Source organism: Carya illinoinensis, chromosome 2 (genome assembly GCF_018687715.1).
Source record: "Carya illinoinensis cultivar Pawnee chromosome 2, C.illinoinensisPawnee_v1, whole genome shotgun sequence".
Taxonomy (NCBI): domain Eukaryota; kingdom Viridiplantae; phylum Streptophyta; class Magnoliopsida; order Fagales; family Juglandaceae; genus Carya; species Carya illinoinensis.
The window spans coordinates 28,182,160-28,254,248 of record NC_056753.1 but is presented as its reverse complement, the minus strand read 5'-3'; the positions used below and the strand labels follow the sequence as shown (position 1 = coordinate 28,254,248).

The following is a 72,089-nucleotide window of genomic DNA, read 5'->3' as shown; positions in this document are numbered from 1 at the left end:
TTAACATTTAATATTTTTATTATTCAAACATTTATGGCAACGCCTATAGTCGGATCCATTGATAAGTTGACATGTGTTTCCTTAATCATGCCAACTCATTTTATGTAAACATTCAAGAAAATAAAATTAGTAATGTTATACACCACACTTTCATCTTATTAACTAAGATATGACTCATTTATCACTATTAGATGTTAAAGAAATATGTAATAAATAATTATTTAATGATGATAAATGTATCATATCATACTTAATTGGATGAAAGTGATATGATAGTATGGTGTATAGAATTTTTCAAATAAAATACACCAAATTAGCATACATTATAACTAGAGCACATCAATTCATCTGATTAATTATGAATTAGAATTGTCCAAGTAAGCAAGATATAAGTACTCATGATTCTCTAAATTTGATTTCATTAGATAAAATAAAATAAGATTCAAACTTAACCTTTAAGACATATACCTTCAGAGCTAATTATTTAACCTCTCTAGCTCCCTCTTCTAGCTTGTCAAAACAGAATTGGCTTAAACTTAATTCGATCATCGTGAAAGTTTATTTTGTAAGTAGTAAGTGCTTATTCTATAATAATCTATTCCCACTAATGATCGAGATTATTCCAAATCCTTAAACAATTCTCAAACATTGTACAACGCTTTAATTCCTGCAATATCATCTGCATGCAAGCCTTTGGTCACTCCTGTAGAGATGGTAGATTCCATAATTGCTCCCGGAACTGAGCTATGGTGAAGTCCAAGAAGGTGCCCGATTTCATGCAAAGCAACTGTCTCGTAGTCAAATGCTTCCGGGATTGCACCAACACTAAACTGCTCATCTGCGTCGTAATGGAACCTCCCATTTGTTGGTGCAAAAGCATGGGCAATGGTTCCACCAGGTCCATCAAAATCATTCCCATCTCCATGCTCCCTCCTAGCAAAACCAATAGTGATATCTGCTTTTGAAAAGCCTCGAACTTGCGAGAATGTGAAATGGGTGTTTGCTGCCCATGTTTGGAAAGCTTGTGCAATGGGACTCTTGGCTTGAGCTGGGGTTCCACGGAGAAATCTGTAAGTGAGATGATACTTTGAGGCAGGCCACTTTGGAGCATCTGAGAAGAAGCTATAGTGAGAGACGGTATGAAATGAGTCATGGCGGTGATGATGTCTCTTCTTGTTTGATTGCATCGGATTTGTACCATTGAAAATATCTGCCACACCACAACGAGGCATCATCATCTTTGATACTGTTTCAGCATCCAAAATCCCAGTGGCATTGAGATGGTAATTGAGCTGGTAAGTTCTCACGGCAGATTCTAAGAGTTCGTCAAAATCATCATCCTTGGCATGGGTGCCATTTTTGGTTTGCTGATAATAACCAAAGTGTTCAAGGTACATTTTGAGGTCATGGACGCCTTTGACCTTGTCACCCTTGTGACATCCCTGAAGATGTTTGAGAAACCCAAAGGGTGATGTTTTTCGATCATCCCAGCCTGGTGGGGTGTTAGGACGTTGTGGTACGGGGCATACAATTACAATTGAAGTAGAAATGAGAAAGAATAAAAGAAATAATAAGGAACTCCAATTGTAGAAGAATTTCACTTATAGCAAAAGGATTACAAGAATTTCTCTCTTGAATAAGGAGAGCACAATTGACAATACCCTCTCTTATAAAAGGAGAAAACTCACTATTTCTTATAAAAGGAGAGACAATATATAGGAGAAACTTCACTATTTTTCTCTCTAAAACTCTCTCTCTTTCTCTAAATTTTTCTTTCAAAATGGGATAGGTTTCTAAAAGCAAAAACATGTATTTATAGGAGTTAAAGGAGGTGGAAGATGGCGGAAGCAACTGGAAGATGTCAGAAGCAAATGTGAACGCAAGCTTGATGTAGGTTGTCAACTAGCCACCATTTTTTACCCATAAAGGTGGCGGTGGAAGATAGCAGAAGCAAGTGGAAGATGACGGAAGCAAGTGGAAGATGGCGGAAGCAAGTGTGAATGCAAGCTCAACTAGCCACCATTTTTGACCCATAAAAGTCCATAAAAGTGGCTTTACCGCTACATATCTCCCACTTAAAGTCACTTTTGTAATCCTTCTATCTTTTCTACACTTTCCATCTCTATGCCGCTTACATATCTGCTAGGCCTAAGGAGGATCGACACCAAATAAACTTGTCATTATTAATTGGCTTTGTTAATATATCTGCTAGGTTGTCTTTTGTATGGATTTTTTTGTATATCCACACTTCCTTCTTCCACCTTCTCACGAACGAAGTGATACTGAACTCGTATGTGCTTTGTCCTTGAATGAAATGCTGGATTCTTTGCCAAATGCAAAGCGCTCTGACTATCACAAAAATAAATCAACCTTCTCTTGTACATGTCCGAGCTCTTCCAGTAGCATTTGCAACCATATTGCCTCTTTGCTAGCTTGTGTAGCTGCGACACATTCTGCCTCTGTTGTAGAAGTAGCCACGATAGACTGCAATTTTGAAACCCAGCTTACAGCTCCTCCAGCAAGAGTAAACACATAACCTGAGGTGGACTTACTCTTGTCAAGATCACCTGCATAATCTGAATCAACATAGCCTCTGACAGTAAAGTCTGATCCTTCATAACATAATGCGACATTTGAGGTACCCTTGACATATCTCAGGATCCTCTTTACAGCACTCCAATGCTCTTTACCAGGATTCGCCATGTATCGACTAACCACTCCCACTGATTGTGCAATGTCTGGTCTTGTACAAACCATAGCGAACATTAAGCTACCCACTGCTGATGCATACGGAACTCGAGACATTTCCATCCTCTCTGCTTCATTGCTAGGACTCATACTTGAGGATAACTTGAAATTAATAGGAAGAGGGGTAGAAATTGGCTTACAATCTTGCATGTTGAAGCATCGCAAGATTTTCTTCAAATAATTTTTCTGAGAAAGCCATATCTTCCTATTATTTCTGTCTCGGTAAATTTGCATCCCTAGAATCTTGTTTGCTGGTCCCAAGTCCTTCATTTCAAACTCCCTAGCCAACTGTGCTTTTAAGTCTGTAATACGATCTTTGTTGGGGCCTGCTACCAACATGTCGTCAACATACAACAACAGAATAATGAAATTACCATCACCAAATCTCTTGTAGTAAACACAAGGATCTGAACTATGTATGTTGTATCCAAGGCTCATGATAAAGGAATCAAATCTCTTATACCAACATCTCGGCGCCTGTTTGAGACCGTATAGAGATTTGTTCAACCTGCAAACCAAGTTCTCTTTTTCTTTTTCTTCAAAACCTTTTGGTTGGAGCATGTAAATTTCTTCTTCAATTTCTCCATGAAGAAATGCAGTTTTCACGTCCAGTTGTTCTAAGTACAAGTCAAATGTAGCACACATTGCAAGGACTGCTCGAACCGTTGAGAGTCGAACAACAGGAGAGAATATTTCGTTGAAGTCTATGCCTTCTTTCTGAGCGAATCCTTTCACCACCAATCTAGCACGATACCGCTCCACTTGATCATTGCCATTTTGTTTGATCTTGTAAACCCATTTGTTTCCGATGGTCTTCCTTCCTTGTGGTAGTGGTACAAGATCCCATGTTTTGTTTTTATGGAGAGCTTCAATTTCTTCTTGCATTGCAACCATCCACAGAGAAGCTTCTTGACTATTTGTAGCCTCATGGAAATTTGACGGTTCTCCATCTTCTGTTAGTAGACAGTATGCGACATTTCCCTCCATGATGTACTCTGAGTGCCAAGCTGGTTTTCTTCTCTCCCGAGTTGACCGTCGAACTTGTGGAATTGCACATTCAGCTTGTTCTTGTTCTTCGTGCTCTGATATTGCTTCAGAAGAATCTGGAACTTCTAATTCTTGTCTTTCTTCAACTTGAACTGTAGTAGTCTTTGGTTTCTCTTTTGAAGCGCTATCATTTTCTTTTTCTTGTACCTTATCTTCTACAAATACAACATCCCTGCTGATTAGCACCTTGCGGGCAGTGGGATCCCACAGGCGATACCCCTTGACTCCATCAGCATACCCTAAGAAAATACATTTTCTAGATTTTGGATCTAGCTTTGATGTTTCTTGGGCGTTGTACATAACATAAACAGGACTTCCAAATGTATGTAAGTGAGAATAATCAGCTGGCTTATCAGTCCACATCTCCATCGGCGTTTTCAGATCAATTGCGGTTGATGGTGACCGATTGATCACATAACAGGCAGTCTTGACTGCTTCTGCCCAAAATGACTTGGCCATTCCTGCAGTTCTCAACATCGCTCTTGTTCGTTCTAACAAGGTTCTGTTCATCCGCTCTGCTATTCCATTTTGTTGTGGAGTGTATGCCACCGTGAGCTGCCTTTTGATACCTTCTTGTTGACAGAAGCTATCAAATTCACTACCAGTATATTCTCCTCCATTGTCTGTCCTTAAACACTTGATCTTCTTTTCAGATTCAAGCTCAACCCGCGCTTTGAATATTTTGAAAACTGCAAATACATCTGCTTTATTTTTTATTGGATACACCCAACATCTCCTGGAGTAATCGTCAATAAATAACACAAAGTATTTTGCTCCTCCTAGGGACAAAACTGGTGCTTGCCAAACATCAGAATGGATTAGTTCTAAAATAGCTTTACTTCTAGCGGAGGAACTACTGAATTTCAATCTGTGCTGCTTACTAGTAACATAATGCTCACAAAAGGGTAATGAAACCTTTTTGAGCCCTGGAAGAAGCTTTTGTTCAGCAAGAATCTTCAAACCTCGTTCCGACATGTGGCCAAGCTTATGGTGACACATCATTGTTAATTCTTCTGCCGAACTTGCCAGCGCAGTGAATGCTTCTCCTTCTTGTTGTGTTTCTCCTTTAAGCATGTACAAATTTGCAGCTATCTTTTCCGCTTTCATCATTACAAGCACGCCTTTAACTATTTTCATGATCTCATCTTGAATATGGGTTTTACACCCACTATTATCTAATTGTCCTAAAGACAATAGATTTTTCTTCAAGCCTTTCACATGTCGTACCTCCTGAATGGTGCGAACTGTACCGTCACACATCTTCAATTTGATGGTACCAATACTAGCAATCTCCAAGGCATGATCGTCTCCCATGAACACAGATCCTCCTGAGATAGGTTCATATTGATGGAACCATTCTCTCCGGTGAGTCATATGCCATGTTGCTCCTGAGTCAATAAGTCAGACATCAGCGAATCTTCTTATACCTTCAGTAACTGTTGTTGCCTCACTGTATAAAATTTCACCATCATCTGAGGTGCTTGCTACACAACCCTGAGCTTTTGACAACTCAGGGCCTTTTCCTTTGGCTTCTTCATTCTTCTTGAGATGCCAACACTCCCTTTTGTAGTGCCCTTTCTTGCCACAGTGATGACACTTGACATTCTTCTTACTTCTGGATTTTGATCTACTCTGATTTTGACTCCCACTGGGGCCACGTTCCGTTGATCTCCCTCTCGTCATTACCAAAGCTTCGGCTTGTTGTGAACCTCTTGATCTATCTTCTTTGCTTTTGCGCCGACTTTCTTCTTCAAGAACCGCAGCTGCAATATCATCGAAGACTAGAACTTCAATGTTGTTAGTTAAGTTGATGATGAGTTGATCATACGAATCAGGTAGACTTTGAAGTAGAATTTCAGCACGTTCACCCGTCTCTATGTTATGCCCCATTGCTATGAGCTGTGAAAATAAAGTGTTGAGGGTGTTGATGTGGTCTGTCACCATAGTTGACTCCATCATCCGAAGGGTGTAGAGTTTTCTTCTCAAGAAAATTTTGTTGTGTAGTGATTTGGCCTCGTACAATTTTGTCAGAGTATCCCATATCTCTTTTGCTGTCTTTTTCTCCGCCACACTTGACAATACTCCATCAGCTAGTGCTAGGTGCAGATTAGCAATAGCATTGCCATCCATCTCGTTCCACTTGCCGTCGTCAGTGATCTCATCGGGCCTATCTCCAATTGCCGTCAAGCAATTATCTTTCCTCAAAATTGCTTTTATTCTCATTTTCCACAATGAGAAATTACTCCCATTGAACTTTTCTATTTCGTACTTCGTCGCCATTATTGAAGATGCCTCCTTTCCACTAACTGGATCTAACTGTAGCACGAAAACTGGCTATAAACCTGATGCTCTGATATCACTGTTAGGACGTTGTGGTACGGGGCATACAATTACAACTGAAGTAGAAATGAGAAAGAATAAAAGAAATAATAAGGAACTTCAATTGTAGAAGAATTTCACTTATAGCAAAAGGATTACAAGAATTTCTCTCTTGAATAAGGAGAGCACAATTGACAATACTCTCTCTTATAAAAGGAGAAAACTCACTATTTCTTATAAAAGGAGAGACAATATATAGGAGAAACCTCACTATTTTTCTCTCTAAAACTCTCTCACTTTCTCTAAATTTTTCTTTCAAAATGGGATAGGTTTCTAAAAGCAAAAACATGTATTTATAGGAGTTAAAGGAGGTGGAAGATGGCAGAAGCAACTGGAAGATGGCGGAAGTAAATGTGAACGCAAGCTTGATGTAGGTTGTCAACTAGCCACCATTTTTTACCCATAAAGGTGGCGGTGGAAGATAGCGAAAGTAAGTGGAAGATGGTGGAAGCAAGTGTGAATGCAAGCTCAACTAGCCACCATTTTTTATCCATAAAAGTCCATAAAAGTGACTTTACCGCTACATGAGGTTCTTGCATGAGAAAGGAGGGGAATGAGGCCAAGGAGGAGTACAGTGATCAAGGAGAAGAGGGAAAAAGCTTTAGAAACCATGACCACAAAGAATCAAAATCCAATTAAGCAGCTAATCAATATTGTTGCAAATTAAAAAGCTGGTGCTTTTTCTAGATTAGTGATGTTTAGAATATATAATGGGTTGTGATCTTGAAAAAGCATATAAGCTTTTCCCCCTTATGCGAATTAGTCAGTCCTTGCAATTACTACCTAACATGACGACTTTCCCTTTCTCGTTTTTCTCAAGTAATTAATGGACTGGGTTTGTTCTCGATCCACGCTTTCAAGTCGAATAAATTGACCCAATCAAGTCCACATGACAAACGAATTATAGAGTTTATTTCTAGAAGTAGATGGGGTGTTTCCTAATTTGTAAGCTGGCATGCGCATCATATAATATACGTGGTGCATTTTCTTCGAATGCATTAACATATATTTCAACGGGAAGAAGCTGTATTATGAACAGTATCCCCAATACCCTTTAATCAGCTCTCTGTTCGCATGGGGAGAGAGTACTGTAGATCCAGGGTGAAGTTGATGCTCTGGACTCCTCCTTTGATCAAATTTCATCCCCTCAAATTCGGGTAAGATAAAATTAATAAGACACATAAACTGAGTCACGTAATATTTATTGTTCATTTAATGTTGCTTGAAATATTTATACAGACTTAAAAAAAAAAATTTTGCAAAGTCAACTTCATGTCTCTTTCTCTCTATCAACGTTTGATTTCATATACGTGCATGGCTACGTCTGAATAATCTCTCAATCTCAAATCTAGACTAGCTAGTTATGAGTTTTGTTAATCATAATAATTTTAATTATCAATCTTTCACTATTTATTGATGTGGTATTAAATATTGAAAAACTATTTATTATCTTTTATTTATCTGTCAATCATTTGTTGTACCTAGTCCTCGATCGTTATTCTAAATTCGATCTTCTGGATTAAATGATGTTAATGCAGTTTAATTATGTGATCATTTGACTTCTGAAGAGGGAAAAAAACTTTATAAGAAGCCATGAGTAGTACTAATTAAGATAATTGAAATCAAGCAATTAATTAATTAAGCTGCTGATCAATGTTGCAAATTAAAATTAGGCTGACGTTGCATTTTCCAGATTACGACCGATGTCTCAATCGATTGAATATATAAATGCATGGGGACGTTGCATGTGGTCTTTTGAGAGCATCTAATTTATTATTTTTTTTTTTCTTACGCAAATTAGTCGGTCCTTGCAACTAACACGACTTTGCCCCTTTTTTTTCCCTTAGGCGCACAATTTAATAGACCGGCACTTATCATTAATGAATTACACGTTAACGTAAAATATACTTATAAACCAGGACGAGACTGGGCTACTACGTACGTTGTTTTCCATTCTAATTTCTAGCAGATAACACACACACACATATATATAAATTCTACGTAGAAACCTTACATCACATTATACCTCCATCCGATAAATATGTGATTTAATTTGCTATTTTGGTCATTTTATTTTAGTACTTAAATATGTGCATGTGTGTTTAAATATATATATATATAGAATGATAAAAATGATAAATTACATATTTGTTAGGTAGATACGTGTAGTACTGTAAAGCTTTCTTATAACATTTCTCGTATATTATATATATATATATTGACCTCAAATATTCCACACATAGAACGGGTTATATAGAATTGTTTTGGAAGTAGGTGGTGTTTCATTGGTAGACCATGCATGTGCATCGCATAATATCTGATAAGCTGCATGCACTTTACTCTACAAAAAAAAAAGGGTCATTTTTCAGCGCTAGATTTACTTGCAAAACGTGCCCAAAATCGCTTGAATTATATTTTTCAGTCGGTTTTTGCATCTACGCATATTGGATACCATAGTTGCTTTACAAATATTTTTTACCAACGATTCTAAATTATTATTGTTAAGGGAAAAATCCCCCCCCCCCTCCCCCCGGCAGGAAGTTCGGTCCAATCCAGGCATGCAGGGCACCCAGTCAAAGGCCAGACCTAAACCTATTTGGCTTCGAGCCATATAACAGTGGGTACCCCAGCCCAAGAAGATAGGGTCAAGCCGATGGGCCAGGTGGACTGTGATCCAGGGGGCACTCAACACCCCTATTGCCAGAGAAGAAGCAGCACGCAACCTCGATGGGACAACACGATCTGACACCCTCCTCAGGCCAAGCAACATTAATTGGGCTCTAGCAGGGGCCACTCAAGGAAGCAGGGCATGAAACTCCTAACCCTGGAGACAGGTATAAGTATCCCCTGGAGCACCATAGAAAGGTAAGCTAAAAAAAAGAACTCCTCACCTTCCGAGAGTTTTCCTCTAGATGAGACTGACTTAAGCATTGGAGGCTTCATCTAGCAACCCCCCCGGGGGGGGCTTCATCTGGAGTTGGGAGTGATTTTGTGTGTGCAGATGAAAGAAGGTCCAAGCCCTCGAGAAGTCTGGCCCAAAGGTATACAAAACACGACATTAATATTTGGCACAGTCTGTGGGATCGGGTCAATTTTACAGTTGAACGTGTCCTTCGCACGCCAGCAGGAGCCCACTCTTGGAGGGCCCGGAGGTTTGACCGAACAGTGAAGGGAGGTGACGGCCAAGGAGCTGCAAAGGGAAGAGCCCGACAGAAAACTGGGATGACTACATTGTAGAATGAAGTGGGCACTGGGCTGGGAGGGGCTGAAGGGGGAGTCGGGGCCACCTCATCAAGCAAGGAGGTGTTCCCGACCCCATCGTCGGCTCCCGAGTGTCCCCCTGTTGAAGGTGACACAAGAGACGAGTCCACGTTAAGAAATGCAAAGGCAAATGAGCCCTTGGAATTGATTATACTTGACCCGAGTTAGGTCGACACGACTGTTAGGATCAGGGCAGGGATTGATGCCGAGATAAGAGATGCGTACAACAGTTGCTCATCAAACATCGGGACGTCTTCGCATGGACGCATGAAGACATGCCAGGAATCGATCCAGCCATCATGCAATATCATCTGAGCGTGGATCCCAGAGCTGGAGGGGTGAGGCAGAAGTGCAAAAGCTTCAACACGAAAAAGAAAGCCACCATTGCGCTCGAAGTAGACCGCTTGCTGATAGCAAGATTTATACGAGGCACGCTACCCGAACTGGCTATCCAACGTAGTACTAGTTAAAAAGCGCAATGGTCAGTGAAGAATGTGTGTGGACTTCATGGATCTGAACAAAACATGCCCCAAGGATAGCTTTCCACTTCCCTGCATCGACCTCATTGTAGATTCGACGGCTGGCCACCGCTTGCTGAGCTTTATGGATGCTTACTCGGGGTAAAACCAAATCCGCATGTACCCCAACGATGAGGAAAAGATGTCGTTCATCACCAACAGAGGATTATACTGTGACACTGCCATACCATTTGGTTTGAAAACTACAGGAGCTACCTACTAGCGGCTAGTCAATCAAATGTTTAAAGCCTAGATTGGAAGGAATATGGAAGTATACGTGGACGACCTGATAGTAAAAAGCAAGACCCCAGCACCTGGAGGATCTTCGGGACACCTTTGTAGTGTTGTGGTAGTACAAAACGAAATTGAATCTCGCCAAGTGCTCATTTGGAATGGACTCGGAAAAATTCCTGGGGTTCGTAGTGTCAAAAAGAGGAATTAGGGCCAATTCTGAAAAAGTGAGCGCCGTCTTAGATATGCCCCCCCCCCCCCCCCCGCGGCGGGCGGAAAGTATTAATGATGTGTAGAAGCTGGCTGGTAGATTAGCAGCACTCAACAGGTTCATATCGCGGTCAAAGGACAAGTGTCTGCCTTTCTTCAAAGTGCTGCGAAAGGCCCACGACTGGAACGAGGAATGTGACGCAGCGTTTGCTGCACTTAAGCGATACCTAACCAACTCTCTGCTGCTCAGCGAACCCCAGTGCGGAGAAACACTAACTTTGTTCCTGTCCATTTCCTTACAGGCAGTTTCCTCAGCCTTGGTGCTGGAGGATGATGGGGTCCAGAGACTAGTCTACTATGTGAGCTGAGCTTATAAGGGAGCTGATGTCAAGTATGCCCGGGTCGAACAACTCACCTTTGCATTGATAATAACCACCCACAAACTTCGGCCATATTTCCAGGCGCACCCAGTCAAGGTCATCACAGATGCCCCCTTACAAAAGGCCCTCCAACGGTAGGATGCCTCGGGCCGCCTCACAAACTGTGCAGTAGAGCTAAGCAAATTCGTCGTTTAGTAAGCACCACGTGCCTCCCTAAAAGGGCAAGTCTTGGCTGACTTCATTGCAGAATTCTCCGGTTTTCCCCACGAAGGAGGATGCGCACCACCTGTGAAGCCTTGGTAAGTCTTCGTAGATGGCTCTTCTTTCTAGGTTGGAGGAAGAGCAGGAGTGCACATCATCATAGATGAGGGCGAGAAGCATGACTACATCGTCAAGTTGGCATTTAAGACCACCAATAATGAGGCAGAATATGAGGCACTCCTTCTCAGCATGACAATAGCGAGATCCTTGGGTGCGGAGGAATTGGAATTTAAAGCAGACTCCCAGGTGGTAGTTAGCTAGGTGAGAGGAGAATTCGTGGCAAAAAGTGAGAAGTTGAGAAAGTACCTAGCAGCGGTGTAGGCTAAGCACGCTCGTTTCCAATATTTCAAGATTCAGCAGATTCCTCGAGTAGAAAATAATAAGGCAGACAAGTTGGCAAAAACAACATCCAGGTAAGGGGCTGCCCCGATGCCAAAGTCTGTCGTCCTGCGGACCATGGATGTGCCTGCTATATGGATTGAGCTACTGGAGGTAGGACCAGGTGTGCCCGAATGGGCATAGGACATCTGGCGATACCTGAATGACAACGACGTGCCCTACATCAGAGAAAAGGTAAGGAAGACAAGATATCAGGCTACGCAATTCACCATAGTCAACGGGTGCTATACCATAGGGGGTACAGTGCTCCCCTGCTAAGATGCATCTCTCATGAGCAAGCCCAGCAGGTGTTGGCAGAGATACATGAGGGAATCTATGGGGATCATACTGGGGGAATGATACTAGCGGGAAAAGTAACGCAAGCTAGGTATTACTGGCTGCACGCCCTGAAGGATGCTAAGGAATATGTGCGGACGTGCAAGAAATGCTAAGAGTATGCGGGGATCATCCATTGCTCGCCAATGGAATTGGTGCCGATAGTCTCTCCTTGGCCATTCCCACAATGGGGAGTTGACCTGGTGGGATCCCTTCCCCTGAAAAAAGGCAGAGTGAAATTTGTGGTGGTGGCTGTAGACTACTTCACCAAATAGGTTGAGGCCGAGGTGTTGGCAATTATCATGACCAATAACATTACTCGCTTCCTGTGGAAGAGCATTGTTTGTCGGTTCAGGGTGCCTCACTGCATTGTGTCCACCATTACCGAGAGTGGTGTTGGGACCTGGGGATCAAGTTTCAGTACTCGTCACCGGGACATCCTCAGTCGAATGGTCAAGTGGAAGCCATCAACAAAACCCTGTTGTGGATATTAAAGAAAAAGTTGAGTGATCGAAAAGGGGTGTGGGCAAAGAAGCTCCCGGCCATTTTGTGCCTACAAGACAACCGTAAGGACACTGATCAGTGAGACCTCGTTCACCTTGGCATAAGTTCATGAGGCCATGCCACTAGTGGAAGTTGACATCCCAAGTCACCGAGTGCGCCACTATGAGCAACACTCTAGTGACCGATGCCTGGAAGAGCAACTCAACTTGGTGAGGGAGGTTCGAGAAAAAGCAGAGATGACAATGGCAGCGTACAAAAAGAAGGTGGAGCGTTGTTTCAATTGAAAGGTATGCCCTAGGTCATTCAAGGTAGGGGACCTCGTGCTAAAAAGGACAGGGGTAGCGGCCAAGGAAGAAGGCAAGCTCAGACCATGATGGGAAGACCCTTATGTGGTAGTTGCTAGTAATCGCCCCAGGGCGTATTGGCTACGAGATTCCTGCGGGAACGAATTGCAGCACCCATGGAACGTCAAATATCTACGAATGTTTTACCGATAATGTACTTATATTTTCTTGTTATTACTGACCCTACGGGTACCGTTGTAACTACCATTAATGAGAATTGCGTGATTATTTCAGGAACTGTGCGTTGGAGAACGCAGTAGCAATGCTTGTACAAATAACCTTCCCTAAGAGGTCAACGGATGGAAGTGGGTCTAGTCCCAAAATGCCCAAATGGATCCCTCCTCATATGGGTCAACAGGAAGGATCGGTTGTGGGCCATCCTGACCTCCCCTGCGAAGGAGTGCAAGTTTAGCCCTGAGGCAACTCGAAAATAACCTCATCCCCATTGCGGTGAAGAGCAAGGCCCCCTAGGCCTTCTGACTTACCTCATTGTGGGAAATAAAAGGATAGGTGTAATGCCCAAGGGCTGCTTGATCCCTCCCATAGCGGAGAGCGGCCTGTCCTCAACAGTCGACGCATGAGGCGACCCTCGTCATAGGCGTTGACCAACAGGAACAAGTCCAATCGGGGACTGCCCGAATAGAATTTCTACCCATATCTTTCAATAGGCAGAACTAACCCCAATTTAGAACACCTCCCTTGTGGAGGAGAGTGGGTCCAGCCCTGAGGCGACCCGAACATACCCGATTCCGTCATGACGAGGAGTGGACGTGGCTCCAGCCTAGTCCTAACTAACCTTCCTTTCGAGTCAACGAATAGGAGCGGGTCTAGTCCCAAACTGTCCGAACGAAATCCCTCCACGTATGGGTCAACATGCAAGATCTGCTCCAGGCTATCCCGACCTCCCCTAAAAGGAGCTCGAGTTTTGCCCTAAGGCAACTCGAAAATAACCCCATCCCTATCGCGGTGAAGAGCAAGGGGCCCCTAGGCCTTTTGACTTACCTCCCTATAGGGACTAAAGGGACCGATGTAATGCCAAAGGGCTACTTGATCACTCCCATAGTGGAGAGCGACTTGTCCTCGATAGCCTACACATGGGGCTACCCTCGTCATGAGCATTGACCAATGGGAGCGGGTCCAGTCAGGGACTGCCCAAACAGACTTCCTCCCTGTATCGGTCAAAAGGCGGAAAAAACCCCGAGTTAGAACGCCTCCCCTGCAGAGGAAAGCTGGTCCAGCCTTGAGGCGACTTGAACATGACGAGGAGTGGACGTGGCTCTAGTCTGGTCCTAACTAACCATCCCTGCGAGGTCAACAGATGAGAGCGAGTTCAATCCCAAACCGCCCAGATGGAGTCCCTCCGACCTCCCCTGTAGAGGAGCCCGAGACTAACCCTGAGGCTACCCGAACAATACCCCATCCCCTCGTGGCAAAGGGAGGATGACCTCACCAAAGGGTTAAAGAGGGGGGTGCAGTTTAAGGCGTCCCTGCCTCCCCTTTGGGGGAGCCCAGGATAGTCCCAGGACTACCTGACTCAACCGGTGGACCCCCGAGGAAACCACCTCATGCGAGAAGGCTCCCATGAGGGAATGACAAACCTCCTCCAAGGAAACCATCTCGCATGGGGGAGTGGGTCCAGTCTCAAACTGGCCGGATGGAGTCCCTCCACGTATGGGTCAATAGGGGGGATTGGCTTTGGGCCACCTCAACCTCCCCCGAGGAGGAGCGCGGGTCTAGCACTGAGGTTTCCCGAACAATACCCAATCCCCTCGCAGCAAAGAGATGATGACCTCGCCGAAGGGTTAAAGAGAGGGGTGTGGTTTGAGGCGTCCCTACCTCTCATTCAGATGAGCGCGGGATAGTCCTAGGACTGCCCAACTCAACTAGTGGACCTTCCCTGAGGAAATCATCTTGCGCGGCAAAGTTCTCTGAAGGAGTGAATGAACCTCTCCATCGGAGGAATGTGGATAATCCCACCATACCAAGTCAAAAAGTTGAAATGGCAAATGCCAGGGAATTCCCATCGTGGGCTGGGTACACCAAAAAAGCATTGCGGATTGGCAAAAATAGAGATATAGTTATGATCGGCCGGGTACCGATAAAATAATAGCCAGCTCACCCTGACATCGGCAAGTAGGCAGTGCATCACAAACGGTGAAAGGCGCACATAATACAAACAAACATAAAAAAGAGGGAAAGCACAAGAAGAATACCATTTCATTCATCAGAGTAGTTATAATGGGGTGACTACGGCGTGATCGCGAAGCTGTAACGAAAGGTAAAAGGGAAAGAAAAACAAGAAAATCCAAGTCGGGCACGGCGGGGTGCGGTACCATAGGAAGCCGCCCTTGACAAGGTACAAGGCCATTGAAAGCCAAGCTCGGTGAGGTGCGGGTCCACTCGCAAGAGAAGTGACAGCCAGACGGGTTTGTATGCACTGGGCAACGAAGGCCTGGGGCAGAAGAAGAAGGCCCACCAATGGGAGCCAACCGTGATGTAAGGAAGAACCGTGGACTGCATGAAGAATATTGAGACATAAAAATCCATTGAACGATCGTCCTGTGAGGTGAGAGGGAGCATCATCTTCTTAAAATGTCTCCTGGTAATGAAGAATAGCACGACTTTTGGAAGTGCATCCGCGGGAGCCTCAAGAAGGCCACCACATGTAGCTCCCCTTAAAAACCAGTTGCAAGATCTGGCATTGCGAGGCCAACCCTGAGCCAGGGTGCCCATTGAAAGAAAGCGAGATTCCAGAACGCTTAGGGAAGCAGAGGGAGAAATCTAGTGGAAATAAATGAAGAAGGGAAGGCCTATATATAGGCTGGGAATGACGATTCACATCACAAGGTTTAGAGTATATGCACGTCGTGGGGGGTCCATCAGGTCAAACGCGAATCTCACAAAAATATCCTGTGCAAATTTCGTGGCACGCATGGGGAAACGGAACCCACACCATAAAGGCAGGACAACCAACAGATGATCAATGAATGATTGACTGTTCAAAATCCTCTCGGGTCTGCAGAAGAAATGCCAGCCATTAACTCACTCCCTCAAGAAGGCTAAAGGATAGGTATAGCAATAACGACAGAAGAGCAGAATGCCCAAAACGAGAGCTACCCAATCACCAATATAGCGGGAATAAAAGTTTTATGCGTATACACATGTAAATAAGAAAGAAAGAAGATAATAACGTGAAAGACCCCTCAGCCAACCAATGGCTCCTTCTCCGACTCAATGGGGTCCACCTTTGAGGGCATCATAATCGCTGCTGGAGCCTCGGGCACATCCGTGAATGCACTAGGGACCAAATCCACCCCTATCTGAGCCCCGGCCTCTAAAGCAATGAGGTCCAAAACTGGGAACTTGGGGACCAGTGAAAGCAATCCACACCTAGGGTTTGTCAGCAAGTATATTCTCAGCGCCTCTCGGCTAGAGAAGAACCCATGGCGACACGCCTCATCCCTAACCTGCCACACTTTTGACAGCTCTTGCCGCTGTTATCGAAGCGTCGACCTCAGCTCTTCCCTTTTAGCCCTCAGGGCCTTGATTGTCTTCATTCGCTTCGAGAGGGACTGGCTAACTTTCAGAAACTTGTCTTTGACAAACCTATGGAGGACTCCACGGAGTCGCACCTTCTAGAAAGAGAGACATGCGCAGCTCAGAGTTTCTCTAGCTCCTTTTTCTTGTTATAAAGCATCCCCTCTAGGGTCTCCCGTATCTCTAACTCATGCGCCCTATCAAGACGACATGTAGCGACTTCCTCCTGGGACCTCCATAACTCAGACTCAGCGTCACACAGCCACTCCCCCAAGTCTAGAGCAAAACCTGTGTGCCCTACAAGGAACCCCACGTCAACCATGGGTCCAAGGGAGACCTTGGGAACCATAGGAAGGAATCAGTGATCACTAGAGCCGGGCCCCCCCTAACCGCTCACTACCGGGGTTAGTGGCCGACTGGTGACCTGTCAAGAAAGCATCAAGTAAAATTGCAAGAAAAGTATTGGGAGAATAATAGGATAAGAAAATCTGAGTTTGGGACCAAACCTAGATGAGAGTGCCTGAGACACCCGCCAAAGGATGCCTGAGTCCGAGGCCCCCTGCAATGGTCACCTTGGGTGCCCCTCTTCGGCTTGGCTAACTTCGGGAAGAGTAGCTATGGTAGGCATTGGAAAATGACGAGGCTAGGCGCCTTCCCCCTGGGGAAAGTAGAGCTGTGCTGCCGACAACCACAGAAGATGAGGGAGAGGCGCAACCTTGCAAGGAAGACGATGACTCCCCGACCATCTGCGGGGCACGAAGCAGAGTCCCCGAATGCAGAAGAGCATTGATCCCTCTCCCACCACTTCGTGGGTGGGGCTTGTGGGCGGAAGTCCCCGCGGAAGACTAACCAGGGAAATGGGGGGCATCATCGTCATCGGAATCTGGCTTGTTTGGGGAGTTTTATCGTGGCTTCTTTCCTTTTCCTTCTAATGGGGGACTAACAAAATACTAGCATGACGGACTACTGGTGGGCCCTAGTGGGATCGAAGACCCAGCCAGGTGCAATGCCACATGCGTGGGAAGGTACTCTTGTAAACTACTCTAGCTCAGCAGCACGTTGACTAGACTTCATCATGGTGGGCTGGAACCCACTCCTGTATAATCTCGATATGGTGGGTCTCCCTCAGCGTAGCTGGCGACTTAGGGAGCTTCCCCTCAGGCACTACTTCCCAGTTCATCCGAACGGGGTAGCTCTGTCCCACATACTGCCTTGGGGGGTACTCCCACCCGGCATCGAAAATGAAGAAGTGTTTGAAGTTTGGGATCATCCTATCATATTCCCGCTCAAGGTAGACTAAAGGGTAAACGGAAGCAAAATCACAAAGGTTACCTCTCCTCTTTGACACATGCGTGAGTGAGGTAGAACTCCCTACCAGTGAGGTCAGGCCAAGTGCCGCGAGCTTCCTTTAGGGCCCACTGCCAAATCACGCAACAACCCACTAGAATTCTCCAAGAGTTAGGGAGGAGTTGGGCGGGTGCCATGCAGACCATGTCAAGTACATTACGCATCGGAAGGCAGAAGGGCAACTTGAGACCATCGCTAAACATGGAAGGGAATATCGCCACCTTGTAGGCATACCCCTCAGAGTCCACAACTCCTTCATCCAGCTGTGAAATATCGAGAACAGTGCATTCTAAGATGCCGAACTCTCTCCTCAGGTTTTCTAGGTTAGAGGGAACCATCGCGAAATGCCACGAAGACCCAGCAAACCCTCGGCAGCCCGCAGGGGGCCCCAACGGCCCTTGTCCTGAAAGGAGAACAGACCTGACTGGAAGACCCAGTGGCCCTGTGGTCTCTTGAGCCATTCGGAGCAGGGTGAGTAGACTTTTTGGGAGCCATGAAAAACAGTGTAAGCTAAAGGCAGAGGTCTCGAGCAATAGCAGAGCAATGCGGAAGGTCTGGAATCAATAGACACCCAGCCCGCCTTAAGGACTATATATAGTGGCCCGAGAGATGGTTCATATGCCTGAGCAATAGGGGTAGTGTAGTCGCCCGATCTTGATGAATTCGAAGCAATAGAGAAGGAACGTGGTAAGGGCAGTTTCAAACCACTGAGCACATGAAACGATGTGGATCACAATGGGAGTAATAAAGAACCTGTCTGAGCATGTTACTCGGAGGGAAAGTAAACAGCAATCCGCCCGATCGAGGATTCCACTGTGCGGGGAGCCATCACCACTGGTCCTGGGCATCAAATAGCAAGGAAGGACAAATAATTTAGGCCAAGTCATGCCAGAAGCCGAGAAGCCAATAATCGCTGGAATTCCCATCAAAATCTTCCGATAGAAATTGGCGGGGTAACTGTTAGGGGGAAAATTCGCCCTAACCAGAAGTTCGGCCCAACCTAGGCTGGCATGGCACTCGAACCAAGGCCAGACTTAAGCCTATTCAACTCCGAACATAACAACAGGTACCCTAGCCCAAGAAGACATGGGTCAAGCCGATGGGTTGGGTAGATCATGATCTAGAGGGCACTCAACACCCCTATCGCTAGAGAAGAAGCAGCATGCCACCATGATGGGACAACACAATCTGACACCCTCCTCAGGCCAAACTACATTAATTGGGTTCTGGTAGGGGCCACGCGAGGAAGCAGGGCATGTAGCTCCCAACCCTGGAGACAAGTATAAATATCCCCCCAAGCACCATGGAAAGGTAAGCTAAAAAAAAGAACTCTCCACCTCTTGAGAGTTTTCCTGTAGACGAGATTGACTTAAGCATAGGAGGCTCCATCCGGCAACCCCTCGAGCTGTTGGAACTGAGAGTGATTTTGTGTGTGCAGGTGAAAGAAGGCCTGAGCTATCGAGAAGTCCAGCCCAAAGGCATATGAAACACGACATCAACAATTATCGCAAAAACATATTATTTGTGATGCTAATGAACTGCAGCAAATATACGATTTAAGCGCCAGGAAAAAACATCAAAGCTGATCATGCATGTATTGCGTTGGAAAAAACCTATATCAGAAAAATTGATTCGCTGCAAATGTCATAATGAACGTTGCAGAAAAATTTTAGGAGAAATAAGACACACCTCAGAGTGGATGCGAAAGAGGTGATACAACTTGGTTGCAAATACTTATTTGCAGCTATTTTGGTTGCTGTAAAAAAGTAAATGTGGCCAAAAAAATATATGCATTATCACCGGAAAAAACAAAAAAAAGAAAAAAAATCATTGAAGCGGAATACAATAAATAATAGCCATATTAATTAATACACCAATTGTTATACGTAGCTACATTGTACTCCTAGCTTGAATTAATAAGATAAAGAGATATATCTAAAATCTGAAGAATAAGAAACAGGAGAGGGAAAATATCACAAAGATATTAGCAAGGAAATTTTAGGCTTTTTCCATCCAGTAACAGTTGGTGGTACGGTGTTCAATTCAAATCTCCTCTAAAATTAGGACAACCTAAATCCAGTCGAAAAGGAACTATTGAGAAAAACTAATTATGAACAAATCTGGGAAAAAAAAATAAAAACTAACTATTTAGGTAAAAGTTAATATTAGAAGCGACATTACAAAAAGTCATCATGCAGTGCTTCAACTATCAAATACATATACAAAACCTGAAATTACTTGACATAAACTACTCCATGTGAAATTAAAGCACACGGCCTGATTGTTTTCAACCCTGCATTTATATAATGTGGAAAGCAAAGTGGATGCGAGTAACCCTGTTTCTACAAGCACATCATAATAGAATTTGGAAACAAAGTCTACTATTGTGATAGTGAGTCTTTACAAAGTCTACTATATATTTCACATTTATATGTGTCTAGTTGGGTCCTCGAAGGGGCTTTAAAGCAACTATGATTAGTTGGGGTCCTTATAACATTGTAATAGAAAAGTAATATCCATTGCGCGCAATAGCAAAAGAGAAGTATCCTTAGGTCTACAAAGTATAAAGAGGCCTTACAAAATTGATTTTATAAATTGACGAAGTTTATTAATGAGATACATGAAATTTACTTTATAATATATACATATATATATATATATTTTACAAACTAACGTACCCTAATTTACAAATTAACGTACCCTATACTCACAAGTTTATAAATTTTCTTTTATTAGATCTTTTGTAAACCAAACATTTTTCATAACAAAATAATAACATTCATCAATATCTTTTTAACAATGATTGTTCCAAAAGCTTTTTATGCCTAATGAAGTCCAAAAATTAAAATACTACTACTCGTCATCATGTCTTGTTAGTAGAGAAAGTAAAATAGTTAAAACTAACAAATAAAATGAAGTTATTACGAAACATATAAAAATCTAATGAACTAAAAGCAAAAGAATTAGAAAATCCAAAGGCCTAAGCTTTAAAAATAAAATAAAATTAGGAAAAGAAAAAAAATTACAGTTAGGCCACTGATCAGGAGGAGCCATCCACCCGGCGGGGGCAAGGGATGGCCACTAGGTTGGTCAAGATTAGGTTCCCATTTATTCTTTCTAATATTAGTTTATAAGTGCCACAAATATAAAAATATTCCATAAAAATGAACTCACAAATTTATATAGTAGATCTACTTTACAATCTAATGCGCGCTGTATTACATCAAGCTAGCAAGCCACATGATCAGTTTGTAGATTTATTTTTATGAGATTTTTTTGTTGTTAAATATTTCTCATATTTTTTTTTTTATCAAATTATGGATAATATTTTCTAATCTAACTATTATTTCTAGCTAACTTTACTTTTTTTTTTTATATAAAAAAAATTATAATTGTCCTATTTAATTGCAGTTCTTCGAATGTAACTTTATTTTCAAATATATATATATATATATTTTTTTTAAATAGTTGATTCTTAATTTATTTTCTAGTTTGTAAAAATATATCTCTACATTAACAAGAAGTTAATAGATGACATTCTTAAACTTATTTTAGAAGCCGATTATATATGCATTTGTGATGCTTACGTGTCGTCATTTGATTAATCTTGATTTGAGAATTATTAATTCCGACGTGGCAGCCAGTTTTCCACCCCAAAAGAAAATGTTTTGTTGCGAATGTGAAGGCGGGAATTAAGGCAATATATATAGGTAGAAAGAGTATGCATGGCTGCCCAACTGAATGACCACTTGGGTCTTTGCCTCAATTCTACATTGATAAACCTTGACGACTGGCGTCCACGGTCTCCACAAGTTGCTTCTTGGTCCAAAATAAAGGGAATATTTCATACTTGTTGGTCCAAATTATTAACGTATACTTCATGTTCAATTGACTAATATGCCCAAAAAAAATGGGTCTGCTTTCACAATTCAGATCACACCATGCATGCATCCCGCCACATATAACATACTAGACACGGTTATTAGCAGTCTATAAATAGCATCCAATCCATGAGCCTTCTACAACATCCATCCCTACAACTTAATTGCTTGTTTGATTTCACCATTTGGTAGTCATGTCTGCAAGTTTTCCCCTCTTCTCCTTGATCACACTCGGCCTCCTCCTTGCCCTCTTTCCTCTCCTTTCTCATGCAACAACTCCACCCGACTCTTCTGACCAAAAAACTTCACCCTTTGGATTTCTCAAGCATCTTCAGGGATGCCACAAAGGTGACAAGGTCAATGGCATCCATGACCTCAAAACTTATCTTGAACAATTTGGTTATTATCACACGACCAAAAACAATAGCCATGCCAATGATGATGATTTTGATGAACTATTAGAATCTGCAGTCAAAACATACCAGCAAAATTATCATCTAAAGGCCACTGGGACTTTAGATGCTAAAACGGTATCAAACATGATGATGCCTCGTTGTGGCGTAGCAGATATCATCAATGGTACAAACTCGATGCAATCGGGCAAGAAGAAGCATCACAACCGCAAGGGCTCATTTCATACCGTCTCTCATTATAGTTTCATGTCTCCAAGTGCCCCAAAGTGGCCAACCTCAAAGTATCATCTCACCTACGGGTTTCTCCCAGGAACCCCAACTGAAGCCATGAGCCCTGTAGCACAAGCGTTTCGAACGTGGGCGGGAAACACCCACTTCACCTTCTCGCAGGCTCAAGCCCTGTCAAACGCAGATATCACTATTGGTTTTGGTAGGAGGAATCATGGAGACGGGTCTGCTTTTGATGGAACTGGTGGAACCCTTGCTCATGCTTTTGCTCCAACAGACGGAAGGTTCCATTATGATGCAGATGAGCCCTGGAGCGTGGGTGCTAATCCTAGTGCATATGACTTGGAGACAGTTGCTTTGCATGAAATTGGGCACCTTCTTGGACTCGGGCATAGCTCAGTTCAAGGAGCAATCATGGAACCCAATATCTCTCCAGGAGTGACTAAAGGCTTGCACGCAGATGATATTGCAGGAATTAAAGCCTTATATAATGTTTGAGAAATGTCTAAGAATTTCATGGGAATAGATTATTATAGAATAAAGAATTTGTTGCTTATAAAATAAACTATGACGATGATCAAAGTATGACATACTGTTTTGGCGAGAAGAGGGATATAGTAGTCTAATAAATTAGCTGTTAAGATTTATGTCTTAAAACATTAGTTTGAATTTTCACTTTATAATAAAGTCAAATTTAGATAATCGTGAATATCTTGTTTGGGCAATTATAATTCCTGAGATGAATTGATGTGCTCTGTTATAATGTATGCTATTTAGGTGCTATTTATTTTCTTACTTGCATGCATGGTGGTTTAGATGAAAATTAATTAATTGGCATGGTTGAGGACAATTGTAAAATTTTCATTGATCTTGCCTCAGTACGCCTTGTTATAGATTTTCGGATGATAGAAATTAAGAGTTCCAAATGCTCATTTTCCATAAAAATAAAAAATCAGAGCACCACCTTTGAGCCGGTCTTGGACGCCTTTGAGCTTGTAATGATCATATATATCCCTTTTGATATCCCAAAAGATGCTTGTGAACTTAAAAAGGGTGATGTTTTTTTTTTGTTGTTGTGTGACGATGGAGATCATGAGGCCGAGGGATAAGTGAAGGTTGAGAAAAGGGAAATTAGTTGCTAGAAATATCATGAAATGCCAAAAATTTGACAGAAAATAATCATTTTTGCAGAAAATAATTGGTCACAATTGAGTAATTTTCTTGTAATGAAAATATAACAAGTAGGTTTTCAATTATTTAATTTTGCAGTAAAAAAATGATAATTCAAATGATGATAAATAGCACTTCTCATTACAAATTGGTTTGGAATTGAGAGATTAATCAGAAGTAATCTTATATGTAACGTCCAATTGTCGACGGATAGTCTCAGTGCATGTAAGGACAAAATGACACTACAAGAAAAAGGGTCATTTATAGCGTTCAAAATAGTCGCAAAAACTGTCATATATCGCTAGAAATGCTTATTCCCAGCGATTTCTACTGCGCCGGACAGTAGTCGCAATTGTATACTCACTTATAAATTTTTTCAGCGATATAGATAATTTGCTGTAAAAAAACTACTATTTACAGCGATTTTAAGCGCTGCAATTACCAAAAAATTCGCCATGATTATCCTTCCATCCACGCCAAACAATCGTTGATTAAAAAAATTTACAGCGTCATGAAATTGCTGTAAATAAGATAAAAATTGCTAGAATAAATCAGCGTGGTTGTAATCGCTGCTTATAACCATTATTTGCAGCGGTTTAATTTTGTAGCAGTTCCAAAATCGCTGATTTAGGCCAATTTTTTTGTAGTGTGAATATGTTTTGTACATTCTTTGAAAGGGTTTCAAATGAAACACGCCAACTACTGCATGCGCGCTTGTTTTAAGTGTGGAATATTTTAAGGTCAATTTATATATATTATCTAGAACGTCACTATATAGAAAGACTGAAGAACAACCCCGCTAGTCCTGGGTTGCTTTAATTGACGTGTTCTTTATGTTTATTGCCAGTCTAATGACTACCGCCTTGAAGAAGGTGGAAAGGACCGACTAATTCGCCATATTTAAGAAAAATAAATCTGCTTTCACAAGATTGCATGTGAGTTTATGTAACACCCTGTTCTCCATAGTTAATGATAAAGTCATTTTTAAAAATTTTTGGTAACTGCAGTGCTACTATTAAACCTCGACTTAAAAATAATTCTTTTATTCTAAAAGAAATGCTAGGTATAAAGATTCTATAAATAAAATAATTCTTAATTTATTAAAATACTGATATCATAAAAGAAAGTGTGCGGAAGCATTTATTAAAATTTTTCAAAACCCATGTCATAAAAATCATAACTTAAAACCTCTGTACATGATCTAAGCCACTATTAGACCTCCCTAAACTAAATCTCATCCTACAGCTCTATTGTCATAATTATTTTGACATGGGGTGGTTTAAAAACATAAAAACAAACTAAAATGAGTTGATGACAATTGGTTTGTTATATTATGGAACTCATTCAAATGTTGGGCAATAGACATTTACCTTATCCCATCTTCAGATTGAATAGTTTCATCATCAAATGCACCGTGCTATTAACCGATGATTTTTCATAATTACCTGACAAAGCTGCCATAAAATCTATTGTGGTCTTCACCATGATAACATTATATGCAGCTGATCTCCAGAGGATCAGCTAAATAACCCCCAAGATCCATTAAGGATCTAATAGGTTCCAATCAACATCCTCCATGTTGTACGGCTTCTTCCCCAATACTAAAAGATTGAGTCTCTTCTTATAGAGGTAGTCCTCTATCTGCAACTTCCAATACCTGAAGTTTGTGTCATCAAACTTCTTGATTCCAAATACCTTCACTTCTTCCCCTACCATCATTCTTCCTTAAACCCGAACCTTGGCTCTTGATACTAGTTTGAAAAAGAAATGGTTCTACACCAACACTATACCTAAAGGGGGCGTGAATAGGTGTAGTTCAATTTTTATGGTCTATTCAAAAATATTGTTACACAACAATGAATCAAATAAACAAATCACACAAATAATCAACACAGTAAATTGGTCACAAAGTGGAAACTCATTTGAAGAACGTCTTCAAAATCTAAAACCACTCCTGGTGTAAGACACCACCTCAAATCCACTATAGAACCTTTAGTTTGTTACAACCAATTTAGAGACACTCACAAAACATTTGTAGTAGCTAAACTTGGCTTGCAACAACACGAGTAACCCACTCGATCTCTACATGCATGTAGTGCTAGAACTCTTACCTTTCTATAACTTCTCACAAGTACCTCTCGATCTCTACATCAATAGCAGCTCTAGACTCTTCCTGGCCAATGAACACCTCCACTCCAATGGACTCAAATAAAGGTTGATCTTGAGTGTGGTGTGGTGGAGATATATTTATCTAAGAGAGATTCAACAATGTAGGGAAAAGTTTCTCTCAAAAGCTCCCAAACCTTTTGAGTGGCATGTATGTTGGAATAAAACTCCCAAACCAACTCCACAGAAGGAGTGGGATGACCAGTGATCAGGGCTAGCCACTAGCGCAACTCAAAAATACGGGGGATAATGGTCTCATTAAGCTCATCGAGGGGGACTTCACGCTCGACAATAGGAGTACAGTGAGAGAAGTTCTAAGTATACATATCCCATGCCCGTGCATTATGGAAATGTGCTTGAGTGGGGGTAGGAGGATTAATGTGACGCCCCCAAATCCCGACGCCCGAACACGGGGACATGGAGACGTCCGGATGGTGACAACCCGGGTCACCATCCCATCGACGGGTGCCGAGTGTGTGCAAGGCAACAGATGTGTACAGAGAAACACACAGCGGATAACGAAAGTCATAACTAAGTACCAGAATTTTTCTCTTAATGTAATACAAGCTGTTTAAAACGTACATAGATAAAATATTACAAAACACAAATACAGTTTTAACAAATATAAAAGATAGCATCAGCAACCCGGCGGAGCCGCATCCTCGGGCTCAGCCTCCTCCTCTTCGTCCTCTAACTCTGCACCAAAAGCTACGGAACCACGAATGGTACCGCAGGTAAGTAAAACCCAAACACTACCAAATAAAAACACATAAAACTCAAACAAGATGCATGAACCATGTCCAATGCACAAAGCCCATAAAACACAAGTTTTCCACACACGCCAAAAACCCATTTGGCCCAAAAATACATCATTTCCGAAAAACACGCCAAAAGTCACATTTGGCCGCCAAAAGTCCATTTGGCCCAATATCTCGCCAGAAGTCCATCCGGCCCAATATCTCGCCAGAAGTCCATCTGGCCCACGCCAAAAGTCCCATTTGGCCTCACAAACCATTATCCAATTTTAACCGTATGCACCATGACCTCCCCTAGGGATCATCCGCACACCCTGGCTCCAGTGTCACACCGTAGAGTACCACCGCGCATGTGACACCTAACGAGCGATGCCCAGTTCCGCGCCCCGCGCGTGCGTAGCCAAGCATCCTCTAGCCCTCGCCAGCGAAGGGCCACGGAGTCAGTGAGTAGGGCGATGCCCGGTTCCGCGCCTGGCGCGTTCGTAGCCAAGCATCCCCTAGCCCCGCTCCCGTCATCGCTCTCGACAACTCAGGGGACATCACTCAGTTTATTCCGCTCCCGAGTGACCAGAGGAGCTCCACCGAGATAATAACCCATCCCGGCTTGGGCTCGTGATACACACGCACCCGTAAAACCACTCACGCCAATACACAGGCTTTTCACACAATTTCACAAACACACGTGCATGCACCATGTAATGCCACAACAATGCATAATAAAATAATCCCACAATCATAAATCAAATAAACAGGCAACTCCGTCCTCCCTCCATCCGACCCCCGAGACTCCTCGGACTCAGTCCGGAATCAACAACCAACAACAGTAAATAATTGAATGAGCAATATATATTAAAATCTGAAAATAGGGTTTGGAAAATACTTACAGCGCTATACGGTAATTTTAGAAAACAAGCGGCGTTGCAAACGGCGGAAAAACAGCAACGTCACAGTGAAAATTCACTGTGGCCGTGGGTTGTGAAAAACCCACTTTTGAACGGGGACAAACTAGGACACGAGATTGATAGGGTATGGTCTAGGGATGGTTGTGAAGCTATTAGAAGTGATGAACGGCCGTGGGTGGCGGCGGAATCGCCGGAAAATGGCCGAGATACCAAAATCGGAAAACAAGCTCGTAGGAGCTGCTCCGGTGGTCGTTAGAGGCCGGAAATGGGTGGGTTAGGACGACAAGGAGTCGGTGATGAAGTGGTGAAGAAATGGTGGCCGGAGGTGGAGCGACGGCGGCGGATCGGAGCCAAAACTGTGCGGCTTTGCTGGGCTTTTTCCGGCCAAATGGCCGGCCAGTTGGGGGTGAGCTTGGGTGGGGTGGTGCACCGGAGGGAGGGGAAGAGAATGGGACCGGTGGGGGGCCGAACGGTGGCCGGACGGTGGCGGTCTGAGCTGAAGAAGGGGACGCCGGCGTGAGGGAGAGGGAGGAGAGAGAGAGCTCGGGGGGGTCCGAACGCGGGGAGAGAGAAGAGAGAAAAGAAAAAAAGAAAAAAAGAAAAAGAAAGGAAAAAGAAAAGAAGAAGGAAAAAGAAAGAGGAAAAAGAAAAAGAAAGGAAAAAGAAAAGAACTGTAGGGAAAAGAGGAGATCTAATCCTCATCCGGAAAATAAAACTAAACCGCCAAAAAGAGATTAAAACCACAAAACAACTCAAAGAAATAAAACACAACCTCAAATAAATTAAATTAAATCAAAAACCAATTTTAAAACGCAAATAAATTAAAATAAATAACTGATATATTAATTAAAATAAAAACAATTATTTCAGCGAAAATACACTCAAAAGCGGGTCATCACATCCTCCCCTCCTTAAAAACAATTTCGTCCTCGAAATTGCAAATCAACCCCCAACTTAAAGCAAGCCACATAAACGCTCATAAACCAACTGAGATCAAGGTTAAAATACATACCTTCATCATTCGAACAAATACGAGTACTGCTCCCTCATGTCCGCTGCTCGCTCCCAAGAGAAGTCTTGAGCTAACGGATCTCCCCAAGCCACTTTAACTAAAGGTATCGTCTTGGACCTCAACTGTTGCTCCTTCCAATCCAAAATCTGCGACGGAACAACTTCGTAAGTGAGATCCGGTTGCAACTGAATACCTGTTGGGTCGACGAAACGTGGCTCTTGCTGTCCAAAACTCTTCTTCAGGGATGATACGTGGAAGACATCATGAACATCCCCAAAATAATCTGGCAAAGCAACCCTATAGGCGACGGACCCTACTCTCTCCAGAATCTGAAAAGGGCCGACGTACCTCGGATCTAGTTTCCTTTTCTTACCAAAACGCTTAACACCTCTCATGGGAGAGACTTTAAGATAAACCCAATCACCAACTTCAAAAGACAACTCTCTCCTCCGGGTGTCAGCGTAGCTTTTCTGGCGACTCTGAGCTGCCGCCATTTTGTCTCGATGATCCAGACTTGGCTTTGCATTTCTTGAATTATTTCGGGTTCAATTACCCTACTCTCCCCAACTTCATCCCAACACAAGGGCGACCTATACTTTCTTCCATAAAGAGCTTCATAGGGAGCCATCTGGATGGTCGCATGGTAGCTGTTATTGTAGGCAAACTCAATGTGCGGCAAATGATTTTCCCAACTCCCTTGGAACTCCATGACACATGCTCGCAGCATGTCTTCCAGGGTCTGTATGGTGCGCTCTGACTGGCCGTCTGTCTGCGGGTGATAAGCAGTGCTGAACTTCAACTTAGTACCCAAGGCTGCCTGCAAACTCTTCCAGAACTGCGACGTAAACCTCGGGTCTCGATCATACACTATACTCTTTGGTACGCCGTGTAGTCGCACTATCTCCTTGACATACAAACGGGTCAACTTACCCAAAGAGTCGGTGTTATTAACAGGCAGAAAATGAGCGCTCTTCGTTAACCGATCCACAATCACCCAAACAGAATTCTTCCCACTAGGTGTTCTCGGCAAACCCACTACGAAGTCCATCGTGATATCATCCCATTTCCACTCAGGAATAGGGAGGGGTTGGAGCATACCTGCAGGTCTCTGATGCTCGGCCTTCACCTGACGGCATGTGTGACATTTCTCAACATATAAGGCGACGTCTTTCTTCATTCCATCCCACCAGTAATTTTTCTTCAAGTCTCGATACATCTTTGTACTGCCGGGATGAACTGAATACGGGGCCGCATGAGCTTCCGCCATGATCCGTTCTTTGAAATCTGAGTCCTTTGGGACCACTCTGCGATCTCGAAACCGAAGTATCCCGTCACTATCCATGCTATAGTGCAACGGCCCTCGAGATTTTCTGACTCTTTTTCTGATGATCAGCAGCTTCGGATCCTTTCTTTGGAGAGCTTTCAATTCTTCAAAATCAGTTACCCGAATATCAAGAACTGAAGACAAAATCTCTACTTGCTGCGAACTTTCTATAAGGAGCCTTCTCATCCCACAAAGCAACGATTCCAATTTTGACGGTTCGGCTTCATCTTCCAAATGAGACTTCCGGCCCAAAGCATCAGCAACTATATTAGCCTTCCCCGGGTGGTACTTGATCTCACACTGATAGTCACTGATTAGCTCCAGCCATCGCCTCTGCCTCATATTCAGATTTTTCTGGGAAAACAAATGCTTCAAGCTCTTGTGATCGGTAAATACCTCGCAAGCTTCCCCATACAAGAAGTGCCGCCAGATCTTAAGGGCAAAAACAATCGCAGCCAATTCTAGATCGTGCGTCGGATAATTCTTCTCATGGTCCTTTAGCTGACGAGATGCATAGGCTACAATCCATCCTTCCTGCATAAGGACACAACCCAAACCGAACTTAGACGCATCAATGAAGACTACGAATGGCTTATGCGGTTCTGGGAATGCTAACACTGGTGCCGTTGTCAACTTGTTCTTCAATTCCTGGAAGCTTCTCTCACACTTCTCTGACCAAACAAATTCTGTATTCTTCCGAGTCAAAGCTGTGAGAGGTCCGGATAGGCGAGCAAAACCCTCTACAAATCTTCGGTAGTAACCAGCGAGCCCAAAGAAACTCCGGATCTCGCGCACTGTAGTCGGGCGTGGCCATGACAAAATGGCTTCTACCTTACTAGGATCAACTGCCACTCCGCCCCGGGAAATTACATGCCCAAGAAATTTAACTTCTTCCAACCAGAACTCACACTTGCTGAGCTTGGCGTATAGCTGGTGTTCTCTCAATCTCTCAAGTACCAGACTAAGATGATACACATGCTCTTCAACATCTCGGGAATAAATCAGTATATCATCAATAAATACTACCACAAAGGAATCCAGGTAAGGCTGAAACACCCTATTCATTAAATCCATGAACGCTGCAGGGGCATTAGCTAACCCAAACGACATCACCTTAAATTCATAATGCCCATACCTCGACCTGAAAGCAGTTTTAGGCACATCCTGGTCTCTGATTCTCAGCTGGTAGTATCCCGACCTCAGATCAATCTTGGAGAACACGGCTGCTCCTTGAAGCTGGTCAAACAAATCATCAATCCGCGGGAGTGGGTATTTATTTTTGATGGTCACCTTATTCAATTCCCGATAGTCAATGCACATATGGAGGGTTCCATCTTTCTTCTTAACAAATAAAACTGGTGCACCCCACGGCGACGTACTAGGCTGAATAAATCCCTTCTCTACCAGTTCTTGCAACTGAGTCTTCAACTCTTTCAATTCAGCCGGTGCCATGCGATAAGGAGCTTTGTGCACAGGAGCCGCTCCAGGTTCCAAGTCTATAACAAACTCCATCTCCCGAACAGGAGGTAGTCCGGGCAAGTCATCCACAAACACATCGGGGAATTCTTCCACAACTGGAATGTCGGCCAAAGACTTCTTCTCAGCTGGCGTGGACACCATCTGCACCAAGAATGCATCCGCTCCCCATGCAATCTCTCGTCTTGCCTGAATCGCCGATATAATTATCGGTTTCTCTTTTAATCTACTCCCCACAAATTCCAGACAATCACCATCTGGAAGCTGAAAGCTAATTATCCGACTTCTGCAATTAATACTCGCAGAATATCGGTATAGCCAATCCATCCCGAGGATGATATCAAAACCCAACAGCTTGAACACCACCAAATCCGCATCCAAGAATCTTCCCTCAAAATTTAACGGGCATCCCAAAGCAACCTTGGAACACCACACCATCTCGCCATCAGGTAGAGCCACTACCATAGCCTTCGGCAACGGTTCCGTGACCAAATTACACACCCGAGCAAATGTGGAAGACACAAACGATCGTGAAGCACCGGAATCAAACAAAGTACAAGCATAAAACTCATACAAACGGACTCTTCCTGAACCAAACGCACAACCCATGAAATCCAAAAAAAACAACGAAGAAACCAAATGCACCAAAAATTAAATCCAACTTAAAAAATTAAATTAATCCATACCTGTGATTACTCCAGCATCATGGGTCGCTGGTGCCTCATCATCCACCTCTCCGGGTGTGACAGCATAAACCCGGGCTTGCACTGCTTGTCTCGGGTTGGTTCTTCCGCCGTGTCTACCTCCACGGCTTCCTTGAACTCTGACGGGGCAATCCCGAGCAATATGTCCCACTTGGCCGCACCGATAACACTGGGGTCCGCTACTCGTCCGACACTCGCCCTCATGAGCTCTATTACAAACTCCACAAACAGGCATACGTCCTCCCATGCAAACACTTGAGGATGCTTGAGGTCGAGTTCCGGTCCGCTGAACAAACTTCTGAGGCGAACCCGAGCTGCTTCCTTCACCAGAAAAACTCCGCCTCTTTTGCCCTGGAGGGGAGCCCATACTCAGATTATTTTCCCGCTCTATAAGGGTGGCCACATCCACTAACTCCTGAAAAGTGGATATCCGATGGCTGACCACCATACGGCGTATGTCATGACGCAGCCCCTCCTGGAAACGATCTGCTCGCATCTCCTCAGTGGCGACAAGGTGAGGAGCAAACCGCTCAAGTTCTATGAACCTCCGGGCGTACAGCTCCACAGTCGCGCCCCCTTGGACCAGATTGGAGAACTCTCTTGTCTTTTGCTTCCTTACCGATGCGGGAAAGAAGCGGTCATTGAACTCCTTCTTGAAACGCTGCCAGGTCACCGCAGCGAAAGATCCCAGTTCAGATTCCAACAGCACCCTCTTGGTATCCCACCAATCAGAAGCGGTACCTTGCAAGAGATAGCTGGCGTAAAGTACTTGCTGTGCCTCAGTGCACCCACACACCTCAAAAGTCTTCTCCAGATCTTTGATCCATTTTCCAGCCTGAATTGGATCCTCATTTCCCGTGAAGTGTGGAGTCCTATGCGCCAAGAAGCGCTCATAGGTGCATCCGGCTTGCACCATGCTACTGGACCCTCCTGGATACATCCAAGGTCCTCCCTGATATGGCCAGAGACCTCCCGGTTGTGGTCAATACCCTCCTTGTTGCGGACAAGGCTCTCCTGACGGTGGATAAGGTCCTCCTGATGGTGGACAAGGCCCTCCTGATGGTGGCCAAGGACCCCCTTGTGGTGGCCAAGGTCCTTGTGGTGGCCAAGGCCCTGCCTGTTGAGACCTCGCACTCTGTTGCATAAACTCCGTCATCTGCCGAATTGCTTCGGCTATGGAGTCATCCCTGGAGGTATTGTCCTGTGGTTCCTGAGTATTTTTCCTTGGTCTCCCTGGTCTCCCCATTTTCCTGTCACAACACCACTCTTGACCCTCCTTTAAGAAAACAAATAAAACCATCATAAAACCAACAAAAACAAAAAAAACAGCACTACACAGCAAGAAACAAAAGGAACCAGCATGCCAAAACATAACTAATAAAATAAAAACAAGCAAACAAGCCCAAACAAATAAAACAAATAAAACAACTATACTCAACATAATTTTCAAAACACAACTTTAAAAACATTCTGGTACTACCTACGGGACATGTGGTTTTACCCAGAGCCAAACCGCTCTGATACCACCTGTGACGCCCCCAAATCTCCACGCCCGAACACGGGGAAATTGAGACGTCCGGATGGTGACAACCCGGGTCACCATCCCATCGACGGGTGCCGAGTGTGTGCAAGGCAACAGATGTGTACAGAGAAACACGCAGCGGATAACGAAAGTCATAACTAAGTACCAGAATTTTTCTCTTAATGTAATACAAGCTGTTTAAAACGTACATAGATAAAATATTACAAAACACAAATACAGTTTTAACAAATATAAAAGATAGCATCAGAAACCCGGCGGAGCCGCATCCTCAGGCTCAGCCTCCTCCTCTTCGTCCTCTAACTCTGCACCAAAAGCTACGGAACCACGAATGGTACCGCAGGTAAGTAAAACCCAAACACTACCAGATAAAAACACATAAAACTCAAACAAGATGCATGAACCATGTCCAATGCACAAAGCCCATAAAACACAAGTTTTTCACACACGCCAAAAACCCATTTGGCCCAAAAACACATCCTTTCCGAAAAACACGCCAAAAGTCCATTTGGCCCAATATCTCGCCAGAAGTCCATCCGGCCCAATATCTCGCCAGAAGTCCATCTGGCCCACGCCAAAAGTCCCATTTGGCCTCACAAACCATTATCCAATTTTAACCGTATGCACCATGACCTCCCCTAGGGATCATCCGCACACCCTGGCTCCAGTGTCACACCGTAGAGTACCACCGCGCATGTGACACCTAACGAGCGATGCCCAGTTCCGCGCCCCGCGCGTGCGTAGCCAAGCATCCTCTAGCCCTCGCCAGCGAAGGGCCACGGAGTCGGTGAGTAGGGCGATGCCCGGTTCCGTGCCTGGCGCGTTCGTAGCCAAGCATCCCCTAGCCCCGCTCCCGTCATCGCTCTCGACAACTCAGGAGACATCACTCAGTTTATTCCGCTCCCGAGTGACCAGAGGAGCTCCACCGAGATAATAACCCATCCCGGCTTGGGCTCGTGATACACACGCACCCGTAAAACCACTCACGCCAATACACAGGCCTTTCACACAATTCCACAAACACACGTGCATGCACCATGTAATGCCATAACAATGCATAATAAAATAATCCCACCATCATAAATCAAATAAACAGGCAACTCCGTCCTCCCTCCATCCGACCCCCGAGACTCCTCAGACTCAGTCCAGAATTCTCCAGGGACACAGCCATGAATATCGCATTCAGGCCTTTGCTATTCCAACTACACTCGTTGACTCCATCCCTAGAATAATTTTCCACACTCTTGGGGGTTTGAACCCCTCGATGATTGCAACTGGTTGTTTCCATCCTTTTGTTATGGAAACCTACACTCGTTCATCCACAGACTTCAGGAAAGCTCTCATTCAAACTTTCCAATACGCATAGTTGTTTCCATCAAAATATGGTGGCAATGTGAGTAATTGAAACCTATCCATTTAAACCACTACAGCAAGATCACACTCAAGAACTAAATCCTAATGGAGTGAACTCACTCTGATACCAATTGAAAAAGCAGTGGTTTTGTGCCAACACTATACCTAGAGGGGGGTGAATAGGTGCGGTTCAATTTTTATGGTCTATTCAAAAATATTGTTACACAACAATTAATCAAAGAAACAAATCACACAAATAATCAACACAACAAATTGGTCACGAAGTGGAAACTCATTTGAAGAACGTCTTCAAAATCTAAAACTACTCTGGGCGTAAGACACCACCTCAAATCCACTATAAAAACTTAAGTTTGTTACAACCAATTTAGAGACACTCACAAAACGTTTGTGGTAGCTAAACTTGGCTTGCAACACCACGAGTGACCCACTCAATCTCTACATGCATGTAGTGCCAGAACTCCGATCTTTCTATAGCTTCCCACAAGAACCTCCGATCTCTACATTAACAACAGCTCTGGACTCTTCCCAGCCAATGTACACATCCACTCCAATGGACTCAAATAAAGGTTGATCTTGAGTGTGGTTTGGTGGAGATATGTTTATCTAAGAGAGATTCAACAATGTAGGGAAAAGTTTCTCTCAAAAGCTCTTAGAAGCACCTTGGGATTTTGCTCTGTTTCTCTACACCAAAGAACAGAACAAGTTGTTCTATTTATATGTCCCAAGAGAACACGGTGCTCAAACCCTAGAAATTAAGTTGTCTAAAACATTGGCTCGAGCAAAGTGTCAAGCGCGAGTTGTGACGCCCCCAACTTCCACGTATGGACACGTGGAAATCGAGGCGTCAGGATGATGACAACACAGGTCACACATCCTATCACCTAGTGCCAAATGTGTGTATAAGCAACACATGTACAATAAAATTAACGCAACAGGTAATAAAGTCTTTCAACTAAGTACCAGAGTTTTGTTTAAATACAAATTCTCTTAAAACACAAGTGTACCAAAATATTACAAGTTTAACATTGTTTCAAATCCCAATTTATATAACATAAAAGCAAGTAGAATAATTTCCAAACATAAAACAACTCTAAGTCAATACTCTGGTGGAGCCGTCTCCTCGGGCTTAGCCTCCTCCTCCTCAAACTCTGCATCAAAATCTACGGTACCAAAAATGGTGCCGCAGGTAAGTAATAAACGTAACAAATCTCAAGATAAAAATATATCCATGCCACAATAATATGCATGAAAATGATGCCATATGCATATGTCCCAAAAAATCCACATTTTCCACGCACGCCAAAAATCTCATTTTGGCCCAAAACATTTCCTTTAAACATAACTTCACCATTATCCTAGATAATGGCCCAAAAACCAATCTCGCCATTTTTCCAGAAAATGGCCCATTAACCAAACCATCAGAGCACTGTAGGCGGGAATCACAGGTGGGACTCTACCACCATCCCTGCTCACCACCATCCCTATGCGTGCACCATAGGCTGGAATCACAGGCAGGACTCTACCACCGTCCCTGCTTACCACCATCCCTACGCCGCGTGCACCGTAGGCGAGAATCGCAGGCAGGACTCTACCACCATCCCTACATGTGCCTCTGACTCAAACCAGTCAATCCAATCATTCACATATGCCAAAAATCATTTCTCGCTTGAAAACCTAGTTTTCAAGTTCCAACACATGTACATGCATGCAATTACACGAAAACTCAGTTTTCCTTTTTAAACACGAACATGCATGAACAATGCAAACATCAAGCCACCAAATATCCAATAAATCTCAACATCAACCAAACATAATTAACTCCATCCGACCCCCGACTCCTCGGACTCAGTCTGGAATAACCAACCAGTCACAATTTATTGTTAAAGCAATAATATATTTAAATCTAAAAGGAAGTTTAGAAAATACTTACAACGCTATATAATAATTTTTGGAGGATTAATGGGCTGCAAAAGGCGGAGGAAAAGCAACGTAACAGTGTAAAAATACTGTGGCTGTGGATTGTAAAAATACCCACTCAAAAATACCCACTTTTGAATGGAGACGAACCAAGACTTGAGATTGATAGGGAATGACTTAGAGGTGTTTATGAAGTTAGTGGAAGTGAGGGTTAGCCGTGGGTGGCGGAGAAAACAGCGGTGGAAGGCCAAAAAGCCCAAAACAAAAAGTGAGGTCATGGGGGCTGCTCCGGCGACGGATCAGAGCCAAAAATGGATGGTTTAGGATGTAAAGAGATCGATGATGAAGCTGTAAAGAGATAGTGGCCAGAGGTGGAATGACAGCGGCGCTAGAGGGAAAAGACACTGTAGCTTGGAGAAGCTCGTGGTAGTTAACGGTGGCTCGGATGGAGGTGAAATTTGGTGGGGATGATCACCGGCTGGAGGAAAAGAAAACTGGGTGGGTGGTGTAGGTCACGACGCTGGCGAACGGTGGCTCTGGGTGGCTAAAGGAAAATGACGGTAAAGAGAAAAGGAGAGAACGCGCGCGGGAGAGAAAGAAAACCGAAGGAAAAAGAGGAGAAAAAAGAAAGAAAAAGAGAAAAGAAAGAGAAAGGAGAAAAAGAAAAAGAGAAAAAAAAATGGGAAAAAGAAATGAGATCCAGTCCTCACCTCTGGAATCTAGAAACTGATCCAATGAAAGCAACTTTAAAAGCTATAAATTGAATAAAATAATTTAAACACAACATCTAGCTAAAATATAATAATTAAGTAGTAAAAACTAACAATTAAATTTTAAATCTAAAAATAAACTAAAGTAAATTAAACTGCAATTTAAACACAACAATAATTAATATTAAGAAAGCTCTACAAAATAAATTTCACAACTTAATAAATTCAATTAAAATACGATAATTTAAAATAAAGGAACCAATATTTTAATTAAATTAAAATACTCATTCAATAAAAACACACATAAAAACGGGGTATCACACGAGTCAAGCGTACGTTGTCTTTCAGAAACTGCTCGAGCGACACGTCAAGCGCACATCAAGCAAACCTCTCAGGAAGAGTTCAACTCAAGCGCTACATCGAGCACACATCAAGAGAACCTCTCTAGAAGAGTTCCACTCGAGCGCTACATCGAGTGCACATCGAGCGAACTCTCTGTTTTGAGTTCTGCTCAAGCCATGTTAGCACACTCAACCCTTTTCATGTTACCCCGCTTCAGCACTTGTTACAACAAAATTTCACCAGGATTTTCACAAGCATATGCCAATCAACTCAATTTTACCTCAACACAGTTGTTGTGAAAAAGAGATGCAGGAACGTGAAGTAAAACAAAACAGAACTCAACCACAAAACAAAAAATATTTTCGTGGTTCAGCAACATGCCAGGGCTAAGCAAAACTTTTGCCAACTCCAATTTTGACCAACATTTAGTTGGCTTCGACTCCAACTAATATATATATATATATATATATTAAAGAAACGTAAAACGGTGGTATTTTTGCATCTTGTAAAATGACATTGTTTTGTATTTGTTAGGGGTCAAAAGACATTGGAAGAAACAACGTCATTCCATTTCAAGTGGAATGATCTCGGTTTGATCAATTTCGGGCCCAAAGTCAATTTCCCCTCTTTTGATCTTCTCCCCCCTCATTTTCGTAGACACTCTTCTCTCACTTCAAACCCTTTCTGTTTATCTCCTCTCTATCATGTTTCCATTCCTCCTGATGTCATTGCCTACCCAGATATGACTAGACAAAACTTCCTCTAACTCCAATGAAGTCGAAAACTTCCTCTAAACTCCGACTTTGAAAAATTAAATTATTATTTTTAATCATATGTAAAATGGCATCATTTTACATTTGATACTTTAAACTAATTAACTGAAACAAAAATTATATGTGCAGTCACTTTTACGTACTCTTTTAAACACTTCACTGATGTGATTGGTTGTGTATTAAATAAATTAATGCAACTAATCATATCAAGGAGTATGCAAAAGTGACTGTATGTAGCATTACTCTAACTGAAAAGACATCATTCCATTTCAAGTGGAACGACATCGTTTGGTGTTCATCGGGGTCCAAAACTAAGGACCCCTTTTTGTCTACTCACTCCTTCCCAAATCCTCTTCTCACATCTATGTTTCTCTCTGCCCTGTGCGCCGTGTTGCCATGACGCCGTAGCAACCTCAACCCCACCATATAGACTAGTTTCCAGTGTGATACCGTAAGTATATATTAATTTGATTTCTTTATGTTGTTGAGAGCTGCCTAATTATGGAATCCCAAGTTTTAGAGTTTGAAGATTTTTAGCATTTTTTTATTATTTTATGTTGTTATTGATTTCATTGAGTTGATCTAATTACTTATTGAGTTAAATTTGTTATTTAAGAGCTGCCTAATTATTGAATTTTGACTTTTAGGATTTTTCAATAATTTTGTGTTCCAATTGATTTGAATAAATGATTTCATTGTATTTTCAAAAATTCTGTGTTGCCAAATCATACAAAATATTAATTTGCTGCTAATACCAAATGAGGAAAGAAATAAAGAATATGAAGTTTTATAGAGGTGAAAGTTGATAATGCTCCCTGGTGTTAAAGGCAGCATGGCTGATGATTTAGATGGGTTGTATAAATGTTTATCATTAACTGAACAAGAGGAGGCAGAAGTGGTTGTGGAATCTAGTAAGTTGGAAGATATTTCTCTATGTAAAGGAAAGGGTTTGGTTATGACTCTTCTTTCTAAAAAACATTACAATCGTGAAGCGTTCAAGCTAACAATGAAGTGTGCATGGCGTCCAGTGCAAGGGGTGCACTTTCGTGATCTCAACTCTAATCTAAGTCTTGTTGAATTCAAGGATCTATGTGATAAGGAAAGGGTGTTGCAAGAGGGTCCTTGGTCTTTTGATAAGCAATTAGTATTGATGTAGGAGGTTGATGGTAGTAAGCAGGTGCATCAAATAAAGATCCAAGAAGCTACTTTCTGGGTAAGGATTCATGATCGTCCTTTGAGGGCTCGAAATGACTATGTGGAGGGCCGTTTTGGTAAGAAAATAGGGCGGGTTGAATAGGTGGACTTGGATAAGGGGGAGTTGGCTTGGGAGGAGTTTCTAAGAGTACGGGCCACCCTTGATGTTCCGAAACCTTTGTTAAGGGGTACTAAATTTTCAATGTGGAATGATGAATCATGTTGGGTTAGATTCTCTTATGAGAGACTCCCTAATTTCTGCTTCTGGTGCGATTGTCTGGGACATGGGGATATGGAATGTGGGTTGAGTAAGGATGTTGCATAGGTCAAAAATGAGGACACTCTTCCATATGGTGCTTGGCTACGAGCAACCAACTATGGTGATCAACTTCGCGACGGTCATTCATGGGAAAGAAGAGACAGTCAGTGAACTGGAAGACATGATGATCCACCGGATGTTTCAAACCCAAGGGGGTCTACGATGGCCAAAAAAGTTGACGTAACGTCTCTTGGTTGTTCGGTGCGATCTAACGGGATATAGATAAATGCATCTAACAGTTTCGCAAAATCCACGGATCGTGTTTTGGATGAACATGCGGAAACATTTATGGAAGGAGGCGAGAAATCAGGGACCGTTGCAAAAAGGGTTCAAATGAATGTTGAAGATGACTTTCCTACATGAATTAATTTTTCAAATATGGAGACATTTAATGCTATACAGTAGGATGGGCCTCTGAAGGTTGTTGGGCTAGATCAGTCCGAAGAGAAAATTAGAAGGGGCCTCGCTATGAATGAACGACCAGATGGGTATACGAGTCAAAAATGGAAACGACTGTCATTTCTATCTAGTTCTTCAAGTTCTGCATATGATTACTCACAACGGCTCCCACATTCTAAAAAGCGATAGGGTTTATTTAGAGATGAAGAGGGTGATGGTAGGCCTGTCAAGTGAGGAAATTTTGATGGTGTTCATGCGGCTGAGGAAACTTAGAGTGCTAAAATTGGATTGACGGTGGCTGTTGAACAGCACTACTGAAGTAAATGAAGATTATAAGTTGGAATGCCCATGGGCTTGGGAACCCATGGCGCATTCAGACCCTTTACGATCTTGTGAAGAGGGAAGTTCCCGAAATCCTATTCTTGCATGAGACACTCTTAAGGCTCATGAATTCAAGGTATGTAAGTACAAATTAGGTTTTGCAAACTGTTTGGTGGTTGATTGTCGTGGAAGGAAGGGGGGTCTTGCTTTGTTGTGGGGAAGGGATATAAACTTGTCAATTATTACTTATTCACAATGTCATATTGATGCTTTGATTGAAGACGACCCTCAAAAAGCATCTTGGTTTTTAACTAGCATTTATGGTTTTTCCGAAGTTAGGTAAAGATTTAAAACTTGGGATTTGTTACGAACACTTGGTAGACAAAATGGTGAATCTTGGCTGGTGGTAGGTGATTTTAATGAACTTTTGCATCATCATGAGAAATGGGGAGGGAGACCAAGGTCGAATTGGCAAATTGTGCTTTGAGGGATATGGGGTTTAGGGGTAACAAATTTACATGGAGTAGTAGGATGGGAGGGTCTCAATGTATTAGTAAGAGACTGGATAGAGCTCTAGTGAATGTTCCGTAGTGGAGTAAGTTTCCAAATGCTTTTGTTACACATGGTTTGGTGGCTTACTTGGACCATGTTCCAATATGGGTTAACATTAAGGGAGAAGGGGGTCACATTCAATATAGAATCCAGTTTTAAGTTTGAAGAAATAAGGGTAGGGGAGCAAGCTTGTGAGGATATTATCAAGATAACTTGGAGGAGGGGAGAAGAGAAGGAATGGCATACTTGATGTGATGAACAAGATAAAGGAGTGTGGGAGTCACTTGGATAGCTGGAATAAACATTGTTTTGGTAATGTTCGAAAGCAGTTGAACGTGGCAAGACAGAAAATGGAGCTGTTGTATGCTTATGATCTAGTAGGGGAACTAAAAATAGATCATGAGAGGGCTTGAGAGGAAGTGCATAAATGGATGAAAATGGATAAGGTGATGTGGAGGCAAAGGTCCAAAGCATTGTGGCTAAAAGATGGTGACAAAAACTCCGAGTATTTTCACATGAAGACATCTCAGAGGAGGAGAAAAAACATATTAGTAAAAGTAAAAGTTGAGGAAAGGGTGTGGCAGTTTGGTGTGATACCTCTTATTTTAGTGTATTTTTATTGAAGCATTATTTTAATTAATTTAAAATATTAATTCTTTTGTTTTAAATTATCGGATTTATCGCTAAATTTATTTTATGATTTTTAAGTTGTGAAATTTATTTTTATGTGCTTTCTTAATATTAATTATTGTTTTGCAGTTAAAATGCTCTTTATTTTAAATTATTTTATTGTTGGGCTTAACTATTTTATTTTATTAATATTGAGTTGTAGCATTTTTATTTGGCTTTTATTTATTTTATTGTGCTTTTTATTTTAAAATAGTTTATTCTTGGGTTTTATTATTTTATTTTATTTAGTCACTATGTTTAAATTATTTTATTTAACTCGCCATTTTAAAATCTATTTTCGTTGGATCTGTTTGAGACCTTGAGTTGGGAAAGGCTGTACCTCATTTCTTTTCCTTCCTTTTTCTTTTTCCCTTTTTCTTTTTCTCCTCTTTTCCTTTTCTTCTTTTTCTTTTTCTTCTTTCTTTTTTCTTTTTTCTTTTTTCTTTTTTTTTTTCTTCTTTCTTCCCCTGCTTTTCACTCCCCACGCGCGACCCGTTTCCCTCTCTCCCTCCTTCCTTTTGCTTCCCCTAGCCCAGTACCTCTGCCCATGCTGCCGTGAGCCACACCGCCCCTCCCATTCTCTTCCCCTCTGGCCGGTGAACACCCCCCTCCCACCACAAGCTCCTCCAAGCCGCAACATCATTTTTCTCTAGTGCCGCTGTCGCTCCACCCCCGGCCACCATTTCTTCACCACTTCATCACCGGCCTCTTGCTGACCTGACCCACCCATTTTTAGCTCCGATCCATTGCTAGAGCAACCACCACGAGCTAAACTCCATTTAGACTATTTTTGACCTCCACCACCATTTTCGCCACCACTCATGGCCAACCACCACTTCCACTAGCTTCACCAGCACCTCTAAGTCATTCCCTATTAATTCTGAGTCTTAATTTGTTCCCATTTAAAAGTGGGTATTTTGTGACCCACGGCCACAGTGCATTTTGCACTATTATGTTGCTTTTCCGCCACCTTTTGTAGCTCATTGATCCTCCAAAAATTATTTTGTAGCGCTGTAAGTATTTTCCAAACTTCGTTTAAGATTTAAATATATTTTTGCATTAACAATAATTGTGATTTGGTTGGTTGTGCCGGACTAGTCTGAGAAATTCAGGGTCGGTTGGATTGGAGGACGGAGTTGTGTATATAATTGTTTGATGTTGATTGATGCTAGAAATTGTTGTTGTTGGTTATTTTTGGTATCTTGTAGTAAGCATTGCATAGTGCATGCATGTTCATGTTTAAAAAGGAAAACTAGATTTTCATGTAATTGCATACATGTTCATATGCATATTTGAAAACTAGATTTTCAAGCGAGAAATGATTTTGGGTATATTTGAATGATTGGATTAACTCGTTTGAGTCAGGGGTATTGTAGGGATGGTGGTAAGCAGGGACGGTGGTAGAGTCTCACCTGTGATTCCCACCTACGGTACACGTATAACGATGGTGGTAACCAAGGATGTGGTCGAGTTCCACCTGCGATTCCCGCCTACAAACGGAGTTGTAGGGATGGTGGTAAGCAGGGACGGTGGTAGCGCCCCGCCTGTGATTCTTACTTATAGTGCACGCGTAGGGATCGTGGTAAACAAGGATGGTGGTAGAGTCCCGCATGTGATTCCTCCCTACAATGCTCTAATGGTTGGTTATAGGGCCATTTTCTAGGAAAATAGTGAGATTTGGACATGTGAGCCATTTTCTGGAAAAATGGAGGTTGTTTTAATGGATTGGGTTTTTGGGCCAAAATGAGATTTTGGCGTGTGTGTAAAATTGGTTATTTTGGGAAATGATGATTTTTGGGACATATGCATATGGCATCATGTTCATGCATTTGGTTATTGCATGAATGTATTTTTATCTTGTGGTTCATTTGGATTGTTACGATTTGGATGCAAATGATGGGGAGGTTGAGCTAGCCGGAGGAGTGATCGGGGATCACTCTCTTGTGGGTTGTGACTTATTTCTCGAGTTTAGTTATTACTTTTGGTTTGTATTCTATTTTTACTGGTTATTTGTAATATTTTTAGTACGCTTGTTTTTAAGCGAGTTTATATTTAAACAAATTCTACTTAAACGACTGACTTTATTATTTCGCGACATTATTTTTTTGTTGTACACTTTCGGTTGTGCACACACTTTTGATGGGATGTGTGACCCGTGTTGTTATCATCTCGACGCCTCAATTTTCAAGTGTCCGTAAGTGGGAGTTGGGGGCGTCACATTTGTTGAGCATAGGGATAGGGTTCTTTTAAACTATTTTGAGAACCTTTTTAAGAGCTCAAATCCAAGTGGTGCTACTAAATTTCTAGAATCTCTTACTACTAGAGTAACACCAACAATGAATCAGGATCTAAGTCAGAGGTATACTGAAGTTAAAGTCTTGCAAGCATTGTCTAAAATGAATCCATCCAAAGTTCTTGGTCCTGATGGGATGTCCTCAATGTTTTTTCAGAAATATTGGCATTTGGTGGGCACCTCAGTCATTGAAGCACTATTACAAGCTCTAAATTTAGGTGATTTTCCTCAATCTCTTAACCATACATACATCACTCTCATTCCAAAGAAGAAATACCTCATTGTTGTTGCTAATTATAGGCTCATTAGTTTGTGTAATGTCGCTTATAAATTGATTTCTAAAGTCATCTCCAATAGCTTGATAGCTATTTTACCTAGTATTGTTGGGGAGAGTTTGTGACGCCCTCGTATTGTCACTTATTGATAGGGTGCATGACCCGTGTTGTCATCATCCCGATGCCTCAATCTCCACGTGTCCATACGTGGGAGTTGGATGCGTCATAGAGTCAGAGTGCTTTTGTTCCTAGCCATTTAATTACAGACAATGTGCTTATAGCTTATGAGTTAGTGCATTTTTTAAAGCACAAAAAGAAGGGGAAACAAGGGTATATGTCATTGAAATTGGATATAAGTAAGGCCTACAATAGAGTAGAGTGGTGTTTTCTTAAAAAGGTGATGGAACTGATGGGGTTTCATGTAGGTTTTATTTCCTTGGTGATGCTCTATGTTCAAACAGTGTTTTTTCTGTGTTGATTATTGGAAAGCTGAAAGGGCTTATTATTCTTAGTAGGGGCTTGAGATAAGGGGACCCTTTGTACTCTTATCTCTCTTTCTACTTTGTACTAAAGGGCTCACCTCTTTGTTGAATGCAACAGGAATAAGGAAGGAAATTTTTGGGGTTAAAATTTGTAGGGGTGCTCCAACATTAATCATTTGCTATTTGCAAATGATAGAGTTATTTTTTGTAAGGCTGAGGTGGAGGAAAATAGGAGAGTTCAAGTTGTGTTAGATGTTCATGAGTGTGTCGAGGTAGAAGATTAACAAGGAGAAAACTTCAATGGTATTTAGTAGTAATGTGGGGGTGGATGTAAGGGAAGAGATTCGGTTGCTATAGGGTAATGGTGAAATTCAGCAGTATGAGAAGTATCTTGGGTTACCTCCTATAGTTGGTAGATCAAAATCTAGGTCTTTCAATCTATCAAGCAAAGGGTTTGGCAAAAGCTACAAAGTTGCAAGGAAAAAATGTTGTCTCAAGGGGGTAAGGAGGTTTTATTAAAAGCTGTTGCGTTATCCATCCCAACTTATTCCATGAGTTGTTTCCTTTTGCCTACTAGTTCCTATTCAGAGTTCGAGGGTTTAATGTCTAAGTTTTGGTGGGGGCAAAAGAAGGAGGGAAGGAGAATTCATTGGATTAGTTGGAGTAATATGTGTGAAGGGAAGTTTGTTTTAGTGGATTATGATTTTTCTTTGGGTTTGATATTGTGATACCCCGTTTTTACGTGTTTTTATTGATTGAGTATTTTAATTTAATTAAAATATTGATTCTTTTATTTCAAATTATCGAATTTTAATTGAATTGATTTAGTTGCGAAATTTATTTTGTAGAGCTTTCTTAATAATTATTATTGTTTTGAGTTTAAATTGCTATTTAGATTATTTTAGTTTGTTTTTAGATTTAAAATTTTGTTGTTAGTTTTTACTAGTTATTTATTATATTTTAGATAGATGTTGTATTTAAATTATTTTCTTTGTTTTATAGCTTTTAAAGTTGTTTTCGTCGGATCAGTTTCTGGACTCCAGAGGTGAGGACTAAACCACATTTCTTTTCCCCATATTTTCTTTTTCTCTTTTTCTTTTTCTCCTTTCTCTTTCATTTCTCTTTTTCTTTCTTTTTTCTTCTCCTTTTCCTCCGGTTTTTCCCTCCCCGTGCGCCCGTCTCTCTCTCCTCCATTTTCGACGTTTTCCTTTAGCTGCCCAGAGCCGTTGTTCGCCGGTGCCATGACCTGCACCACCCGCCCAGATTTCTTCCCCTCCGACCGGTGATCATCCCCACCAAATTTCACCTCCATCCATGCCGCCCTTAACCACCATGAACTAGTCCAAGCCACGGCATCTTTTCCCTCCAGCGCCACCGTCGTTCTACCTCCGGCCACTATCTCTTTACAGCTTCATCACCGACCTCTTGCCGTCCTAAACCACCCATTTCCAGCTCCGATCCGTCACCGAAGCAGCCCCCACGACCTCACTTTCCGTTTTGGGATTTTTGGCCTTATACCGTCGTTTTCGCCGCCACCCACGGCCAATCCTCTCTTCCACTAGGTTCATAAATACCTCTAAACCATTCCCTATCAATCCTAAGACTTGGTTCGTCCCCGTTCAAAAGTGGGTATTTTGCAACCCACAGCCACAGTGTTTTTACACTATTACATTGCTTTTTTCTTCACCGTTTGCAGCCCCTTGATCCTTCGAAAATTATTTTATAGCACTGTAAGTATTTTTCAAACTTCATTTTAGATTTAAATATATTATTACTTTTACAATATATTGTGACTGGTTGGTTATTCCGAACTGAGTCCAAGGAGTCGGGGGTTAGATGGATTTGAGAAAGGAGTTATTTGTTTGTTGTTGATGTTAAGAATTGTTGGATATTTTGTATCGTCTCATTTGCATTGCATGGTGCATGCATGTACATGTGTTAAATTGTGAAAACTGGGTTTTCAGGCATAAATGGATTTTCGGGTGCATGTGTATAACGACCCCAAACTGGGATGAGGCATTATCTCGATGGAGCTCCTCTGATCACTCGGGAGTGGATAATACTGAGTGACATCCCCTCGGTTGTCACTGGGCGACGACCGGATCACACTATACAGTAACGTTGTCTTGTCGACTCCGTGGTCCCTCAGCTGGCGGGGACTAGAGGATGCCTGGTCCAGGTACGCGCTGGGCGCGAGACTGGATATTGCTAGTTTAGATGTCACATGCGTAATTGTTACTTGCGGTGCGGCATAGGAGTCAAAGTGTGCGAATGATCCTTATGAGAGATCATGGTGCATGCATTAAATTGGAAACTGGTTTTGGATTTCGGATATGGGCCATTTTCCCAGGAAAATGGCGAGTTTGATTAAATGATTATTTGTGGGTCATTTTCTGGGAAAATGTCGAGATTTTATAGTTGGACTTTGTGATCCATTTTCTGGAAAAATTGTAGTTTTCTCGTGTTGGGCCATTATTTGAGATAATGGTGAGGAACTGTTTTAAAGGAATTTATTGTGGGCCAAAAAGGGGATATTTGCGTTCATGGAAAAATGAGGATTTTCGGACCATGGCATTTGGCATTTGTTCATGCATATTGTTGAATTTAATATATTTTTATCTTGTGGTGTTTGGATTATTACTTACCTGCAGTACCAGTTCTGGTATCGTAGATTTTGATGCAGAGTTTGAGGAGGAGGAGTCGGCTCCGCCAGACTATTCACTTGGAGTTGTTTTACTTTTGGAATTATCTTATTTTTATGTTATGTAATTTGGATTTGAAACAATGTTGAAACTTGTAATATTTTGATACGCTTGTGCTTTAAGCGAATTTGTATTTAAACAAAATTCTGGTACTTAGTTGTAAGACTTTTATACCCGTTGTGTTATTTTTATTGTACACGTGTTGCTTACACACACTTGGCATTTGGCGATGGGATGTGTGACCCATGTTGTCATCATTCCAACGTCTCAATTTTCACGTGTCTGTACATAAGAGTTGAGAGTGTCACAGATATTTAGGTTAAAAATCTTTTTATGGGTCGAGATAATCTTTTAACAAATTGGATTATTTTTATTTTTATTTTTTTGAGTCGAGGTCCAAAACTCGGGGAACCCTATTATAAATTTCCTACACTATTCAAACTATAGGCTCAAATATTTAAAATGTGCCCTACTCGATCACCCAAAAGCCCAAGCCCATGAGTGTTAGTGCATGTTTAGGATTGCGGTGGGAAATATAGTTTATAACTTTAGGGCTTGTAGCTTATAACTTAAATAACAAGCTTTACCATTAAAAAGTCATTTACTATTTGGCAACCATGTCTCTACAGTAATTTTAAAGTTAGTTATATTAATTTTTTTAAAGTATACAATTATCTGTTTGAGCTTTTCGATAAAAGTTTCAATTTGGTACTATTTAAAAAGTATATTTTCAGCTTTTTTAGGTGATTAAAACATTTTTTATAAATTTATCAAGTATATCATTTTTTCTTTTAAAAAGCTTTAAACAGTTAAAAGCATTTTTTAAACTTTCTAGCTCAATTCTAAACAGGCTCTTAGACTTCAAATGCTATTACCATTCTACTTTCCTTTTCTTACATCCCTTCACCCGTCCTTTATGTCACATTACCTCTCGTTTATATATACTACCTCTTTTCCTCCTGGCGTCCTATATACCGTCTCTGAAAGTTGCTTCTTGGTCCAAAATATTATTACTAATTTTACTTTTTTATTAAAAAAAATTAATTGTCCTATTTGCAGTTCTTCAAATGTAACTTTCTTTTCAATATTTTTTTTTTTAAAAAATAGTTGATTCCTAATTGATTTTCTAGTTTGTAAAAACATATGTCTACATACACAACATGTTAATAGATTACATTCTTTTCTTTTTTTTTTTTTTTTTTTTTTTGATAAGTTTAAGATGACATTCTTAAACTTATTTTGGAAGCCGATTATGCATTTGTGATACGTACGTACGTGTCGTCATTTGATTAATCTTCATTTGAGAATTAATTCCGACGTGGCAGCCAGTTTTCCGCCACCTAAGAAAATGTTTTGTTGCGAATGTGAAGGCGGGAATTAAGGGAATTCCTAGTTGATAAACCTTGTCGTCTTGTTGCGAATGTGAAGAAGGGAATTCCTCGTTGATAAACCTTGACGTCCTATAGACGGTCTCCGAAAGTTGTTTCTTGGTCCAAATTAAATAAATGTTGGTCCAAATTATTAACGTATACTTCATGTTCAATTGACTAATATGCCCAAGAAAAATAGGTCTGCTTGATCCCGCCATATTTAACATACTAGACACGGTTATTAGCAGTTTATAAATAGCATCCAATCCATGAGCCTTCTGCAACATCCATCCCTATTACACCTTATTTGCTTGCTTGATTTCACCATTTGGTAGTCAGTCATGTCTGCTAAAAGTTTTCCCCGCTTCTCCTTGATCACTCTCGGCCTAATCCTTGCCCTCATTCCTCTCCTTTCTCATGCAACAACTCCACCCCACTCTTCTAACCAAAAAACATCACCCTTTGGATTTCTCAATCATCTTCAGGGATGCCACAAGGGTGACAAGGTAAAAGGCATCCATGAACTCAAAACGTATCTTGAACAATTTGGTTATTATCACAAAACCAAAAACAATAGCCAAGCCAATGATGATGATTTTGATGAACTCCTAGAATCTGCAGTCAAAACATACCAGCAAAATTATCATCTAAAGGCCACTGGGACTTTAGATGCTGAAACGGTATCAAAGATGATGATGCCTCGTTGTGGCGTAGCAGATATCATCAATGGTACAAACTCAATGCAATCAGGCAAGAAGAATAATCACCACCGCAAGGGCTCATTTCATGCCGTCTCTCACTATAGCTTTTTCCAGAATGCTCCAAAGTGGCCAACCTCAAAGTATCATCTCACCTACGGGTTTCTCCCAGGAACCCCAACTGAAGCCATGAGTCCCGTTGCACAAGCTTTCCGAACGTGGGCAGGAAACACCCACTTCACCTTCTCGCAAGCTCAAGCCCTATCAAACGCAGATATCACTATTGGTTTTGGTAGTATGGATCATGGAGACGGGAGTTCTTTTGATGGAACTGGTGGAACCATTGCGCATGCTTTTGCGCCAACAGATGGACGGTTCCATTATGATGCAGATGAACCCTGGAGTGTGGGTGCTACTCCTGGTGCATATGACTTGGAAACAGTTGCTTTGCATGAAATTGGGCACCTTCTTGGACTCGGGCATAGCTCAGTTCAAGGAGCAATCATGGAATCCGGTATCTCTCAAGGAGTGACTAAAGGCTTGCATGCAGATGATATTGCAGGAATTAAAGCCTTATATAATGTTTGAGAATGTCTAAGAATTTAATGGGAGTAGATTATTATAAAATAAAGCATTTGTTGCTTATAAAATAAACTATGAAGATGATCGAAGTAGGCCATATTGTTTTGGCAAGAAGAGGGATATAGTTCAATAAATTCGCTGTTAAGATTTATGTCTTAAAACAATAGTTTGAATTTTCACTTTATTAATAAAGTCAAAATTAGATAATCGTGAATATCTTGTTTGGGCAATTATAATTCCTGAGATGAATTGATGTGCTCAGTTATAATGTATGCTAATTAGATGCATTTTATTTTCTTACTTGCATGCATGGTGGTTTAGATGAAAATTAACGAGTTGGCACGGTTGAGGATAATTGTCAAATTTTCATGGGTCTTGCATCAGTATGCCTTGTTATAGATTTTCAGATGATAGAAATTAAGAGTAACAAATGCTCATTTTCCATAAAAATAAAAAATTAGAGCACCGCCTTTGAGCCGGTCTTGGATGCCTATGAGCCTGTGATGATCATATTATTAAATATTTTAACATGAACATTAATAAATTGATCTTCAATTTTATATGATCTATAATAATAAACAATGATAAATAAATACGTACATTTTTCCTTCAGTTTGATGAAGAATTAGATCTGGCTATTAGGGAAGGATTACCCTAGCAACTTTAACTTCAAGTGTCTCCCGATGGCTAGAGGCACAATTATGTTGTAGATGAGAACCCTTTAACCCCTCAGTGTTATTTATAGATTTCTGACAATCAAAAAATCTAAGAGTTTGTATCTGACTATAATTAGAGATATTGAGTTTTAATCTTATCTTTTAGGATTTTTCTTATCCAGTTATCACTCGTCTTTTATCTGAGAAGTTTGAGCTATTTCAACCTCTATTAGGATGGGTGTGTGGGACATAGAGTTTAAATAAAACTCTTACATTCTCCCACTTGGTCCATACGCCCATAAAATAATATTTTCTGTTCATGGGTTTATTACAGGAAATTAACCATATTGCGCAAATTCATTTCCTGAAACTTTCATAGCCCAAAGTACATTACATGAGTTCTGTAATATCAATGTCAAATCAACTACTGATGCGAGTCATAACAGTTCTCTTTTATATAATCAACAAATTCCCTTCCATATACCACAACAGCAATAACCAATTTAACATGATCTTTAATTGGGACAATTAAGGCCAATACCTTGATGCCTTGGGTTCCAATTCATGTATGTTGCAAACATTATCTTGTCATCATTTTTCCAAACCATTCAATGTACAAATAAGTGAAAAGACAAGAAAACAGAAACAACCATAGTAGATATCTTTTAATGTCCAGTAACTAAATACTCAGCATATCAATGATCTGTATAACATGTTCACATTATGGGTATAAGCATTTGAACCCATCTTTTCAACATGTTTTTTTAAAATTATAATCATTAACACACTATTAATATGGACATATTTGTTTCTGTACTTTCTCCTTAACACTTACGTATTTAAAATTTCATTAAATACTCATTATTCGGAGAAAAATACTCTGAGAAATTCTTGCCATACATTCTTAGCGGCTTGGCTATAAGTCGACAATTCCAAGTCCTAAGATAAATTTCCTCAGTCAGATATTTTAAACTATGGCCTCAAAACATACCACAAACTCAGTCTCTATTGCACATGAAGCAATAAAAGATTTGTCTCATACTTTTCCATAAATAACTCTACTAGATATCAAAATACATAACCATAATTGTATTTTCCATCATTAGAGTAATCCCATAAAATAAGGCCTGAATATTCAATTATCTTAAGAATATCAGTTCTTTTTAAGACAATAATATAATCTTTAATTTCTTACAAATAACATTGTACTTTTTTCACAGCTTTTGGGTCAAGTGTCCTTGGGTTACTTTAGCAACAACCAAGGATGTTAACGATAAACCGATATTCAGCTGTATACAAATTTGTGCAACCATCAAGTTCCTTATAACCATCTTATACAAATTTCTTTAACGACCTAATCAATTTGATAACACTGTAAATACTGAGCATGTCACATTTATTTTTAAAGTATCCATTTACAAGTAATTTTTCATGCAAAATCTTTCTAAACTTTATGCAGCTATATTGAGACAATCCTAACAGTCATCATCTTGGTATTAAATTCAATCTCAATGTCTCATTCATAAATATCATTTAGAGATGTAACTTTAATGTCACACTACTAACGATGACTCATACTTGCCAAAAGTCATATACATGCATGACCAAAATGCACATATACTCCCACTGACTTACGAGTATATACATTAACAATAAATATTTTTCTTAATCTCAAAACAGTATTGGTATTATCAAATTTCAGATACTAATTTTTTTAAAAAACTATTACCTCTTCTAGGTAATCATTTTATTCGTTTCTTGTAGACTTCTGACTTTTACTTTACAATTGTTTTCACATTCATTTGATGTAACTCTAGACTATAATGAGTTACTAATGTCATAGTGATCCTCAATAAGTTCTTTCAGATTTAATAGAAAAATCTCTAATCAATGCTCATTTCTGAATGAAATCCTTAAATACAAGTCTAACTTTATATCGTTCAACATTGCCCTTGAAGTCAAGATTTTGTCTCCAAAACCCATTTCCATTCGACTTTTCATACATTTTAGACAACTTAGACGAATTGCAGACTTTACATTAATCCATGGATTTCAATCACTCTTTTATGTATCAATCTTTTATAGAATCACTTATTTCTATAATTTGTGAAAACATATGTAAACTTTTATTTGTTTCTATATCACATTCAAATTTTGAAGATACACTACATAACTTAACCAAATAGCAAATCAAGAAGATTGCATGAGGTTACCTGTTCTGATGTCTCTATGGCCAATTCTTCAGTGGTGTTTCTCTGATGAGGCGAATGATCATTTGCTTGTTGTTCCATATTATCATTGAGGTAATCATAAAAGGAAACCACAAAATTTTCAAAAGGTACAAGAATGCACTTCACAATAATCACATTTCTAGTTTCCATACTCCCACTGATTTTGCCAACCATAAGAAATTTGATATTTCAATTTTTTCAAAATTCAAACCATAAGTAGAAACAATACAGCCTATATCATTTGAATCTCCTTAAGTGATCAATAATAATAATGTACCCAATAACTATTATAAGATTCAATAATCTTTCATTTGGGTTATAAATTATTACTTTAATTTGACTACCCATGCATGAATATGCCTTAAAATAATTCATAACTAAAATAAATAAATAAATCATTTAGGCTAAAAACACAATATAATTTCTAAACCATTATAGCCCAACTCTTAATATTTTTTATGATACTATTTCAATCCAATTCAATAATTTTCATATTTCTATCTAGCTGCAATTCCTCCCCACGAGAAGTACTACAAGAAGAATTACTAATGACTTGAGACTTCTCATGTAGCAGATGGATACATTCATATCATGAAAATCATCTATAAAAGTAATGAAATACTTATATCAAATATTATAGGGAAAAAGATTTACATGCGTCTATATGCATTATCTTAAGAAAATCTCCATTTCTTGTGGCATCTTTTATTGATATGTTTGATTTATTTTTCTTTTATACAAATCAACACACATCCTGAGATTAAAAAACCTAAATGCGGAAAATATTTTATTTACTAATCTCTTTAACTTTTCTTGAAGATATTCTCCAAACTTTTATACTACAAATTATGTTTCAAATTCTATGCCAAAAATTGTAAAAGTTTTTCATAAATCATTTTTCTTTTGGTTCCAGTGCATACCTCATGAGTGAGAAAAAGAAAAAGAAAACATTATTATGAAGGCATGACAAATACGACTTTATTGGAAATAAAATTGGAACCAACATAAGTGACATATTGAAACAAATTGAAATTTGAACATTTGTACTTGAGTTTAATCTAAAAGGAATGCATAAACATGTATAAGATCTTATTCAAAACTTATTTGGTTTACCCTTCCGTTCGAATCATGTCTTATGCTTAGAGCACTTAAACCTTCATGTGTCACTATTTCTTTCAAATTTCAATTGACACAATTCTTATATTTTCATTACAATTATTTTCTCCATTTCCCAAAAGATACAAATGATTTTTCATACAAATTAGCAAAATAAATTTGTATCTAGCTAACAACCATGCTACTAACTTGTTCATAGCTCATTATTTTAATGAAATAATAATGCCTTTAAAGTAAACGTACAATTATGTACAAAAAATTCACACAGTTTAATATGTAAGTAGTTAAACATTATACTTTTCTGATCTTTATCATCACTATTCTCAAATATCATAATTGATGTTTAAACATAAAAAACTCTTAGTGTAAATTTGATATACTCATATTTCTCTATATTAGAGTCCATTCTATACATAAAACTTGTAATGATATTCATATACTTACTACAAGAAAAGCATTTTAATCACCTTAATGCTTTGAGTTCGACATTCATAAACAATAACAGAATTTAAACCATTATGGATGAACTAATAGTGTCATCGAAATCCCTCATTTTAGAAGTGGATCCCAATGCACAAAATGTTCCCTCCAATTTTAATTTCAGAATTTAAATCATGCATTATCACGAATTTAAACTATTATGAATGAACTAATAGTGTCATTGAGGTCCTTCCTTTGGGAATAAGCCCCAACACAAAAAGAGTTCCCTCCATTAATATTAAATTCTATGGATGAACTAGTTGTATCATCAGAATTCTCCTTTGGAAGTAAACTCTAACATACAAAGTGTTCCCTCCAATATTAAATTATGTGGATGAACTAGCTGTATCATCAGAATTCTCCTTTGAGAGTAAACTCTAACATACAAAATGTTCCCTCCAATATTAAATTCTGTAGATAAATTAGTTGTATCATCAGAATTCTCCTTTGAGAGTAAATTCTGACATACAAAGTGTTCCCTCCAACCTTTCTTTAATGGATAAACTAGTAATGTCATCAAGATCCTCATTTGGGAGTAAACTTAATACACATAATTATTCACTCCAACCTTAATTTGATGGATGAACTAGTAGTGTCATCAAATCCCTCCTTTGGGAGTAGATCTTGATACACAAAATTATTCACTCCATCATATACACCTTATTATGGAATTTAATGATTTTCACCAAAATTTAAGAAAGTCTTGTACCTTTGGGCAACCAATCTTTTCTTTAATTTTAATGTGAATCATTTGCTCCATATTGGATAATATAAATATATATATGGCATGATAATAAGAACCAAAATAAACAATTCATACATGTATTTAATAATAATAACATGTACATAAGATTTAATGCATGTAAATAATAGCATGCATATGACATTTAATACATGTATTTGATAATAATAACATGCATATGAATTTAATAATTTCCGTACATGTAGATAACAATAATAACATGTATATAGGATTTAATAAAATTTTCATACATGTACATAATAACATGTATTTAATAAAATTTTCATACATATAGATAACAATAATTATATGTATATAACAATAATTTAAATAAGAACCATAAATTTAAACAATTCGTACATGTATTTAACAGTGAGGACATGCACATAAAAGAAAATAAAATTTCAGGTTTTTCCCCTTTTTTTTTAATAAATAAATAAAATAAGAGTATTTTAATCTAACCGGTCCGGATCTGAACCAGATCGGTTCAGCAAACCGGTCTGAGACCCGGTTTATGGTCAACTAAAAGTGTTGACCAGGGTCGAGCCTACTGTTCAGGCCCAATCCCGTTCTCCTCCCTTTTTTTTTTTGTTATTTTATTGGGCTGGGCCACATCAGTGGCCCATTGGCCCTTTCCCTTTTATTTTCTTCTTGGACTGGTCCAAGGCCCACGGCCTGGCCCAATGGCCCAAGTCTTATGAAATAAACCCTAAGCTGTGCCCTTTTCTTCTCTTCAACCTCCAGCTGCCACACAGCCTTTCTCCAATCCTTGAGCTGCGCGGCTGTGGCGCGTCTCTGGCGAGGAGAGGCCGGCAAGGGCTTCCGTCCACTTCCAGGTCATGTCCCCCCCCCCCCCCACATTTTTTTTCTATCCTAGGGAAATGCCGCCGCAATGGGCTTGAGAGCCCTCTGCCGCCTTTACAGAGACATCGGCGAGGAGTTCAACTCCTCCTCCCAGCTCCGATCTTCACCACACATCCGACGAGAGCCTTAAATAGGTAGGGGCGACACCTATTCGGGACTTTACAGTCCAACTGTGCCGCCGGCCACTACCTTTACACTGCCGGCCACCACCACATACAGCGGCCACATAATACAAGGCTAAATTCACAGCGGCTTTTCAATACAAGAAGAACATGCAGCAGCTCAAATGTTTTTTTTTTTTTAATAGCCCTTACGCCTCCTTTAAGGCCACCATACATCCCACCGGTAGGGATTTCGGCCATCACGTACAGCAGCTCTCAACTTCGTTTCTTACATTTCCAAAATAGGGACTGTGGTAGAGTCCCACCTGTGATTCTCACCTACGGTGCACGCATAGGGATGGTGATAAACAGGGATGGTGGTAAAGTCCTGCATGTGATTCCCACTTACAATGCTCTAATGGTTGGTTATGGGGCCATTTTCTAAGAAAATTGTGAGATTTGGGCATGTGAGCCATTTCTGGGAAAATCACGATTGTTTTAATGGATTGGGTTTTTGGGCCAAAATGGAATTTTGGCGTGCATGTAAAATTGGTTATTTCGGGAAATGATGATTTTCGGGACATATGCAATGACATCATGTTCATGTATTTGGTTATTACATAAATGTATTTTTATCTTGTGGTTCATTTGGATTGTTACTTATCTACGGTACCGTCTTTGGTACCGTAGATTTGGATCCAAATGATGGCGAGGTTGAGCCAGCCAAAGGAGTGATCAGGGATCACTCTCTTGTGGGTTGTGACTTATTTATCAATTTTAGTTATTACTTTTGGTTTGTATTCTATTTTTACTGGTTATTTCTAATATTTTTAGTACACTTGTTTTTAAGCGAGTTTATATTTAAACAAATTCTACTTAAATGACTGACTTTATTATTTTGCTGCATTATTTTTTTGTTGTACACTTTCACTTGCGCACACAGTGTGCACTTAGCGATGGGATGTGTGACCCGTGTTGTTATCATCTCAATGCCTCGATTTTCAAGTGTCCGTACGTGGAAGCTGGGAGCGTCACATTTGTTGAGCAAAGGGATAGGGTTCTTTTAAACTATTTTGAGAACCTTTTTAAGAGTTCAAATCCAAGTGGTGCTACTGAATTTCTAGAGTAACACCAACAATGAATGAGGATCTAAGTCAGAGGCATATTAAAGCTAAAGTCTTCTTGCATTGTCTAAAATGAATCCATCCAAAGCTCTTGGTCCTGATGGGATGTCCTCAATGTTTTTTTAGAAATATTGGCATGTGGTGGCCACCTCAATCATTGAAGCAAAATTACAGGTTCTAAATTCATGTGATTTTCCTCAATCTCTTAACCATACATACATCACTCTCATTCCAAAGAAGAAATACCCCGTTGTTGTTGCTAATTATAGGCCCATTAGTTTGTGTAATGTGGCTTATAAATTGATTTCTAAAGTCATCTCCAATAGTTTGATAGCTATTTTACCTAGTATTATTGGGGAGAGTATGTGATGCCCTCGTGTTGTCACTTATCGATGGGATGCAGGACCCGTGTTATCATCATCCCGACGCCTCGATCTCCACATGTCCATACGTGGGAGTTGGGTGCGTCACAGAGTCAGAGTGCTTTTGTTCCTAGCCATTTAATTACAGACAATGTGCTTATAGCTTATGAGTTGGTGCATTTTTTAAAGCACAAAAAGAATGGGAAACAAGGGTATATGTCATTGAAATTGGATATAAGTAAGGCCTACAATAAAGTAGAGTGTTGTTTTCTTAAAAAGGTGATGGAAGTGATGGGGTTACATGTAGGTTTTATTTCCTTGGTGATGCTCTATGTTCAAACAGTGTCTTTTTCTATGTTGATTAATGGAAAGCCGAAAGGGCTTATTATTCCTAGTAGAGGCTTGAGACAAGATGACCCTCTGTACTCTTATCTCTTTCTACTTTGTATTAAAGGGCTCACCTCTTTGTTGAATGCAGCAGGAATAAGGAAGGAAATTTTTGGGATTAAAATTTGTAGGGGTGCTCCAACATTAATCATTTGCTATTTGTAGATGATAGAGTTATTTTTTGTAAAGCTGAGGTGGAGCAAAATAGGAGAGTTCAAGTTGTGTTAGATGTTCATGAGAGTGTGTCGAGGTAGAAGATTAACAAGGAGAAAACTTCAATGGTATTTAGTAGTAATGTGGGGTGGATGTAAGGGAAGAGATTCGGTTGCTATGGGGTAATGGTGAAATTCAATAGTATAAGAAGTATCTTGGGTTACCTCCTATAGTTGGTAGATCAAAATCTAGGGTCTTTCAATCTATCAAGCAAAGAGTTTGGCAAAAGCTACAAAATTGGAAGGAAAAAATGTTGTCTCAAGGGGTAAGGAGGTTTTATTAAAAGCTATTGTGTTATCCATCCCAACTTATTCCATGAGTTGTTTCCTTTTGCCTACTAGTTTCTATTCAAAGTTCAAGGGTTTAATGTCTAAGTTTTGGTGGGGGCAAAAGAAGGAGGGAATGAGAATTCATTGGATTAGTTGGAGTAATATGTGTGAAGGGAAGTCTAGTTTAGTGGATTATGATTTTTCTTTGAGTTTGATATTTAGGTTAAAAGAATTTTTATGGGCCGAGATAATCTTTGAACAAATTGGATTATTTTTATTTTTATTTTTTTGAGTCGAGGTCCAAAACTCAGGGAGGAGCCCTATTATAAATTTCCTACACTATTCAAACCATAGGCTCATATATTTAAAATGTGCTTTACTTGATCACCCAAAAGCCCAAGCCCATGAGTGTTAGTGTATGTTTAGGATTGCGGTGTGAAATATAGTTTATAACTTTAGGGTTTGTAGCTTATAACTTAAATAACAAGCTCTACCATTAACAAGTCATTTACTATTTGGCAACATGTTTCTAAAGTAATTTTAAAGTTAGTTATATTAATTTTTTTTTTAATATACAGTTATCTGCATCAGTTTTTCGATAAAAATTTCAATTTGATGCTATTTAAAAAAGTAGATTTTCAGTTTTTTTAAAGTGATTAAAGTACTTTTTATAAATTTACCAAGCATATCATTTTTTCTTTTAAAGAGCTTTTAAACATTTAAAAGCATTTTTTAAACTTTCAAACTCAATCATAAACAAGCTCTTAGACTTCAAACACTATTACCATTCTACTTTCCTTTTCTTACATCCCTTCACCTATCTTTTATGTCACATTACCTCTCGTTTATATATACTACATCTTGTCCTCCTGACGTCCTATATATTGTCTCTGAAAGTTGCTTCTTGGTCCAAAATATTATTACTAATTTTACTTTTTTATTAAAAAAAATTAATTGTCCTATTTGCAGTTCTTCAAATGTAACTTTCTTTTCAATATTTTTTTTTTTAAATAGTTGATTACTAATTGATTTTCTAGTTTGTAAAAACATACGTACTCTACATACACAACATGTTAATAGATGACATTCTTTTCTTTTTCCTTTTTTTTTTTCTTTTTTTTGATAAGTTTAAGACGACAAACTTATTTTGGAAGCCGATTATGCATTTGTGATACGTACGTACGTACGTGTCGTCATTTGATTAATCTTCATTTGAGAATTAATTCCGACGTGGCAGCCAGTTTTCCGCCACCTAAGAAAATGTTTTGTTGCGAATGTGAAGGCGGGAATTAAGGGAATTCCTAGTTGATAAACCTTGACGTCTTGTTGCGAATGTGAAGAAGGGAATTCCTCGTTGATAAACCTTGACGTCCTATAGACGGTCTCCGAAAGTTGCATCTTGGTCCAAATTATTAACGATACTTCATGTTCAATTCACTAATATGCCCAAGAAAAATAGGTCTGCTTGATCCCGCCATATTTAACATACTAGACACGGTTATTAGCAGTTTATAAATAGCATCCAATCCATGAGCCTTCTGCAACATCCATCCCTATTACACCTTATTTGCTTGCTTGATTTCACCATTTGGTAGTCAGTCATGTCTGCTAAAAGTTTTCCCCGCTTCTCCTTGATCACTCTCGGCCTAATCCTTGCCCTCATTCCTCTCCTTTCTCATGCAACAACTCCACCCCACTCTTCTAACCAAAAAACATCACCCTTTGGATTTCTCAATCATCTTCAGGGATGCCACAAGGGTGACAAGGTAAAAGGCATCCATGAACTCAAAACGTATATATCTTGAACAATTTGGTTATTATCACAAAACCAAAAACAACAGCCAAGCCAATGATGATGATTTTGATGAACTCCTAGAATCTGCAGTCAAAACATACCAGCAAAATTATCATCTAAAGGCCACTGGGACTTTAGATGCTGAAAAGGTATCAAAGATGATGATGCCTCGTTGTGGCGTAGCAGATATCATCAATGGTACAAACTCAATGCAATCAGGCAAGAAGAATAATCACCACCGCAAGGGCTCATTTCATGCCGTCTCTCACTATAGCTTTTTCCAGAATGCTCCAAAGTGGCCAACCTCAAAATATCATCTCACCTACAGGTTCTCCCAGGAACCCCAACTGAAGCCATGAGTCCCGTTGCAAAAGCTTTCCGAACGTGGGCAGGAAACACCCACTTCACCTTCTCGCAAGCTCAAGCCCTATCAAACGCAGATATCACTATTGGTTTTGGTAGTAGGATCATGGAGACGGGAGTTCTTTTGATGGAACTGGTGGAACCATTGCGCATGCTTTTGTGCCAACAGATGGAAGGTTCCATTATGATGCAGATGAACCCTGGAGTGTGGGTGCTACTCCTGGTGCATATGACTTGGAAACAGTTGCTTTGCATGAAATTGGGCACCTTCTTGGACTCGGGCATAGCTCAGTTCAAGGAGCAATCATGGAATCCGTTATCTCTCAAGGAGTGACTAAAGGATTGCACGCAGATGATATTGCAGGAATTAAAGCCTTATATAATGTTTGAGAATGTCTAAGAATTTAATGGGAGTAGATTATTATAAAATAAACTATGAAGATGATCAAAGTAGGCCATATTGTTTTGGCAAGAAGAGGGATATAGTTCAATAAATTCGCTGTTAAGATTTATGTCTTAAAGCAATAGTTTGAATTTTCACTTTATTAAAAAAGTCAAAATTAGATAATCGTGAATATCTTGTTTGGGCAATTATAATTCCTGAGATGAATTGATGTGCTCAGTTATAATGTATGCTAATTAGATGCATTTTATTTTCTTACTTGCATGCATGGTGGTTTAGATGAAAATTAACGAGTTGGCAAGGTTGAGGACAATTGTCAAATTTTCATGGGTCTTGCATCAGTATGCCTTGTTATAGATTTTCAGATGATAGAAATTAAGAGTAACAAATGCTCATTTTCCATAAAAATAAAAAATTAGAGCACCGCCTTTGAGCCGGTCTGTATGGCTATGAGCCTGTGATGATCATATCCCTTTTGATATCTCAAAAGATGCTTGTGAACTTAAAAAGAGTGATGTGTTGTTCTTTTTATTAGTTGTGTGAGGAAGGAAATCACGAGGCCAAGGATGAGATCAGCAAGATAAGGGAAAGATGCCAGAAATATTAAGAAATGACAAGAATTTAAGGAGATGCAAGGAAAAAATAATTATAAAGGAAAACAAATAATGAAAAACCCAAAATTACAACAAATTGGCTACATTAACATAAGATTTTTAACAGTGCACTAATGGAATAGGGTCAATGGAATTAACAAATTTGATCAAAAACATGATGTAAAAGTACTATATATATGTGTTAATGATCTTGCAAAGTTAAAACAAATTGAATATTAATTTTGGCGCCCTTGAGGGGTCAGATTCATGACTCGTTGCAAGATATCATGTACTAAAGATTATATATTAATTACTAGCCATAGTTTGCGATATTTAAGACTGAGAAGTTACCCGGAAGTAGTAACCCTAATAATTCATTAAAATCATGTTAACTTGTATTACACCCTAATAATTGTCAAAGTACGGATAGTTTCAACAGTACTTATAATTATTACGACAAAAAAATATATAATAATTAATATTAGAGTTTACGTTGAAAAATAAATGGAATTCGTACTCCTTTCCACCTCATGAAATAAAACACATTCGAAAGAAGTACACCTCATATTACCTCGACAAAAAAATTTTTTTTTTTTTTTTTTTTTTTTTTGGCCTTTGTGCACAAAGTGTTTCATCTTAAATTAAAGAAGTTAATTTTGTTACAACAAAGTCTGCAGTGTCTATTATATGACGAGCATATATGGCCTACAGATCATACCTGTAACTTCTTCTATGTGTGTGGAATTGATGAGGTCAGGTTACAAACCTAGAAAACTGGAGAACACACATGCATCCAGTACTGGTCCTGGTTTAATTACTTAGATTAACGTATACGTACACAAGTACTCTCCTCTTCCTTGGCCTCATTCCCCTTCTTTCTTGTGCAAGAACTCCATTAATTAACTCGGATGACCAAAAAATATCACCCTTTCGTGAGTTTCTCAAGCATATTCAGGAATGACACGAGGGTGGCAAGGTCAAAGGCATCCATGACCTCAAATTAATGTATATGGAACACTTTGGTTATTATCAACAAACCAAAAATAACAATTGTCAACGATGATGATTTTGATGAATTAATCTTGTGTAATTTCTTTGTGTTTATTACACTTTTCATCTTTTAAGTAACAACCGTTCCAAGATTTTTATGCCTAAAGATCAAGTTCAAAAATTAAAATACTATGTGTCATGTCTTGTTAGAAGAAAATATTAAGAAAGTAAAAGTAAAATAGTTAAAACTAACAAATAAAATGAAGTTATTACGAAACATGTAAAAGTTTAATGAACTAATTAAAGCAAAAGAATTAGAAAACCCAAACGCCTAAGCTTTAAAAATAAAATAAAATTAGGAAGGAAAAAACAAAACAAAAAAATTTACAATTTGGCCACTCACGAGGTGGCATCATATATAGAGTAGTCCTATCTAGCCACTCCTTCGATTTGGCTAGACACCTTGACTTACACCTTGTGGCGCTGGCCTAGGCCTGTTCACCCAAGGGATGGCCACTATGTGGTCCAGATCAGGTTCCCAAATTGGTGCCCTATGGTGGCTATCTTCTGGGCAACACTATCTACCCCGGCCAAAAGGTCAGGGAGTAACCATATTGTTTTTATAATTATTCTTTTTAATATTAGTTTAGAAGTGTTATAGATATAAAGACATTCTCAAAAATAAATTCATAAATTGATAGGACTTTATAATACGTTAAATCTACTTTACAATAAAAATAATTTTACAATCTAACTTATCAAATCAAATCACGTCAATTTATGAATTTTTTTTTTTTTTATACAGGGGATGGGGGGTTTCGAACTCAGATTTTCCATTTGGATAATCGAGTCATATGTTATCAGGCCATTAGTCTCTTGGCTTGTGGATTTATTTTTATGAGATCTCTTGTAAAGCATTTCTAATATTATTTTATCAAATTATGGATAATATTTTCTAATCTAAATATTATTCCTAATTATAATTTTTTTAATTTTATTTTTCAATTTCTTTAATTTTCCTATATATTTGCAGTTCTTCGAAGGTAATTAACTTTATTTTCAATTTTCTTTTAAAAAAAAAATTGATTCTTAATTTATTTTCTAGTTTCTAAAAACACACGTCTACTGACACAACATGTTAATAGATGATATATATTCTTAAACTCATTTTAGAAGCCGATTATGCATTTGCGATACGTGTCGTCGTTATAATTTGATTAATCTTGATTTGAGAATTAATATTTCCGACGTGGCCGGCAGCCAGTTTTCCACCCCGAAGAAAACGTTTTGTTGCGAATGAAAAGGGAAAGGCTATATATAAGGTAGGAAGAGTAAGGCTGCCCAACCGCATGACTTGGGTCTTATCCCAATTCCTCGTCAATAAACCAGCTTCGACGTCCTATATACGGTGTCCGAAAGCAGCTTCTTGGTCCAAATTATTAACGTATACTTCATGTTCAATTGACTAATACGCCCAAGAAAAATAGGTCTGCTTTCACAATTTATGAGCAAAGCTAGGCGCTGTTAGCCGACTATAAACAGCATCCCAATTCATAAGCCTTCTGCAACATCCATCCATGGACTTTAATTGCTTGATTTCACCCTTTAGTAGTCATGGCTGCTAAAAGTTTTCCCTTCTTCTCCTTGATCACTCTCGGCCTCCTCCTTGCCCTCATTGCCCTCCTTTTCCGTACAAGAACTCCGCCCGACTCTTATGACCAAAATACATCACCTTTCGGATTTCTCAAGCATCTTCAAGGATGCCACAAGGGTAAGAAGGTCAAAGGCATTCATGACCTCAAATTGTATCTTGAAAAGTTTGGTTATTATCACCAAACCAAAAACATCAACACACATGCCAATGATGATTTTGATGAACTCTTGGAATCAGCTGTCAAAACGTACCAGCAAAATTACCATTTAAAGGCCACTGGGATTTTGGATGCTGAAACGATATCCAAGATGATGGCGCCTCGTTGTGGCGGAGCAGATATCATCAATGGTACAAACTCGATGCAATTGGGCAAGAAGAATCATCACCACCGCATGGGCTTATTTCATACTGTTTCTCATTATAGTTTCATGTCCCCAAACGCCCCAAAGTGGCCAACCTCAAAGTATCATCTCACCTACGGGTTTCTCCCAGGAACCCCAACTCAAGCCATGAGTCCCGTCGCACAAGCTTTCCGAACATGGGCAGGAAACACCCACTTCACCTTCTCGCAAGCTCAAGCCCTATCAAACGCAGATATCACTATTGGTTTTGGTCGTAGGGATCATGGAGACGGGAGTTCTTTTGATGGAACTGGTGGAACCATTGCGCATGCTTTTGCGCCAACAGATGGAAGGTTCCACTATGATGCAGATGAACCCTGGAGCGTGGGTGCTACTCCTGGTGCATATGACTTGGAGACAGTTGCTTTGCATGAAATTGGGCACCTTCTTGGACTTGGGCATAGCTCAGTTAAAGGAGCAATCATGGAACCCGGTATCTCTCAAGGAGTGACTAAAGGCTTGCATGCAGACGATATTGAAGGAATTAAAGCCTTGTATAATGTTAATACAAGAAAACCGCTTGGTTGTTGTCTATTATTTCCTACGAAAAAGATTATTGCCTGTCATGATAAGTCTAGTTTAGACAATTCTCACCACAAATAGTCATTTTCGTCAAAAATAAGTCGTCATATATACTCAATTTTCTTGTGTGTGAGAAACGTCTAAGAATTTAATGAGAAAAGGTTATAATTATAGAATAAAGCATTTGTTGTTTATAAATAAACTATGACGATGATATTGCAATAGAAAATTCCCTTGTATACCATGGGAAAAAATTACAATGCTAAGGACAACCATATTGATCATAATAAACATATGTATAATATATGGTCGTACGGCATAAACTAGGGGTGTAAAAAAAGTGAAAAACTGGTTGAACTGAACGAATTCATTGGTTGGTTCAATCCGGTTAGTAACCAATCTGGTACCCATTCTTAAGAACCAAAACTAGTCTAAAACCAGTTTGGTACTGGTTTTCATCTTTAAAAACCGGTGTTTGAACTAAACTTGACCGGTATATATATATATATTTTAATTTTTTGTTTTGTATGCAAAATTTTTAATTAATATAACATATAAATTTATTATAGAACATGTATAAAAAAGTTCCTTTGAAGAAAATAAGTATTAGAGGAACTGGCTCTCAAGTCTGAACTTATGTAGTGCCACAGTGTAAATGGTAAACCAGATTTACCAGAAAAACCAGGCCAGACCGAGCCAAAATTGAAAAAATTGAAGTTCCATTTTTTATGATGGATCCGTATTGATTCTTAAATTTTCAAAACTAGCTTATATCAATTCAATTCTAAAATTTGTCCAAAACCGAACTGAATCAGACATGTTACACCCCTAGCAAAAATCATAATTTCACAATTATTGTGTTATTCACTCGAGCAAGTCTTGAGTGAACTATCAATTTCATGTTCATAATTTTTAATATAATATTTGGTATAATATATAAATTTACTATATAACATGTAAAAAAAAAAAAAGAAGTTACGTTGAAGAGAACAAGCATTAGAGGAACCAATTCTCAAGTCTCAACATATTTAGTGCCATAATATAAACAATAAACCGGAAAAATCAGGCCAAACTGGACCAAAACTGAAAGTTCCAATTTCGATGATGAGCAAGTTTGTATCAATTCTTAAATTTTCAAAACCTGTATATTTCGGTTCATTTCTAAAATCTGTCAAAAACTGGACCGAATCAAACTAGTTACACCCCTATTAGAAACTATAATTTCACAATTATTGTTATCCACTCAAGCAAGTCTTGAGCAAACTTTCTATTTGATGTTCACTTGAGCGACATGTCTACGAGTGTCAAGCGAACTCTCTGCTTGAGCTTTATTCGAGCGATCTGTCACAGAAACGTGGAGTAAACTTTCTATCTGGTGAATCTCGAGTCACAAATAGGGTCAGAAAAACTATCTGCCTAAGACTCATTGAAAATCCACAAAAAAAGATTATGACGAATCCTTGCTAAGTCAACTCATCAGTGCTGAGTCAACTCATCAAATCGAGCAACCAGAAGAATGAACTAGGCTCTACAAATTCAACGATTCTCCTAGTTGGAGACTGGTACATAAGGGTGCTACTTGCACCCCACCCCCACTAAAGGTACATAAGTTAGAAGACGAACTAAAGTTATGCACAACTTCAACTTCTCGAGCCGTAACACTCTTTGTCAACATATCTGCAAAGTTCTTACTTCCACAAATATTCTTAAGTATCAGCTGAGCATTATCAAGTGAGATCGAATGAAATGCAGGATTCTTTAGAATGTGGCACTATGACTATCAATGTAGAAAGTTCCCTTCTCGTTCTTTCAACCCAACTTCTTCAAGAAACTCTGTAATCAAGTCATCTCCTTTGAAGCCTCCAACACGGCAACATATTCAACTTCTATGGTAGGTAGCACAAATGTCCCCAATAAGTTTGAATACCAAGACACGACAATACCACCCATAGTGTAACAAAACATGTGGTACTAGTCCTCTTGTCAATGTCACGAACCAACTCAGTATCAACATAATCCTATAGTTTCATATTTGATCTAGTGAAACATAGACACGTTTTTTGGGAGCCTCTTATGTACCTTAGAATCTATGTCACTACCTTGCAATGTTGTATTCTCTACTCATGTACCTGCTCACAACTCCTATTGCATAGGCCATATCTGGTCTTGTGCATACATAGCATACATAAGTGAACTAATAGCTAAGGCATAGGGAACCTTAATCATGCAATAATGCTCCTCCTCTGACTTGGGTGACTAATCCCTACTAAGTAAGAAGTAACTGCTGAGTGTGCTAAGTACTCTTTTCATATATTGTACTTGTGATAGTTTTAGTGTGCCTTTGACTCTATCTCTGATTAGGTTTTGTAACTTATCATCCCCACACACCATACTTATTTTAATTTTTTTTTTTAGTTTTTTTAGCCTTTTTTAATTTGTTTTGGTTTTATTATTCCTAAACTAATTGAATTTTTCTACTCATCATCCATACACAGCTACGCCACATATTTAGTAAGAGAAAAAAAATAAAATTAAAGAACTATGTGTAGCGTATGGGGATGATGAGTAGAATATTTCTCTCTGATTATGCTCATACCAAGGATTTGATTCACAACTTCTGAATTTTTTATTGCAAACAACCTTAAGAACTACTTGTTCAAATTATTGATCTCCTCAATGCAAAACCTTGCAATGAGCATATCATCAATGTACAACAATAGAATGATAAAAGAATTGTCAAAGTACCTAACATAGCAACATTCGTCTACCTGACATTTGATGTACCTTGAACTACACATAAAACTGTCAAATTTCTTGTACCGTTGCCTGGGAGCTTGTTTTAGACTGTACAAACTCTTCCTTTGTTTGCAAACTAGGCTCTCATTCCCTTGTACTGTGAGTCACTCTAGCTCGTGCATGTAGATGTCTTATTCAAAGTCTACAAAAAGAAAAATTGTCTTGACATCTAATCACTCAAGATGTAAATCTCAAGAATAGTCAATGCCCTTTTTTCTACTGAAATCCTTTTGCAACCAAGCTTACTTTGTTCCTCTTGCTACCATTATGCTCAGTCTTCACCCGGTATACCCACTTGTTGTGCAATGCTTTTTTCCCTGCTAGAAGTTCTATCACCTCCCATGTTTGATTTCCTAACAAGAAATACATCTCGTCCTTCATGATTGACTCTCACTTGCTCAAATTCTTGTCTTGTAAGGTTTCCTCATAAGTCTGTGACTCACCACCATCAGGTAGCATAATGTATCAGGGTGGGTGGGAACCACTGTGGGGCTTTGACAATACTGGTAGACCTGCGAACTACAACTGTAGGTGTGGACGGCTCTAGGTCTGTCTACGAAATAATAGGAATGGATGTAGTAGGCTCACTCTTTCTTCACTCACACCTCTGCCCTACACTGTATTCTCTAGAAGGTCATTCAAACTCTCAAACTCAAATGCCTAAGGGGTTGCATCTGTTGTTGTACTAGAGCTATTCTTGTAAATAACTTTCTCATTGAAAATCATGTTCTTGTTCCTGATGATTCACCAACTCTACACATCCTACAATCGATAGCCAAATGCCTCATCTCTATAATTAATGAAATAGCATTTTCTTGACTTGGCATCAAGCTTACTGTGAGCATCATAATCACTATGAACATAAGAAACACAATCAAAAGTTCTAAGATAAGAAAGTTTCACTTTTTTCCCTATCCAAACCTCCTCTGGTGGTCTACACTCCAACAAAACTAAAGATCCCCAATTAATCAAGTAAATAGCATGCAATCTCATGCTCCTAACATGCTCATTGATGGTCCTGTTCATGGGCTCAGAAACATCGTTATGTTGTAGGGTCCCAAAAATGGTCCTGTCTATTTTGATATCGTGTGCTGCCCAACTGCATGACTTGTGTCTTATTGCAATTCCTCGTCTATAATCCAGCTTCGATGTCCTATATATGGTGTTCGGAAGCAGCTTCTTGGTCCAAATTATTAACGTATACTTCAAGTTAATTAAATTGACTAATACGCCCAAGAAAAATAGGTTTGCTTTCACAATTTATGAGCAAAGCTAGGCGCTGTTAGCCAACTATAAATAGCATCCCAATTCATAAGCCTTCTGCAACATCCATCCATGGACTTTAATTGCTTGATTTCACCCTTTAGTAGTCATGGCTGCTAAAATTTTTCCCCTCTTCTCCTTGATCACTCTCGGCCTCCTCCTTGCCCTCATTGCCCTCCTTTTCCGTATAAGAACTCCACCCGACTTTATGACCAAAATACATCACCTTTCGGATTTCTCAAGCATCTTCAAGGATGCCACAAGGGTAAGAAGGTCAAAGGCATCCATGACCTCAAATTGTATCTTGAAAAGTTTGGTTATTATCACCAAACCAAAAACATCAACACACATGCCAATGATGATTTTGATGAACTCTTGGAATCAGCTGTCAAAACGTACCAGCAAAATTACCATTTAAAGGCCACTGGGATTTTGGATGCTGAAACAATATCCAAGATGATGGTGCCTCATTGTGGCGGAGCAGATATCATCAATGGTACAAACACAATGCAATCAGGCAAGAAGAATAATCACCACCGCAAGTAGGGGTGAGCATCGGCCGGTCCGGACCGGCAAAACCGACCGGACCGGCACTGTTTGGACCGGACCGGACCGGACCGAATTGGGTCCGGTCCGGTCCGGTCCCATTTTTAAGGGACCGAAAAGATTCGATCCGGTCCCGGTCCGGGAGTTTTTCACCCCGGACCGGACCGGACCGGACCGAATAGAAATAAAAAAAATAAATATTATTTATATATATTATTTATATAATAGTATTAGCATATTACTAATATATATAATAGTATACTATATGTATATATATTAAATATATTACAATATAATTACATAAATATTAAAAAAAATGTCATTAAATATTAGCATATTATATAAATATATAGTTATCACTATTACTATTATTACATATAGTTATTAGTTATAGTATAGTTATTATTACATATATTTATTAGTTATAGTATTATTACTAATAGACTAATAGTATTAGCATATTACTAATATATATAATACTATATGTATATATATTAAATATATTACAATATAATTACATAAATATTTTAAAAAAATGTCATTAGAAAAAAAAAAAAAAAAAAGTCAACCTTGGACCGAATGGACCGACCGGATCGGACCGGACCGAATAGGACCGGACCGGACCGATCCTGATGAAGTTCGGTCCGGTCCAGGGTGGGAAAACCCTGGACCGAATAGGTCCGGTCCGGTCCACAAAACCTCCCCGGACCGGACCGGACCGGACCGAACTCACCCCTAACCGCAAGGGCTCATTTCATGTCGTCTCTCACTATAGCTTTTTCCAGAATCCTCCAAAGTGGCCAACCTCAAAGTATCATCTCACCTATGGGTTTCTCCCAAGAACCCCAACTCAAGCCATGAGTCCCGTCGCACAAACTTTCCGAACGTGGGTAGGAAACACCCACTTCACCTTCTCGCAGGCTCAAGCCCTATCAAACGCAGATATCACTATTGGTTTTGCTAGTAGGGATCATGAAGACAGGAATCCTTTTGTTGGAACTGGTGGAAGTATTGCTCATTCTTTTGTGCTAACAGATGGGAGGTTCCATTATGATGCAGATGAGCCATGGAGCGTGGGTGCTACTCCGGATGCATATGACTTGGAGACAGTTGCTTTGCACGAAATTGGGCACCTTCTTGGGCTCGGGCATAGCTCAGTTCAAGGAGCAATCATGGAACCTAATATCCCTGCAGGAGTAACCAAAGGCTTGCATGCAGACGATATTGCAGCAATTAAAGCCTTGTATAATGATTCTACAACAAAACCTCTTAGTTGCTATCAATTATTTCCTATGAAAAAAATTATTTCCTGTCATGATGAGTCTATTCTTGCCTGAAATAGTCATTTTCGAGGAAAATAAGTTGTCATAAATGCTTATTTTTGATCTTGTGTATTTGAGAAACGTCTAAGAAATTATAAATGGGAAAAGGCTATTGTAGAATACAGCATTTGTTGCTTATAAATAAACTATGACGATGATATTGCAATAGAAAATTCTCCTATATACTGTGGGAAAAAATTACAATGCTAAGGATGTTCATATTGATCATAATAAACATATATATATATAATATATATGGTTGTATGGCAAAAACTTGGGATGTAAAAAAAATGAAAAACCAGTTGAACTGAACAAACTGGTTAGTTCAGTCTGGTTCGTAACCAGTGCAGTACCGTTCCTAAGAACCAAAACCAATTCGAAACTAGTTCAATAATGGTTTTCATCTTTAAAAACCGGTGTTTGATCTAAACTTGACCGGTATATATATATATTAATTTTATATGTTATATGCTAAGTTTCTAATTAATATAACACATAAATTTATTATAGAACATGTAAAAAAGAGTTCCTTTGAAGAAAACAAGAATTAGATGAACCAGCTCTCAAGTCTGAACTTATGTAGTGCCACAGTGTAAATGGTAAACTGGAAAAACAGGCCAAACCGAACCAAAACCGAAAAAATTGAAGTTCCAGTTTTGATGATGGGTCCGTATTGGTTGTTAAATTTTCAAAAATGGTGTATATCGATTTAGTTCTAAAATTTTTCCAAAACCAGATTGAATCAGACAGGTTACACCCCTAGCAAAAACCACTATTTCAAAATTATTGCCTAACTTGCGTTATTCTCTCAAGCGAGCCTTGAGTGAACTCTCTATTTAATGTTCATAATTTAATATAACATTTAATATAAT

The 72,089-nt window shown here is 39.9% G+C and overlaps 4 protein-coding genes and 2 pseudogenes across 4 annotated transcripts; 5 read left to right on the top strand and 1 right to left on the bottom strand.

Annotated features, from left to right (window-relative positions):
• Window positions 1–402: 402 nt before the first annotated feature.
• Window positions 403–1,526, bottom strand: LOC122301857 (metalloendoproteinase 3-MMP-like; the record flags this gene model as incomplete). The annotated part of the gene is made up of 1 exon (XM_043113223.1): window positions 403–1,526. A coding segment is annotated over one exon (885 nt), but the record flags the coding sequence as incomplete, so codon positions are not given.
• Window positions 1,527–21,501: 19,975 nt separating this feature from the next.
• LOC122294960 (metalloendoproteinase 2-MMP-like) lies at window positions 21,502–22,712 on the top strand. The gene has a single exon (XM_043103952.1). It carries the CDS (start codon window positions 21,557–21,559, stop codon window positions 22,499–22,501), a length of 945 nt encoding a protein of 314 aa, XP_042959886.1. The 5' UTR covers window positions 21,502–21,556; the 3' UTR covers window positions 22,502–22,712.
• A 26,287-nt stretch (window positions 22,713–48,999) lies between these two features.
• On the top strand, window positions 49,000–50,231 carry LOC122294948 (metalloendoproteinase 3-MMP-like). The gene has a single exon (XM_043103942.1). The coding sequence runs from the start codon at window positions 49,086–49,088 to the stop codon at window positions 50,028–50,030; it is 945 nt and encodes a 314-aa protein (XP_042959876.1). The 5' UTR covers window positions 49,000–49,085; the 3' UTR covers window positions 50,031–50,231.
• A 9,616-nt stretch (window positions 50,232–59,847) lies between these two features.
• Window positions 59,848–61,117, top strand: LOC122294938 (annotated as a pseudogene).
• A 3,130-nt stretch (window positions 61,118–64,247) lies between these two features.
• On the top strand, window positions 64,248–65,488 carry LOC122294928 (metalloendoproteinase 3-MMP-like). Its single transcript, XM_043103925.1, has one exon. The coding sequence runs from the start codon at window positions 64,328–64,330 to the stop codon at window positions 65,369–65,371; it is 1,044 nt and encodes a 347-aa protein (XP_042959859.1). The 5' UTR covers window positions 64,248–64,327; the 3' UTR covers window positions 65,372–65,488.
• Window positions 65,489–69,458: 3,970 nt separating this feature from the next.
• Window positions 69,459–71,232, top strand: LOC122301856 (annotated as a pseudogene).
• Window positions 71,233–72,089: the final 857 nt, after the last annotated feature.

Bases quoted from the DNA above. Each gene is read 5' to 3' on its own strand.
- LOC122294960 (XM_043103952.1), top strand. From the start codon at position 21,557: ATGTCTGCAAGTTTTCCCCTCTTCTCCTTGATCACACTCGGCCTCCTC.
- LOC122294948 (XM_043103942.1), top strand. From the start codon at position 49,086: ATGTCTGCTAAAAGTTTTCCCCGCTTCTCCTTGATCACTCTCGGCCTA.
- LOC122294928 (XM_043103925.1), top strand. From the start codon at position 64,328: ATGGCTGCTAAAAGTTTTCCCTTCTTCTCCTTGATCACTCTCGGCCTC.